Consider the following 72,089-nt stretch of genomic DNA (forward strand, 5'->3'; position numbering starts at 1 on the left):
ACTGAAGATACTGTACTCTTTTTTTTAATTCCTTTATTTTTTTTATTTTTATGTCGTGCTGAGGATCGATCACAGTGCCTCACACATGCTAGGCAAACACTACCTCTGAGCCACTACCAGAGCCCCAGGATTCTTTTTATTTTATTTTAGTCATAGATGGACACAATACCTTTATTTTTTGCATTTATAGTGGCACTGAGGATTGAACCCAGTGCCACACATGCTAGGCTAGCGCTCTACCACTGAGCTACAAGCCCAGCCCAAGTCTACAGGACTCTTAATACCACCATTCAGGAAGTAGAAGTACTAATTTACTTTCAAGAAGGATTTTAGAAATTAAAAGACACAGGATAGTAATACTATCTTGACTCCATCACTCTTATCTGCTGCATTTGAATTGCAGAATGCCACATTTAGAAAGAACTTTTGCAATCATCTGGTATCATCCCTCAGTTTACAGATGTGTACACCGCTGGTGTCAGAGCCTGTACAAGATTTCTTGTCACTTGACTGCATAACCACTGCGCTCTTCACCTGTGCTTCACAACTTCATCACAGTCAGCACCATCTTGTCTTCTTTGCATGCAAGACTTGCTATGATCACAGGAGCACAGTGGTGTCCAGGACAACAACGAGACTGGGTGGGCCACTGATGATGCATTATTATCACTGACATTTTCATCAGAAATGCACCTGGTATTATTTGAATGGTGATTTTTGGCAAACAATGTGGCAAGTCACTCCTGTTTCCGACATGAAGGAAATTATCTTCAAAATAAATTTTGATCATAGGCAATATTCACACTCCCACCACTTTTTCTGTCATCCAAATTAATGTCATGTTTTAAACATATTCTTTACTGAAAATCTTTTCTGGTCTACAAGAAAAAACTTGGATTTGACTGATGGTGTAAGGGTAAATATAAAAGTATAAGCAAGATTGACATGCTGGGGACTTAAATACACCTATAACTGAATGCTAATTATTGGAGGTAGTCACAATATCCCTAATGAAATTCAAATTGGTGGCTTTAGGTAAACATAAAAAAAAAAAACTCACCAAATTCCCAACATTTTCATCAGCCCACTCTTACTGGTCTCATTGCTATCCCTGGGCTAAAAGAATGCAAGCATATGCCTACAAATGCAAAAAGTCACAAAACCTTCCCATCCTCCAAATCTCTGCCTCCCTCAGCTAGGCAAAATGCCCAGTTGGCTGACTTTGAGGTCAGGTTGCAGACCTATTTATGTAAAATATCTCTTTGAGGCTTGCAGTTTTTATATATTACTTTTCACTTTTGAATTGCTGCTGAGTTTTGTTTTATTTGATCCGTGGTACAGCTTTTGAAAAGATATAATCAAAAAGCCTCTAAAATGTTATATAAACGAGGTACAAGATTAAGGAATGAAGTATATTGAAAGGAAATGTTATTTGAAAGAAAGAAGGCAGAGGACAATGAAAATATAAAAAGATGAAGTTATATAGAGAAAAATAGGCAAGAGCAAGGGATGATAGGAGGAAGAAAAACTGGAAAATGAGAAAGCAAATAAAATGATAGGAAAATTTTAAACTGTTAATTATAAATTTTAACTGCTTAATTTTGTAATTCCTTGCGCTAATATCTCTAGTCTCATTAATCATCACTAGTGGTGTTATTTTTGTCTGTTTCTGTTCTGTTGGGCTCGATCCTAAGTATTTGCAGGATGCAAGCAACATATTATGTCTTTTTAGATAACTTTGTGTTATCATTACAAATTTTAAAATAGCATCCATTGCAGTTTTACTGTTAGTTAAGCAGAACTTTAGTTGGCAAATGATGTAATTAATTTCATATTAGCCTAGATGTTAAACACATCAGAAGGCATTTTCTTGAAAAAATAATTTGGCTAGATTTTCTCCTATTACCAATTCTGAATTATGTCAAGGCATGGGTTTATTATTGAATAAATGGAACATATAGAAAATGTAAAACATAAATATTAGTGACATCTGGATAAAATATGTCTAAGATATTCACCTGTAATAAAATACAGGAGATCAGAGCATACATAGTCTTTCTAAAATTTCTTTTAACATCTAAGAGAATTTTTCTTATAGAATTTTAAAATAATTATGACATTGCTATATCTTCCAAATTAAGAAATCTCTGGCTATGTGAGGTGCTGCTGAACTATTTCCAGAGTGTCTGCTGTTAATATGTCAGCATCGTTTGGCTATCTGGTTTTTCCTGTCTATGACAGATTAGGAGACACAACTTGAAAATAGAGAATAACATTTTAAAACAGAAACAACTGCTCAGGGATAAGAGAAGCTGATAATATACATTGAGAAAAGACTCTCCCAGAACATAAAAAATGGGCTCAAGAATTTTGTTTAAAGTATAGAACCCTGGGAGCAGTGAGACATAGTCAAAGATGATGATGATGATGATGATGATGATGATGATGATGATAGATAATGGATAATTGATGGATGGATGGATAGATAGATAGATAGATAGATAGATAGAATAAATACTAGTGACTTCATGAAATATCTCTGTCCACCATAGAGTGAGGGAGTTGCTTCATTAAGTTCATCTATGGAATAATGGGGCTTATCCACTCTAACCCTTTGCTGCTCCACCCCTAAACTATGACTCATTACTTCAATACTTTCCAAATTTTAGAGTGGAAGGTTTGTTCTGCTTCAACTTAAATTTGTATGCTAGGGATGGGAAGAACCAATCTAACTTTCTCATTCCATTCTCACTTTTCTTTGGGTATTAGTGAGTGGCCTGGACATATACTCAGTATTGCAGATTCTCTGAGATCCTACCTCACTTTACAGTCTCCATGGTGCTTCTGTGGCTTCTTCGCTTTCTGTCTTAGAACTCCAAGATGCCACAGTCTCCTCTGTCAAGATTTCAACCTGCTTTTCCTGTCAGGTCTGCCTGAAGTAGCTTCTGTATCTGTCATCATCTCATCACTGATTTCCTCCCCTTATCCATCTTTCTCCCTCTGCTTGCTGACAGCAACAGTCCTACTGCCAGGTCTGGCTGACCACAGGCCTCTCATTTATCTTAGTCAACCATCACCCAAGCCTGAGTCCTAATGTTCTCAGACATTGGGAAGAGCCAAAGATCTGCACACTTCCTCAATTTCAGAAGGCAAAAATGATAGGAACGTTTATATGAGTTGTCATTAATAAATATAAAACATGAGTATATTTAATGAGTGATTTAAAGATGTGTGAAAAAACAATTCATATGGAAAAAACTCACGTTTTTACAGGAAGCACAAGCAAATGTACATATATGTTCATTATTACAGGTGGCACAGATATTCATAGTATAAACACTTCAAGGGCTACTTTAAGACAAATTCAATGCTAGGTGTAGGGCACATTGTTAATGTAGCCCATCTCTCCTGCTTTGTGAATGAAGCAATTGTTTCTGCATATGAAAATGGAAATAATATTGTAAGAAGAGTCTCAGTGTTTACATTAGAACAATGTTACCTCTTGCCTTCAGCTCAACATTTCAAAGGGGGGGGGGCAGGTTACACCTGTAAATCACATAGTCTACATCTTTTCCCATGTGAGACACTTTTGTCAGTGTAGATTGAAGGACAGTCTTACAGGAGAAGCCTGACAAATGTTCAGATCCTCTTACATCCACACCCTAGGTTTAAAGGAGTTGGCAAGGTGTCACTGCCACGGCAGCCCTATGGCTGCCCACAAAGGTCTGTGCTCTCACAGTGGCTTAGGCCAGGCCTAGCAAATGGCTTTGTCAAGAAAGCAGCAGCAGCAGATGAAAGATCCTGGGGTCCTTTCCTTTTTGCTTCTCTTATCATTTTCATGTGCAAAACAACACATTTTCAGCCCTAAGTGCTGATGACATATATTGTGTACATGTCTATGATTACCAGTACATTTTTAGTTCTGTTCAAGTTGCATCTATCCTATAAAGGTAAACATCAGTCACAGCAAGAGTCCTCATTTCAACTGGAAGATGAGGTATACTGATTGACCAAGCACAAGTAGCAGATTTTCTTTTACACATTAAGTCATAATGACTAATGCATTCATACTCATATTCTCAAATTAAATGAGTTAATGTGCAAAAATTTGCCTCATAAACTCTAAGGCTTTACAGACTAATTATATTTGTATCATTTTAATGTTAGTTTTTCATAGGAAAGCAAATATGGAAGAATGGATACTTGGGTGGGCATTATTGATAGTCATACAATTGTTACAGCACATTGCAGATTTGTTGTGGTTTATGAACAATAAATAAGCTTAAGTATTCTTCTGAAAAAAGTAAAATGTCTGCTAGTGATCTTAAATCTGTGAAATTGTACATACTTACTTTCTGAAGGATGTAGTTAACCTTGGAAGCCGAGTAATAATTGTTAGAACCAGAACATGACTATTCACACCCTGGGTTTTTACTAAGAAAAAAGCCTTGATTTAATTTAAGTCTCCACATAATTGAATGTTTTGATGATGCAGTTTGACCTTTTACTAATATTCTCTATTTTCTGTATATTTATTCAGGTTTGTCTATTCTGAAAAAATATGTCTTGTATCTAATCTTTAAATCTATGTTTATTTTGCCAGACTCTATTCTAACGGCTTACCCCAAACAACACTGCAATGAACACTCTTGCATATTTTTAAGTATGTATGTTTGAAAGATTTTTGTTATTTCAGTTTATATGGAAGAAGCAATTGCAAGATATATACATATATAGCTTTGCTGAATAACTGCCAAGTAGCTCTTCAGAATCTCTTTAACAGGCATCATCTCATCAGCAATGAACACATCCTTGTTCATCCTCTTGCCAACATCCTTGCCAATACTTTATATTATCCGACTTCATAATAATTTTCTCTCAGTCTAGTTAATGGAAAATGATATCTCTGCTGCTGTTCATATATATCTTATTCTTCTTGGGGGGGTATTTATTCTGTTGCTCTCTTTTTGTCTTCTTTGAACATTCTGGTCATTTCTCAATCATATTTAGTATTTGAAAATTGCATCGGATCTATACAGTTTTTCACAACTGCTACATTAAAATTGTATTTCACATGCTTTGACATGCCTATATATACATATAAAAAATATACAACATATATATTGTTGTTGTTGCCCTTCAGATCTAAAATTTAAAAAGTTACCTACTGAGTTCTGCTTTAATTAGGCAGTTTTGTATTGGGTTTAAAAATATCTCCCTCATTACATAGGATTTTACATGTATAAATAGATATTTATAACCCATTATGGTTAGGGAATTGAGCCTATATAACATCAACATTTTGGAAAATTATTGGGACTTTTGGAAGGGGAGCTGATTATTCTCAATATTTAAGGATAGTCTATGTATGTTTTAAATGTATATGAATTCCATATTTGTTGCATTACAAAGATACAGTTTTGTAAGTATACATGCATTAGTTTATTGATCTTAATATTAAGTCTCCATATGTTTATATGTGTTTTATTTGTTTGATTTGATAATTTCTGAGTGAACTCTCTAAAGGTTCCCAGCTCTTATTTATAACATATTGCCACTGAAATGGAGACCAGCACTGTTTATTGTGCCTTTGGTAAGGAACAGTTTGAACAACCCCTTCTAGAGTCTAGAACCTAAGCTTATACTCAAGGCCATGTTTTCCTTGTTCCTATAATTTTCCCCAAATATTCCTAAATATAATTTATGAATTATATCTGAGAATGTCTTTAACTGTCTCTCTGGGGAGATGAGAATGAAGTCAGGTTTCCTATTTCTACCACATTTTCTTTTTCTTTTTATAGAAAGAGAGAGAGAGAGAGAGAGAGAGAGAGAGAATTTTAATATTTATTTATTTTTTTTAGTTTTCGGCAGATTCAACATCTTTGGTTTTTTTATATGTGGTGCTGAGGATCGAACCTGGGCCGCACTCATGCCAGGCAAGCGTGCTACCGCTTGAGCCACATCCCCAGCCTTCTACCACATTTTCTTTTTTTTTTTTTTTTTTTAGAGAGAGAGAGCGCTCGCGAGAGAGAGAGAGAGAGAGAGAGAGAGAGAGAGAGAGAGAGAGAATTTTATTATTTATTCTTTAGTTTTCAGCAGACACAGCATCTTTATTTGTATGTGGTGCTGAGGATCGAACCCAGGCCGCACGCATGCCAGGCGAGCGCGCTACCGCTTGAGCCACATCCCCAGCCCCCTACCACATTTTCAATGAAAGTATTTTAAATCTTTTATCTGTGAAGATTTGGTTATAAGAAATAACATAACACTCTTATATTGAAAATCATGATGTGGTTTAATAAGAAATAGATAAAAATAGAAAAATAATTACATTAGAATGTCTTCTTGTTTATTTTCTATTGCATTCTTTGACCAATTTTCTATGAATTATGGCCACTTCATGGTAAAAAAATAAACTGTAATTAAAATGCCAAGTGCAAAGGAAGGACAGGATTTGGCTGACATATGTAAATGCAAATGAAAAGTATTCTGTAGGGAAAGTGAGACTTCATTGAAGGTGACATGCTTGTGGAAAGAAGATGTGCTGAGCAAGCATTTGTACTGAGCAAGCAATTTGGGGCAGTGCCATAAGCTGCAGGCATTTTAGAAAAAATACATTGAAAAGCTAATTGGCAAAGGCTTGGGTAATTAGACCCCCAAACAGTATCAATCTTTAGGACTGCAAAGCCAGGAGGAAAGCAAATTGGCAATCAAAGAGAAATGGTGATAATACAAAAAACAGCAATAAATACACAAGTTAGGAGAGGCATACCTTGTTGAGTTTTTTAATAAATAGCCTTGTAAGCCTATTTTAAATTTAAAGACAGGCAAATATAGATTTATACATATTTGTGTGTTCCTTTATGTGTGTGATTACAAGAGAAATACAGACAGATTAACACAATATAAACTGTCCTACATACAAATTGATTGTCTGCAACAACCAGATTTTGTTGCATATTCTAAAGTCACATGGCTCTTCTCTACCACAGAAGTTGGGCTGGGAGGGGAGAAAAGAGGACAGTGCAGGAAGTCTTCCAGAAGAGCATTTTATCCTCTTCCGTAGTTTTTTTTTCCCCCTTAGATAATGGAATCTTGTTATAATCACTTCTTAGATAAAAAAGAAATTATCGGGCTGGGGATGTGGCTCAAGTGGTAGCGCGCTCGCCTGGCATGCGTGCGGCCAGGGTTCGATCCTCAGCACCACATACAAACAAAGATGTTATGTCCGCCAAATACTAAAAAATAAATAAAATTCTCTCTCTCTCTCTCTCTTAAAAAAAAAGAAATTATCATTGTTCTCAAAATTATAGGTGCAAAAAACTAAAACAACAACCACCACCAACAAAAAGCCCAATCAATGATAGACTGAAGATACCTCAGAAGAGATTTTCCCATCCAGTTTCCCTAAATAGTACCTAGCTGAGTGGCAAAAGACTCTTTGTTCCTCTCTACTTTGGAAAGTGCTCAAACAATAAATATAATTTACATAGCCTTAGACCTTGTCAAGCAAAGACCACTTAAGAAAATCAAGGCTTTCACTACCCTTGCTGCTTGACAGCTCACTCTCTTTGTGCACCCTTTTTTAAACATTGGTGAATTTGAACAGCACTTTATGTAAAAGCTAGATTCCAAGGGTGACCTTGCCTAAGGTCAAGCACAAGTTTGAACAATAGTCAGCAAGGGAGCTCAAGAAAGAAATTATATCCTCAGAAGCTAAAAGTAGCCAATAAGTTCCATGATCTAATGATCAAGTCCTCACTCTCATAATTGCAAGATTATGTAGGTTTATTTATTCTATCAATTTATTCATTAATATCACCACTGTATTCAAGTACTGTGATAGATTATAGGGATAGAGCCATTTTTTAAAAAGCACAAAGATACTAACTTTCATGGAATATATATTCTCATGAGAGACAGATGATTAATGATTAATGATAAAGATAAGAAAAATATAAAATGCATTGTTATGCTCGAATTCGGGACCCCCAAAAGACTCCCAGAGACCAAGATCAATGTTAGCAGCAAAGAGGTGTTTATTGCAAGCTAGCTCTGTCCTCCGCGCGAACACAGCAACTAGTGACACTGAGAGGCCCTGAGCCCAGGGTTTGCGGCAGTTTTATACACTCTTTCGGGAAGGCAGGGACTTCACATACATCATATCATCTCTTAGCAAATCATCACACACCGTGGGAAAATCATAAAACAACTCTAAAACATGATTAGCACAGTCACTGGCGGGAACAAGTTGGGTAAGGGTGATTGGTTAGTACAAGAGGGGGATTCGTTTGAACTGATTGGTTTAAGCCACCAGGGGTGTACGTGCTAAACTACATGGTTTCCCAACATGTTATCAACCACCATAAACTCCTGGGAGGGTCATCTGGCATCCCAGGTATTTCCCTATCTCATGCTGATTGGTGGTTGCTAGGAGGTTGCTATGGGTCCTCACCTAGCCTGAGTCAGGGACACCTGGCTCCTCAGATCTTCCCTGTTATTAGTAGATAAACAACTCAGCAGGGTGGGTATGTGCCTAGGAGTGCTCTATGGGTCTTTCCAAGGACAAGGGTCACGCCTGCCCCCTTCCTTGGACAGGCTTTGTTCTGAGGTAGAGGCTGGTTTCTCAGCATTAAATGGTAGCAATTGATAAAGAAAGATAAGAAGCAAGGTTTAGGGATAGGGAATAAGGTGGTGATAGAAATTTAATAAGCAGTAATAATAAGGAAATAAAATATAATTGGGGAAATGAAAATGCAAAAAACAAAATAGGATAAGTGAACAAATGGATATGGTTGAAGAATGAAATAGTGAGAAGATTGGATTAAGAAGCTCCTTCATAAAATGGTAGAAAGGGATGAAAATGAAAATACAATATTTGAGAAATAGGAGAAACATAGATAAGATTATATCTCAATAGTAAAAGTCCAGAGGAGGAAAAATCAAATTTAAAACAAATTAGAGAAAATAGTGGAGATAAACTTTCTTTGAACTGAAAGGAGCCATGATCTAACCACTCTCACATCTCAGACTGCTCCTTCCCTAACACAAGCCATCAGCTCTGGGCTGGGTATCTGGGGCAGCCTCCTTGGGCTTCCATTCTTGTTGTCCTGTAGTTTGGTTTTAAAACAGTGGTCAGAAGAAACATTTTATATCACACATCACAGCGCATCTTCTCTCCAAACCCTGAAATGGTCACTCTGATTAAAAGTCAATACTATAATGCCCCTAAATCTTTATTTGTGATACCATTCTTGGATTCTAATAAAAGGAACAAAGATCACTAATTAAAGGGATCTTTGGGGAAATGGCTGTTTCAAAGACTGAGGCAGGGAATATGCAAGATGACCTTGGATCATCTGTAATGACAGGAAGTAAGTGCTCAAAATAAACACAATCATGGGACATTGCACTCAACTGAAAGAGCTTTTAAAAGGTTCTTTTGGATTATAACCCAAGGTTCAAATTCACAAGTCCATACCGATACAAATAAATGTTTAGATAAATAGACAAATGAGGTAGAAGAAATAAATAACTCACCCTCGCAGAAGAATTAAAAACAATTTATGCAGATGCTTGCCTGGACACTGAGATGGGACATAACTCATCACTATTTAAATACAGGCTGCACATAGTGACTTCCTAGCAAAGAGTACAGTGTGGAAAGAGGGAAAGAATAACTAGTACTTTAGCTAGGTGATCAAGACTAATATCACCTCTTCTCAGTCTATACTCAAAGGACTTAAAAACAGCAAATTACACAGACACAGCCACATCAATGTTTACAGCAGCACAATTCATAATAGCTAAACTGTGGAACCAACCTAGATGCCCTTCAATAGATGAATGGATAAAAAATGTGGCATATATACACAATGGAATATTACTCAGCAATAAAAGGGAATAAAATCATGGCATTTGCAGGTAAATGGATGGAGTTAGAGAAGATAATGCTAAGTGAAGTTAGACAATTCCAAATGACCAAATGCCAAATATTTTCTTTTATATAAGGAGGCTGATTCATAGTGGGATAGGAAGAGGGAGCATGGGAGGAATAGATGAACTCTAGATAGGGCAGAGGGATTGGAGGGGGAGGGAGAGGGCATGGGGTCATAAATGATGGTGGAATGTGATGGAGATTATTATCCAAAGTACATGTATTAAGATATGAATTGGTGTAAGAATACATTGTATACAACCAAAGATCTGGAAAATTGTGCTCTATATGTGGAATAAGAACTGTAATGCATTCCGCTGCCATATATAAATTTAAAAATTATTTAAAAAGACTAATATCAGCAGCAATAAACTCCTTTAGTTATGTCTCATGATCTGCTTTACTTAGTCTAGCAACTCCAATGTTCATCTCATCTAAAAGCATGCTTACAGACACACCTAGAACAATCTTTGTACAAATATCTGGTCATCTAGTATCCCAGTCAAATTGACACAAAATTAACCATCACAATCCTACCACTTGTCAACTTGATACCCAGGTGTATCTCCAAAAACCATATTTAATTTACAAATTAAAAAAAAAAAAACTAAAGTCAAAATTCTGCCTAACATAATACAACTATCCTGCTTAAGTCCAGAAATCTAACAACCTATTGCACAGAAGAGGAGATAAAGTCCGGTGGCAATGTTTACTCTTTGTTATTCCATAATTTAAATAGTTTGTTGTAAAATTAACAATTCTTAAATACTGTTATATAAAGTCCATACATCTGTTACATGACAAGGGAATAAACTAGGTAAGAAAACAATACACGCACATAACATTCAAAATAAGAATTTATATTTATGATAATTATAGTCCTTGTTTTTATAACTGATCACAAATTTGAATCTGGCATTTTAAACTACTTTCTTTTACTATTCATTCTTATTCCCTTTGCCTTACACAAACCATTCAGCTTCTGGTTCTTTATCTGGTGGGGTTGTCCAAATATTCATTCCTGAAAAGTCTGGAATAAGAGTAGTACTTCCTGGATTTGGATTTTTTAGTTTTCCACTGACCTTAATAACAGGCCAGGGTAATACTTAAGAGACACCCAGAGATATCTCCTACATCCCTTCCTAATTTCTATTGTAGAGTAGCAGTGCAATTTTTCCAATCACCCCAGCCAGCAACAACAATTTCCTTTTTTGTTGCTTCAGAGGCATGAGGAGTCCAAACTGAATATGAGGCAGGCTTAACTTTCAATTCAATGGAATCATTTTGTGTTTCCTCATGGAAGTATATATTTCCTTTGAAAAAAAAAACACCCTTGGCCAGCAGAGCATACGAAGGTTATGGAAACCAAAATAATTTTCTAGTGAGTCACTAGGAATAATAGTGAGTGATATCATTCCCATTTCTTGTTCTCCTTGATTCCTGGACTTATAAATCAGGCTAAGGAGGAACTAACAGCACACATTGATTTTTCTTTTCTTTCTTTCTTTTCTTTTCTTTCTTTTTTTTTTTTTTGGCATTGGGTATTGAACTCAGGGGGTGCTTAACCACTGAGCAACATCCCCAGCCTTTTTATTTTGAGACAGGTTCTCACTAAGTTGCTCACGCCTAAATTGCTCAGGCTGACTTTGAATTCTAAACCTCCTGCCTCAGCGTTTTCAGCTGCTGGGATTACAGGCATCTGCCACCAAGCCTGGCTTGATTCTGATTTGGAATGCATATAGCCTTCTACAAAACCATGTCCCAGCACTGCAAGGTACTGCCACATATATCATATATAGCACCATTTATCAGTCTGCTGCTAGATGACCTTATTCAGGATTGTAGAGAAGATTGTGTGGTAAGACTGGTGAATTCTATAAGATGGGCCCATTGCTGCACTTCTTGTGAATATTCTTCTATGTGAAGTAAATTCCATGATTAGAAGCAATGCTCTGTGAAATACCATGATGATAGAGAAGGCACTCTGGAAGTAAATGGATGGCAATATTGCATAGAAGAAGAAAATCTATATCTTGAGTGATAGTGTTTTCTGATAAGAACAAAAAGTACTGTCTCTTTCATGATGGACATGGTCAAATATAATTAACCTGCTACCAGCCAGCCATCTGGTCACTGCTGGGGAATGACACCACGTTGGGGACTCACTATCTCTGTGGCTGTCAGATTGGGCAGGCAGTGGTGGTCATAGCTAAAATTTTTCTAAAGCCGTACGTACTCTTTATTTCTACTACCACAGGATTCTGTTTTGTTCATGAATTCATTGGGCAATGACAGGGGTCATTAAGGAAAAAGAATGATGGATATCCAGACAGATCATCCTATTACATAATTATCAAGTCATCCTCTGCTGAGGTTTCCCTAAGTGAGCATGCACACGAGACACAAATCTGTATAGTTTTTGCCCATTCAGAAATGTCTCTCCATATACCCACTTTCTCAAATTTCCTTCTAACCTTTTTTTTCCAATCATGTTACTTCCAAGTTCCTGACCATCCAGCCAAACCACTGGTCACAGCTCATGAATGGGTCTGTCATTGCATGTCTGGACATTTCTCCTTCTAAATAAGGTGAACAACTAGATTCATTATTCAAAATGCTGCCCTTCACAGGATTTCCCTTTACAACTGTGCCTCGGTAATGTCCTAGAAAAGATTTATGGTGCTTTTACTGCCCACTTTCCTTTGATGCCCACACAATCATTTGTAAACCATGCCCAGTTCTTTTCTCCTTTGTTAGCTGATTGTTAACTCTCCACTAAGCAATCGGTATGGGTTTGGAAAAAGAAAGTAGTGAAATAGGGGTGGGAACAATGGGTTTTGGAGTCGCTTCTTCATGTGACTACATGCACCTTCAGGGTCTCTTCTCCTATCGACTACTTCCATTTGATGACAGATTACTGCTGTGCATGCCCAACTATATGGCTCAGTGGATCAGATAAAAGTCAGTCCATGATGAGTAGTTTATGGCTCATAGTAATTTGATGGCCTCTAATTAAGTGTTAAGGCTCTACTGAGGCCCAGCAGCAAGCCAAAAACTCTTTCTCAAAAGAGGAGTAGCTATCCACACAAGAGGAGGATGTATTTGCTTTAAAATCATAAAGGCCTTTGCAACAATTCACCTATAGCCACCCTAACAAAGGCTCAAAACATTCTGATCACATTCTTATGCTATAACAAAATGTCATTCTGGTGGAAAAAAATGCATCACAGATTTTTTTTTTCTCTCTCTCTTTCTCTATCCCTCCCCCACTTTATTTTTTTTTTTATAAGAAACCACATTTCACACATATCCTACTAAAAATACAGTCTCCTTAATTCTCAGGATCATTCTGTGCATAAAAGCCCATCTTTGTTTTAAGCTGAAACAAACCCTTGTGCTCCCTGAAACTAGATTCCAACCACAAACTTCTCCATAATTGGCTTCCTGCAAGGACCACCTATTAAAGCTCCCAGATCTTGAGCTACATCTGGATTGCATATTCACCAGAAATGACTATATCATTGTCCTAATTATCTCATGTGGTCAGGGAAATGAATTAAATCTGAAGCAGAGAAAAAAATCTTAAACATATGAAATAAAATATATGCTCTAAAGACTCAGGAAAATATAATGCCTATATTGAGTTTTCCTCCATTAAAATCCTAGAGGTAATCACCTCTGTCTAGTTCTTTCCTTTTATAATTCTGAAACTGAAATTTGACTTTTTCACAACAGTCATTTCATCAAGATTTCTGAGAAATGAGTAGTCTAAAGCTGAGGTTTACATACGGAAGGGGAAAACGCTGATATCCCACAGGACAAGGAACTAGAGGATTTCTCTAAACACTGTTACTTTTCACTGACTGAATACTATTGAAGGTAATCTGTTTTGTCCTACATTCAAAATGATTTGAGTCACATCATAGGTACATTTTAAGTCTAGAATTTTAAGATTATTTTATCATATCAGTCTTATCATTCTTAAAGGGGAAAATAAAAACATGTTAACAAGAAGTGTCCTTAAAATTCTTAAGGCATGGCCATGTAGTTTCATCAAGGAACTCCCCAAAATCTCCAAAAGCAACAAAATTTTTTCCAGTATCAATATAAAGCAATTTTTCCCAAGACTGCAAATCAAATACTGTCCATGACACTAGGTAAACACTCAATTTTTAATGCTCTTTATCAGGCAATAAATGCAGGTTTTCTTGAGATTTGCTTTAAGAACAAGGTGAGAGACTAATAAATGATCAAAAAACCACTTAAGCTTAACATAATACATAAATATTGTTAAGTTGAAAAAGTGTAAAAACTAAATATCATATGCTGAAAAAGAAGTAGAAACGAAGAGAGGAAAGAGAGATATTTAGGGATGAAAGCAATTATGCAGTCAATGCATGTGAAAAATATTAATAAAAGATTGATAGCTAAGATTCTTAAGATCCACAGATTTGAAATTCATATAATTTATAAAATGAAATAGTCCAGTTTCATTGTGAGACATTAGTTCATGAAATATTTTGTTTCATGTTAACATTATTTGTTCACATATTTCCTAATGTAACTAAAAATTTTAATTTGAATTGGAAAATCATTTTACTAATTTTTAAATAAAATACCACTTACTTTTTGGAGAACAAAAATATATGCTACTTAATGTTAGGTATTAAATCACTTTGTTAGGCAGTAGTTGAGGATTCTCAAGCATACATAAATTCAATAGCTTGCTGAACATCAGATTACAATTCTAGGACAGATTTAGGAATGTAACAGTAGTGTCTTGATACCAGGTTGATTGTATTAATAATTAGAATTACTAATGTTAGCTTTGATGACAGTCGTTACAGAAACATTGAGAATTATCAGTTTAATAGCAATACTTTACTATCAAGTAAAGACTCATAAGACTCTTACTTTTTTTCAAAAAAAAATATTTTGGAATAAGTACAGATTCACATAAAATTGCAAAAGTGAATTACAGGAAGTTCCCACATATTCTTGCCAATCTTGCATAACTAAAGTACAATATCAAAACCAGGAAACTGACACAGAGCTTACACATTTTTAGCAATGTGAATAGGTACTGTGTGTGTCTGTGTATCTGTGGGCCTGTCTGGAAATTCATCACATGTAGTTTTGTGAAATTTTCAGTGCTTTGTGTTATTATGCTTCCTCGATTTCCATACTTTCTGATTTTATACTAGCTGTTAGTCTTACTAAATTAATTTGTATGTGATGTTTCTTATCTTTTAAATTTTTTTCCACATTTTTATTGGTAACTGAGAGTTGTACATAATGGTGGGATGTTTGTACATGCACACAAAGTAACGATAATTTGAACAATATTATTCCCCAGTATTTCCTCCGCTTTAGTTCCTCCCTCCTTTTGCTCTACACTCTTGAGAATATCTACTCTCAGTATTTCACCTGTCTTAGTTCCTCTCCCTCTTTCCTCCACTCTCATGATCTTCCTTCCCCTGCCCAACACACACCTTTCTTTTCCTTTTTCCTCTCTAGCTTCAACATATAGAGAGAACACATGACTGTTGGCCTTGTGAGTTTGGCTTATTTCACTTGAGGTTTTTTATCTTTTGTTGCTTTCAAGATTATGCTTTTGTCTTTAGCTTTTAACACTATAATGATAATGTGTCAGCGTGGATCATTTTGAGTTACCCCATGCATATTAATGTTTATCAAATTTTAAGAAATTTTCAGTCACAATATTAAAATATTCTTTTGGCCCCTTTCTTCCTATATTCTTCTTTAATTCCCGTTATGCTTATTTTGGTATGCTTGATTGTGTGCCACAGATCTCTGGGTCTCCCTTCATTCTTCATTCTTCTTTTTCTATTTTTGGAGTAGAAAACCTCCATTGTCTGATCTTTGTTGATTTTTTGTTGTTGTTCTGCTTGTTTGAATCTGCTATTAAGCCACTGTGGTGAAATTTTCATTTTAATTATTATATTCTTCAACTCCATATTTTCTCTTTTTTAATATTTACCCCCTTGTTGATATTCTTTGTTTGGGAAGATAGTTTTACTTCTTTTCATTGGTTCTTTGGTATCTGATTCAAAGTCTTTGAATACTAAGTTGAACATTTAGTCTTCACAGGGCTAGTTTCTAGTGACTACTTCTTTTGTTCCTGTATATGGGTCACACTTTCTTGTTTCTATGCATGCTATCATTCTTTGTTGTAAATTGGATGTTTTAAGTAATGTAATGTGACAATCTGAAAATCCATTTCTGCTCTCTCTCTTGTTTTTCTTGTTGCTTTTGTCTAGCTACTCTCCTGAACTGTTTTCTTTGTTGTGAGTGAACTCTGAAACCTCTTCATGGTTAGCTTAGTAACCAGTTCCTTCTTGGCTAGAGATTACTTTTAACATATGGAACTAATAAGTCTCCCAGTTTTTGATAAGAGCTCTGTTTATGTGATGCAGTATGCCCTCAGCACTTCATGTATGCAGTTTATTCCACTGACTTATGCTTCACTTCCTACAGAACCTCATGATCAGCCAAGTTCTCAAAGACTTGAGAACTCAGGTCTTTCCTGAGCATGTTCAGAACTCAGCACACCAGTGTGACTGTTGTAATTTGGATCTGGAATGTTTACCAAAGGCTCATGTGTTGAAATCTTGGTCCCTAGCTTGTGTTACTATTGGGAGGTTGTAGAAACTTTAGGAGGTAGGGCCTCATGGGGGAAAATAAGTCAGTGGGGTCATATCATTGAAGGGCATATCTTGTTCCTACCCTCTTCTTATCCTTCTTCTTTCTTTTTCCTGGCCAACATAAAATTAGCAATTTTAATCTATCATGTACTCCCTGTCATGATGCTCTGCTTTCCGAAGTCTCACAGTGATAGGGCAAAGTGACTAGGAATTGAATCCTCTGAACTGAAACCTCTGAAACCAGGAGCCCAAATAAACTATTTCCTCTTTAAGTTGATTTATCTCAAGTATTTTGTCACAGCAACAGAGAGCTGTATAACACAGTGGCCTTTTATATACCCAAGAATATGTCAAAACTTCTCAAAGACCCCTAAGGAAATTTCATCCACCAGGTTTTTCTTTTAAATTTTTTGGTTAATTGTTTACTCCAATTCTTATTATATCAGTAAACTATGATGTTAAATAATTGTTGCTTGTTTATAACAAATGCCCCTGGAGGAAAAGGATGTTAACAATGGATGAATTTTGATTTACATCAAATAAAGATAATTCTCATAAGTAAAAATTTTCAGGGAAATTCCAGATAGGTCAAGTAATGACCATTTTTTAGAAAACAAGGCTTCAGATGCTCTTTTTAGCCTTCTGTAGTCTGCCAGGCAGTTGACTATGTTTAAGACTATTACCAGATCAGTGATGGAGAGAATAAAATTAAATGAAGAAAAATAAAATTCCACAAATCTCATCTCAATAAAACCATTTTTCTTGAATAAATTCACCAAGATGGTTGAAAGATTTGTTAAATGTCCAGGATTCTTAAAAGTTAATCTAGACCATTTTTGCCAGTGTTCTTACTGCTTTTATAGGCAAGGGGATTTTTATAGTGTTTTACGCTGCCATTTCCCATGATGTCACTTCTGATTGCAAAAATTTTATTGAGGAGTTTCGCATTCATGCCCATGAGAGTTATTCATGTGTACATGCTGCTATTTGCTGACAGTGTAATAGTGTCCTTATACAATTGGAAGTTGGAAGTGTTCCCTCCACTTCTATATTCTGGGAGATGTTGCATAATGTTTTTATTAATTCTTCTTTCAAAGTTTGATAAAATTCTCCATTAAAACCACCTGGACACAAATATTGCTTTTCAGCAGCTTATAAATTATAAATTCGATTCTTTAATAATAATGGGACTATTCAGGTTATTTACTTCATTTTGGCCAAGTTGTGAAAGTTTGTGGTTCTTAAGGAATAGGTTTGTTCCTTCTAAGCTGTCAAACTTATGAACATAATGTCATTTGTAATATTTCCCTAATATCTTTTTAATGGCTGCAAAATTTGTTCTGTGGTGTCCTGTTTTATTACTGACATTGACTATTTGTATTTTCTCTTATTTTATTTGAGGAAATAAAACTTCCATGAATTTCTCAATGCTCAAAAAATAAAACTTTAGCCTCATGATTTTTTTTTTGGAAAATTACAAGGATAATATCTGTATCCATTTACCTTTTTAATTACAGTAACCAGAAGGGAAAACAAAACTACTTATTTCCTGGCTAGGGTCAATGGTTATTGTACTGGACTAGTTTAAGGAATTAAGCTCCAAACTACCAGGAATTCTGAAATAGTATCTCCTTAGGTATTCATATTTCAAGAAGCAATGAGTCCAGAAATGGGGACATCTGTGGGTCCTAGAGAAATGAGGTTATATGGTTTCTGCAAAGATTTTATTTATATAGTAAAGAACTGAAACAAGAAGCAAGTGGAATAATTGTCTCCTTTCCCTTTATTGAGCAGTGAAAAATCATTTGCCTTGTCTCTGTTGGAAATCCAACAACTAATGCGAGACAGGTTGTGTGTTTTATCACATTTTCTTGACTTTAAGCACTAGAGCAAAGTGGTGGGCGGGGTCAGGGAACATTGCACTTAGTGCTTGCCGCAAGGTATTTAACATGAAATCTACCTCTGATGCAGAATTCCTCGTGTGTGCATTCAGGACAAAACAAATGAATATGAATCTTTAAAACCCAATATTATCTGTGTTAATCTTAGTAGAAGTTTATCAATTATATAGATTTTTAAAGAATGAACATTTAGTTTTATTTCTGTATAGACTTTCTAAATTCAATGTTATTCATTGATATCACTATCTTTTAATATCCTTGCTTCTGCTTGTTTGCGGTTATTTTTTTCTCATTTTTCAGTTCCTTTAAACAAGATCTTATTGATTTGAAGTCTTTCAAGTTTTTAAATATAGTATCAATTTCTTTTTAATCTCTGCTTCAGCTACATCCCACAAATTTGTATAGGTTGTAAATTAATTTTAATCAGCATAATATATGTCATTATATATGTCCTTTTTGACTAATGAATTATGTAAACATGTGCTGTTCACTTTCCAAGTGCGTGGAGACTCTTCTATTGTCTTTTGTATTGATTTCTAGCTTGATTTTTTTTATGTCAGAGAACTTATTGTGTAAGATTTTTGTTCTTTTAAATCTACCATTTTGTTTTATGACTCAGGATATGGTCTACCATGGTAAATGTGCCATGGACAGAATTCAAAAGAAGTTTAGTTCTGCTTTTGTTGGGCAAAATATTCTATAAATGTCAATGGTATCCTATTGGAAAATAGTGACAATCGTGATTTTCAGTTTTTCTATATTTTTGCAAATTTGCTATCTAATATTTTCCTTGGTTCCCCAACTACAATTGTAAACTTCTCAATTTCTTCTTTCAATTCAGTTTCTGCTGTATATATCTAAATGTTCTGTGGTTTGGTACATACAAATGTAGAACTTTGATATATTATGTGAATAGATCCTGTAACCAATGTCCCTCTTTACTCATTGTAAAATTTTTGGCTTTGAAATATCCTTTATCTGATAGACTACTTTACTACTATTTTTAAAATAATAATAATGTTTTCATCATACAGCATTTTTCATTGTTTAACTTTCAACCTACCAATGTTGTTAAGTTTGAAGTGAGTTTTTATTTATTCACTCCATCAATTTTTTAAAATTCTTCTAGTTTTTTTTTCTTGTGTTATTGTGGGTTACTTGAAAAATTCTGAGTTTCATTCATGACTTGTTTATATCACTTTGTCCAATTTTCTTAATTATTGCTATAGATATTAGCATATGTATACATATCTTGTCACAGCCTGCTGGTGGTAGTATTTTACCACTTTTAATAACATAAAGAAACCTTAATTTAGGTATCTAAAATATGCTTGCTTTAGGTATTTTCTCCACATACAGTATGCATCATATCAGATGGCATTATACTTTTTACTTCAATCCTAAAAAGATGATTAAAGAATTTCATAAGTAAAGGATAGTCTGTTTTGTTTACTTCCATTTTTACCTGCTCCATCATTATTTCCTTTCTAAAGTTTCCAGCATTCTGTTAATATTGTCTTTCTGTTCAAGAGAGATTCCTTTAGCCATTACTGAAGGGAAGACTTGCTAATAACAAGTTCTATTTTTCCTTCCTTAGAGAATGTCTTTATTTCTCTTTCTTTCTCAAAGAACTGTTTTTTTCCAACATGGGAATCAAACTTGGCAATTCTCTTCTTTCAGTATTTGAAAATTCCTCCACTTTCTCCATCCTCCGTGTTTTCATATGAGAATTCTGCAATCATATGCATACATATTATTTTTCTCTAGCTATTTTCAAGAACTTTTTCTTTGTATTTATTTCAGAAGTTTAATTATGCTGTATCTTGGAGATGATTTCTTCAGATTTATTCTAATTGAAAGAATTTGAATGGCCCTTGAAGGCAGGTTTAAGTAGCTTATCTATGGATTGTGTCTTTCACCAAATTTATAAGTTTCAGTCATTATTTCTTCAAGGACTTTTTCATAACCATACTCTCTCCCTTGTCCTTCTGGAATTCTGGTGATACAATTATTGCTTTTGTTATTATCTTACAGGTTACTGAGACGCTTGTTCTCTTTAATTTTTTTTCAGTATTTTATCCCTATTTTTACAATTGAGTAAATTTTTATCTGTGTTCAAGTTTTGTGATTCTATATTCTGTCTTGCCTACTCTACCACTGATTCCATACAATAATTTTATTTTAATTATTATATTTTTAATTCTACAATTTCCACTTAACTCTGTTTTATGACTGATTTTTTTTTCTTTTTTTGTTTGTCCACAAGCATTTTTTATGACAAATGTTCTTTATAATATTACAACATCTGATTTATCTTAGTGCTATTATCACTTGACTGTTTTTTTCTCATTTGAATGGTTTTCCTAATTATTGCTACAACAAGTGAGTTTTAATTATACTATCTACATTTTGGTTATTGTGTTAAGAGACTTTTGATTCTATTTGATTCTAGAATGTGGTTTCTGGCCTCTTTTATTACTTTTTGGGTTTTACTTTGAATGCTACTCTGGGTATTTTCTTCTTTGACTTTTCTTTGCCATTTGCAGGGGCAGAGTCACATTCCTGGACCCCTTTGTTGCTGGGCAACTTTCTTAGAAGGGAAAAGAAATTGGGTTTGAGTTTCTGCAAGTTCATGGGTAGAAGTGAAGGAGACACTGGCTTTCTTGGCATCACCCTACCGTCACCTTACTGGAACACCCATTGATGCTACAGTATGTAGTCTAACAGGGAATGGATTGACCTGTGACTTTATTACAGTACTCTCAGAGGACTGGACTTCCCAATAGCCTTGTAGAGTAGAGGATGGGACCTGAATAAATCTCTGTTGAACTACCCTTTCTTTGGATATAGATAGCAGGTTTTCTTGTTTTGGTTTCTTTGGTTTTGTTGGTTCATGGGTTTGTTTGTTTTTTTGTTTTTTGTTTTTTGTTTTTTTGTTTTTTGTCTATGCTTATTGTTTCCAGGTTGCAGTTCTCTCCAGTGCTTTATAGGAGAGAAAGTGAGAGAGAGAGAGAGAGAGAGAGAGAGAGAGAGAGAGAGAGAGAGAGATAGATTACCTCATTGTTATGCCTCAATTCACGAGGTATCAAGGAAGTCCTGTTCTTCTTTCAAGCTTTGATAATCCTTCTATCACTGTTGGATGATCTTCAGTATGTTTAATTATACTTTGAAGAAACAGAGAAAGATGATTCTGTGGCATCTTGTTTCATAACTGGAAGTCAGTATTTGGAAATTGCATTCAAAGAATAACATTCCCAGAAGCTAATGAAATGATTAGCTTAAGATTACATACCAAGCCACTTACTCCCTGAGTTAAGAATATTTGATTTAGAATTTTCTACCATTTTGTTCTACATATTCATTTTGAAATATTTAATAGACTGTATTTCATCATTAAATCAAAAACATGATTAATTATATCTGGAAGATAGCTGGGATAGCTCTACTAACAAAAGTTTGTCTCTCTTAAGGCCTCTTGTACTCTGTAGTAGTTACAGAGGTCATCAAAGAGATGAGCAGGAATGTGAGTAGGTGCAAGTGACTTGTATGTTTGCTAACATCTGATACCTTCATACAAAGTAAAATAGAAAAAAAGCCAGTATAAACAGAAGAGGTACCATGGTAGACTGATCCGCCTTCATATGATAAAAGACAACCAGAACATAGGACTCTTTTTTAAAAAATATTTTTTTAGATGTTGATGGGCATTTATTTTATTCATTTATTTATATGAGGTGCTGAGAATTGAACCCAGGGCTTTACACATGCTAGGCAAGTGCTCTACCACTGAGCTACAACTCCATAATAATCTTTTTTATTTTTTTTTCATGAGTCACAACTTTTATTTATAACCACCTGCTATCCTTTGCAGGACCTCACTTCTTCATGAAAAATAAATTCAATTTTACTATTTTTGGAATTCAAAAAATCTATCCTTGTATATTTAGATTTCAAATATTTGTAAGAATGTAACCTTGCTAGGACATTCCCCAAAATTTCATAGAAATGTTTTGCAGGTGGTTTGCGGCATTTATTACTGGAAGAAGAAATTTTCTTCTTTTTATCTTTTAAGATAATTTTAAAGTCATGTGTTTTATAATTAATAGAATTCTGGACTTTTGCCAAAACTTTACTTAGCAAAATAAAATTTGTAATTACTAATGCCACAGACTTGTGTGTAGTTGACTTGTGTGTAGTTGACTTGTGTGTAGTTGCATAGCTCCCTGACAAAACAGTGTGTAATTATTCACTTTAAAAATGTTTAAAACTTAAGCAGTCACCACCATACAGAGGTACCAGTGAAGAATTAAGGAATATTTATTTTCATGTCTCAAGAATGACTTTATTTCATATATGTATAGCTGCTTGTGCATTAAAATTTTTAATGTTAACAGTTAATGTGGAAAAAATTATCTTTAGTTTTTACTAACATTCATATTTTAACTCTTTTTTATTATTTTGTGGAGGTCTATTTTGAAGAGACTGTTTCATAACAGTAATATTACCAGTTTCTTTTAATGTGCTTTTTGCACTTATAAAGCATTTGGAAACATAAGTAAGGTATGTAATCAAACATATATTAAATTTTAAAAATGGACACTGTATGTCTCTTAACTTTTTAGTGACCATTTACTTATATTTCCAAGAAGAAAGCCAAGACTTATAGTAAAAGGGCTTAACTAAATTATTCTTTCAGCTTTGAAATCCACCCTGAAATAACATTAAGTAGCTTTATTGGTTCAGGTAATGAGGCATTAAGCAACCTGAATTCATGTGAAATGAAATCTAAGGTTTGAAATGGAGGCATTTCAAACTAGAGATTAAGATGAAATGCAATTTTTAAATTTCCCTTCTTTTTTTTGAGAGAGGGAGAGAGAATTTTTTAATATTTATTTTTTAGTTTTCAGTAGACACAACATCTTTATTTTATTTTTATGTGGTGCTGAGGATCGAACCCGGTGTCCCACATATGCCAGGCGAGCGCACTACCGCTTGAGCCACATCCCCAGCCCCCTTTCTTTTAAAAAATGTAGTAATTGTTTTAATGCATAATTGACACAGAATAAACTGCACATATTTCACTTGTCTGGTCTGTTATATTTGCACACCCAGACATCCATGAAACCACCACCACCATAATTAAATATATCTTTGTCTGTATCACATACATATGTCCATCCCTTAAATCCCTTAATCAGGATAATGAATATATAAACCCCCAAAATGTCATTATGCCCTTTAATAATACTATATATTCACTTACCTGACACTCATCCACAACAAGTGTTTTCTTTTTTTTTTAATTTTTATTGTTGGTTGTTCAAAACATTACATAGTTCTTGATATATCATATTTCACACTTTGATTCAAGTGGGTTATGAACTCCCATTTTTACCCCGTATACAGATTGCAGAATCACATCAGTTACACATCCATTAATTTACATATTGCCATACTAGTGTCTGTTGTATTCTGCTGCCTTTCCTATCCTCTACTATCCCCCCTCCCTTCCCCTCCCCTCCCCTCTTCTCTCTCTACCCCCTCTACTGTCATTCATTTCTCCCCCTTGTATTATTTTTCCCTTTCCCCTCACTTCCTCTTGTATGTACTTTTGTATAACCCTGAGGGTCTCCTTCCATTTCCATGCAATTTCCCTTCTCTCTCCCTTTCCCTCCCACCTCTCATCCCTGTTTAATGTTAATCTTCTTCTCATGCTCTTCGTCCCTACTCTGTTCTTAGTTACTCTCCTTATATCAAAGAAGACATTTGACAAGTGTTTTCTTTATGTCATGAATTTTTCTAGGATTTTTGTATGGATTCATATATGAACAGTTTTTCTTGTCTACCTTCTTTCATTTAGCATAATTGAGTTCATTCAAGTTGCTGTGTGTTTCAAGGGATGATATTTTAAATTCTAAGTAGAGTTCCATTATACTGCATTAACACAGCTTTTTATTCATTCACCTATTATAGACTTATAAATTGTTTGCAATTTGGAGATATTATTAATTAAGCTATTGTAAATATTCTATTATATACCTTTGTAGGACTATAGGATTTAATTTCTTTTAGGCAAATATTTAAGACTGGAAAATTTAGATTATATGGTAGGCATAGGTTTAACTTTAAAAAAATGCAAACTGATTTTCTAAAGTGGTGTTAAGAGAGCCCTATTTCTTCCACATTCTCACCAACACTTGGTATAGTCATGCATTTTAATTTTAGCTATATTTTAATAGATGTTGGTTACATTTCAGTGTAGTTTTATTTTGCTGTTTGCTTTTGAGAATTTTATCTTTCAGTGCTGAGAGTTGAAGTCAGGACCTTGCACTTTTTATGAGAATTATTTGTATAATCTGGATACAAATCCTTTATCAGATATATTATTTGCAAACACTCTTGCAGTCTTTTCATTCTCTGAGACTTTCTTCTAAGGAGTAGAAAATTTTAAAATAACTATGGGAAATGAAACTAAATAAAAAATATCAATGACTCATTTTTAGTTTATCAGTCTCAAATGAGTTACCTCTTGAATAACTTCCAGAATTTTGGAGCTTTACTCACTTACAAAATGTTTATTCAAATGATACTGGAAGTTCTAATCAAGGTAATCAGGCAAGAGAAAGAAGTAAAGAGTTTCCAAATTGGAGAAGAGGAAGTCAATTTTTCACTGTTTGTAGATGACATAATCTTACATGTAAAAAAAACTCCTAAGACTCCCCAAGAAACTATACTAATAAGTGAATTCATCAGTGTTGCAGTATACAAAATCCACATATGAAAATCAGTAGCTATGTTATAAACCAAAAGTAAATCATTCATAGTAAAGTCAAGAAAGCTATCCCATGTATCAAAAAAAGACATAAAATACCAATAAATTTAATAAAAAGTATAAGATTGTTATAATAAAATTATAAAACATTGATGAAAGAAATTGAAGAAGATAAAAAAATTGAAATGCATCCTATGTTCATAGATTGGAAGAATTGGCATTGTTAAGATGTCCATAAGACCTACAATGCTCTATAGATTCAATGCAATCCTTATCAAAATACTAGTGACGTTCTTCACAGAACTGGAAACAATCCTAAAATTTGCATGGAACCATAAAAATAAAACCTTAAAAAAACAAAGTAAAGCTGAGCAAAAGACAGAATGCATTTCAGTACATGACTTGAAATACACTGTAATTCTGTAGTAATCAAAGCAGCATGGTGTCTCATAAAAACTAACACAGAAACCAGTGGGATAGAAGAGACCCTAGAACTAAACCTACACATCTGTAGTCAACTGATTTTTGTCAGAGGCGTTAAGAACATGAATTGGAAAAAGAAGATTATTTTCAACAAATGGTGCAGGGAAAGTTGGGTATCCAGATGTAGAAGAATGAAACTAGATCCCTATCTCACAGCAGGTAGAAAAAAATCAACTGAAAATACATTACATACTTAAATGTAAGTGAAACTATGAAAGTACTAGAACAAAAAATAGGGGAAACACATCAGGACATTATCTAGTCAAATATATTTTGGATATAACCCTAAAAACACAAGTAAAAAAAAGCAAAACTATAATAATAGGATTACATCATACTAAAATGCTTCTGCACAACAAAGAAACAATCTTCAGTGAAGAGACAACCTAAACAATGAGAGAAAACATTGGCAAACTATACATCTGAAAAAGGGGCTAATAAACAGATTGTGTAAGAAACTAAAACAACTCAATAACAATTTTTTTAATTCACTTCATAAAGTTAATCTAACTAGACATTTTTCAAAGCAAGATGTACAAATGGCTAATAGGTATATAAAAATGGTCAATTTTACTAACCACCAAGGAAGTGCAAGTTAAAACAACACTGAGACATCACCTCACTTCAGTAGGAATGGTTATTATCAAAAAGACAAAAAAAAAAATGAGGACAGAGAAAGGGGAACTGTTGTACATTATTGGTGAAAACATAAATTAGCATAACTATTATGAAAAAAGTATAGAAGTTCCTTAAAAATTAAAAATAGAACTACTGTAAACTCTAGCAGTCCCACTCATGGGTATACATCCAAAGAAATGGAAATCAGCATGTTGAAGAGACAACTGCACTCCTAAATTTATTATAGCATTATCCACAATGTCTAAGATACCAAATAAACTTAGATATCCATCAATGAATGAATTTTAAAAGTTTATGATCTATATGAGTACTATTTGGCCATAAAAAGTATTAAATCCTGTCATTTGCAACAACTTTAATAGACCTGGAGTATATTGTTAAAGTGAGTTAGGTCAGGCAAAGATCTCACTCACACATGTAATCTCACTCACACATGGAATCTAAAAAAGTTAATCTTATTGTAGTAGAGAATAACATGGTGGGTACCAGAAGCTAAGGAGTGTAGGAGGAGAAGAGGAAGAGTTTGATTAATGGAGAGTTACAGTTAGGTAGGAGAAATAAACTCTGGTGTTCTATTACACAGTAGAGTGAATATACTTCACAATAATTCACTGCATACTTCAGAATAGCTAGAATAGGGATTTAGAATGTACTCACCATAAAGAAATGACAAAACTTTAAGGATATTAATATACTAATTACCCTGATTTGATCATTACATAGTGTATACTATAATGGTACATAGTGTATATCATAATGGAAACCTGACTATATACTCCGTAAATGTGCACAATTATGTATCAATCAAAAAATAATAAAGACAAAAGCCACAGAAGATTCGTCTCACTTTATAGATATTTGACTTGAAAATCAGGGTAATATCAAAGATATTAGAAAGACATTAGCAAGGCAATTAACAAAAAAGTGTCAATTGCATTTTTGAAATAATTGAAAAATATATTTTTTGAAAAATATAAATTTGATGATAATACCAGTTAAGTATATTAACAGCTGCCTAAACAGCTGTCTGAACAGCTGTATTCTAAACAACTGTAAAACACGAAGAGGCAGATGTTGTGCATTACAAGAAAGGAAATGTATTTGAATCATGAGGCCTGGTGATAAGAAGATTGAATTCCAGCTCGTATTCTTCTCATAAAGCAGGCTCACATTCTTCCCACTAAGTCTGGGGTGGTACTACACCCACCTGCAGGAAGCTCATCCACAGAAGCACATTTCTGCTCTCAGTGTTGTTCATTTTGGAAATGGCACCATTTTTAAATATGCACAAAACTCTGTGAGGTGACCTCATTGATTAGTCTCAGTTTGATCCCTATGAGCAAAATTTATGAACATATAGGAGGCAGAGTTTTCTATAACCTAGGAGAAGTATGTATCTGTACATACCAGAGTGGTACCAAAGTAAGGATAACCTTAGCCAGGCCTAGAGAGTACAAAAAGGGCAGAAAAGTAGACCAAAATTTGGTGAGGTCTAGAGGTTGGGACAAAGAATGACTCAGCAGCATCCTACAGAGACTAATGGCTAAAAACGAGATGGGATTAAGGATATCACAGCAGTGCCATCTGTATCAAAGGAGGCACTGAGAAGCAAATGCCCTCCCCTCCCACTACTTGGCACTCTGTAAGCAACAAGCAACTTAATAGGAACCCAGGCCAAGGAGTTGGTGAACCATGAACTGACAGATTAAATTTCTTTTAGCTATCAAGATGGGAGAAAAAAATTAAAATTAAGTAATATAGGAAGTGAAACACTTCATAGATTTGCACCTGTTGTGCAAATGCAGACTGAAATTAAATAACTATCTAAAAGTTGGGGTGAATTAAACTGTATTTACATAATTATTGTACTTAATATTGTTAAAGGGGAAAAAAGACAATTCAGGGGAAATGGCTTAAGGTTGTCTTGATTTAGCATTTCAGCTGCTATTGGAACACATAGAAATTTCTAAGAAATGCCCTCATCAACATTACTTCTTGAACTTTTTCTCTTGCCTCTCCCATATTGATTTTTATGCACCTGTAGTACACCTTTAAAAGTATCTATGCAATAGCACAACTGTTTTATGTCAGTGGTTTTATTGCATATGAATGGAAAATTAGGTGAAATGTATATAATGCAAAAATCTAAAGAAAATTAGTCTTCCAATCATAATGCTTAAATTTTAATATCACACTTTCTACTGTTACCAAGATTGTACAACTAAATCTTCATCTTTTAGTTAGGAATGTCATTTCAAGAACTGACATATGCTACTGATTAAATCCTAAATCATCTAGAAAGAAGGAAAGAAAGAAGGAAAGACTCCAAAGTCTGGTAAGTCTCATTCTTGCTTCTCTTTAGCCTACATATGATTAAGTCAGTTTTGTATCTGGCCCCTATACCTGGCTCAGGAAGTGAATGGAGTGTTTATGTTTCCTGCTTAAATGGCTGAGAAACCCAAAATTAATCTGTCTACTCACTGCTGTGTTAGAATTATTTAATTTGGTTTTCTTTCTCTATATAAGATTTTCTGTCTTTACTTATTATGAAATCATTCTAAAAGCTACTTAAATTTTAATGGAATAATAATAATAATGTACTTAAAATAATCTTTAAGCATCAGAAACTGTATGAATGCAGATGATCAAAACACTAGTATAGAAAGGCAAAAATAAAGTTCTATAAATCAGAATAATTTATTTTGTAAAGTAAAATACAAAGTATTTTTAGAAGATCTGCTATCTTTTAATATAACACTGTTAATTATATAAATATTGAAAATTCAGGAGATAAAATACATTAAGAAAGTTAAAATTCCACCTGTGAGACATAAACCTAACATTTTGATGAGTTTTTTTCCCATCCCATTTCCATTTTAGAGGAAAAAGAGTACACGAAAACATGCATATTTAAAAAACAGCTTATATACTTTGAGAATTTTTTTCCTTAATAATATATTCTGAACATCTTTCAATGTCATGAAATATTCAACCACAGGATTTCTAAAGGCTACATAAGAGTCCATTGTACAATCTTAACACAAATTGATTTACCCATCTCTTGTTGGGATTAACTATTAAATTTTTTTGAGCTCTAAAAATCATCTTTAATAAATAATCAATATAGTAAAATATTTATGACTATCTACAATTAATTTTTAACAATAACTTCCTAGCACACTGGCTGCTACCCACTTGAAATGGATCAACAATTGTGGATCCACTGGGAGAAGAGCAGAATCCCAAATCAGAGAAGCAGTGATCAGCAGAAGCATAGGCATAGTGGCTTTTGTTGTTGTTGCTGTTGTTTAAATAAGTTTTGCGGGGGAAGTTGTATTCTGCACAATGGCAGGAGCATGAGTGTTCTGTGGGAGAGGGGAAATCCTCTGGAGGAAAAGAAAGGAGGAACCCTAAAGGTCTTAAGATCTTCCAACTTCACCATCATTCTTGGAAGCAGAAAGGAGACTTAAATACAGTACGGAAGCCAGTGTAACTAGGGACCAGACTTGCACTATCAGCTGGAGAGGGTGAGCACTGGAACCAGAACCCATATTTAAAAGGGTGCCTTTTGTGCATGAGGAGCAGGGATCTCCATTTTCTTTCTGTCTTATATCTTTTTGTTTTTATATCCTATTTACAACATCCAAAAGATACTACAGACTCCAGTCTCCATCTCTTCTTCTTCTTCCCCTTCTTCTGGCCCTTCCCCTTTCTGTCTTCCTCCTCCCACTCCTTCTCCTCCTCCTCCTCTTCCGCCCCCCCCCCTTCTCATCCTCCTTCTTTTTCCCTTTCCCTTTCCCCTTCTGTCCAAATGGATTGGTGGGTCCCAGCCCAAAAGTCAGCCCCACTGGGGCTGTAATAGGCTAAAAGTCTAAAGGCCCTACCCTAAAATCTGGTGCTTTAGTGCCACACAATTCCCCAGGGCAGCACCCACAATCTGGCACAATTTGTCAGGTCCAGAGTTGAGTGGTTAAAAATTCCTGAAGGACTCCAAAAGTCATATTGCCCATCAGGAGAGGGGTGGAGAGAGCAAGAATTGCTATCAAGCTGGGGGCATGCATCTGCCATACAGTGATGCATAATGCAGGATTTTCAGAACTGCCTATCTTGGACATCGATTGAAGCAGTGGAGTTTAATAGTCCCACCCCAAACAAGACACCTGCCACCACCTGCCAGAGATTAAGTATTAGAGACTCTCAGACCCATTTTGATACCAAAATGCAGTGCAGAGCAGCCAGCCACAGCTGTGAAGAATTAGCATGTGGGCTAACAGGGTCATACCAGCAGACTACTTGTCTTGGGAAATGGGCAAGTGAGCACGCCTGCTACACCTTCTTGGATTTACTGTGTCTTTCAGAAAGAGTCTCCCATAGAAGGGTAGGGCACCCTCCTCAGTTGAGGAGATTTAGCTGGGCAGGTGTCTCAGCAGAATTGCCCTCAAGAAAGGAGGAGGGATTTATTTGAAGTTAGCCCCTGAGATGAGCTCTTTCAATTAGAATAAAAAGATGCTTTTCAACAGAAAATAGCAGGCAACAAAGTTGAAGACACTTGGGAGGTTCCATCAAACCATCCTCAGAACTTTTAGAACACCATAAAAACTCTTCAGCCAATTAACTCACTTTCGAGGAAGACAGGGGGAGGCCAGAATGAAGTAGATGGACTTGAGTGTAGGGAAGCCTTTGAAACAAAAGTCTGATCTAGAAAATTCTAATAATAGACATACTGTGGAGTGGCCCAGTGCAGTTTGCTGCCAAACCCAGTGTTGCTCTGAGGTTATACTGTGGATGCTTTAATATCTACTACAAAGCCCAATATCATATTAATCCAAAACAGGAAATCTCACTAAGAACTCCCTCCTTCTTAGAAATGTCAGCAAAGATTAATTTTTGACCTTTTAATGTTAAGAGTTTTCTATTTCACTGGTATAACTGTATGTATTGATTTGACAGCTTTCCCCATTCTATTGAAAATTGCGTCCCCTAAACCATCTTTTTGCATTTTTATCAGTAATGTTATTATGTGTTAATTGGAGATATTTATGCTATGTTCTTCTCATTTATTCATTGCCCTTCGAGTCTCTCTCCTTGCTATTAACTCTTCTATCTACCCTCTTTCCCAACTCCCTATTTTTTTCCTCCGTATTTGCTTTATGATAATCATGATAATTGATTGTGTTTGTTTCATTTTGATTGTTGTGAAGCTGCAGATTGAACCCACAGGTACTCAACTACTGAACCACATCCTTAGCCCCTTCTGCTTTTAGTGTTGGGACAGGATCCTCCTAGCTAGCCAGAAAGATCCTCTGAATTGCTGGGGTTCCAAATCAGTGCCTTTACCCCTGGATTTTTAAAAATATTTTAAATTCATGAAAAATGTTGTGCTAATCAGACCTATACATTCTGTTTCTCTTCAACCCTGTCTTTTACTCTCACCCTCTTTTTTCTCACACATTGCTTTTCCATCTTTTGCCTCTATTCCTGCTTCAGACTTATTTTTTATTTTGCAGGTTATTTTTTAAATATGTATGTGTGTATGAGTATACATGTTTTTATTTTGTGGGTGTGTGTAGGTGGGTTCTGCTTTTTTGGTTCAGTTTTTCTTTTACTGGTTTGTTTAGTTCCTTAGGTTTTTTTTTTAATTTTGGCTTTATTTTAGATTTATTCTTTGTATTTTTTATTTATATATGGGCTGCTTTGTTCTTTTCTTTGTCATCTTAAAGTTTATTTTTATAATCCTAATTATTGTTATTGCAAAACCAAAAACAGTTTTAGTTAAGTTCACTAATACTTGCCTTATAGCTAACCTGAATAGCTTGTTTCTTATCTGCTCTCAAAGGATAAAGATTTTCCACTATAGCAGAAGGAACTTGCCACATCCACTGATACCAAAATATATTAATGACAAGATTGTAAGCATTAAAAATGGGTTTATAAAGTAGAAGACTTAAAGTTTCTACTTTAAATATGTTAAGTTATGGGTGTTTTGTTTTTTTTTCACAAACTAGCTACACTTTTTTCTGACATTCTTTTTGGACATATTTTTGAAGGTAAAACACACCAGAAACAAACAGTGAAATAGTTTCTAGGGGTTGGGGAGTGGGGGAAATGGGGAGTTGTTTAACAGGTGAAGAGATAGAGTTTTCATTTTGTAAGATGAAAATATTCTGGAGATTGGATGCTCAACAATATGAATACACTGTACCCTTACTAAAATTTACAATAAAATATGGTTAAAATGGTAAATGTAATGTGTTTTGTAAAATAATTATGTTTTTTAAGTTAAGAATTAAGTTAGATGAAATATATTTCCCACATAATGACAAAATAGATAATAGATGATAAAATTATAGATGATTATAATTATGCTATCAAAATACAAATATATACATGTGACCAATTGTATTTTCAAAATGCTAATATAATTTACCCTGCAGAAATTCAAAAATTACACTAATAGAATAATAAAATGTCCTTCTTATTCCAAGATGTAATTTTCCATTTCTTTTCACCACCCACTTCCTCTCCCTGAAGGTAGCTTCTGTTGCTCTCTCCTACATACCTTTCCAGAGTTATTTTGTACATATTCACCTCAAGAGGAAGCTTAGATCCTTTAATCTGCTTCTAATATATATGACAACATGCTTTACAGAGTGATACATTTTCCTTTTGTCACTTAATTATATGTGTTAGAGTACATTCCACATGAGCTTGTAACAAGTACTTTGGTTTTTCCATAATGCGCAGACTGGTCTTATAGACTACATTTTATTATTGATGCCTCTTGTGATCCACATTATATATGGTTGGCTACAATCAGGTCTAAAGAATATAACTTTTTGTTTTTTAAAGTTAAATTGACTCAGGTGGGCATGGTGGCCCACCCCTGTCATCCCAGCTACTCAGGAGGCTGAGGCTAGAGGATCACAAGAGTGGGCCCAGCCTCAGTCATTTAGCAAGACCCTGTCTCAAAATAGAAGAACAAGAAGGAGAAGGAGAAGGAGGAGGAGGAGGAGGAAAAGGAGGAGGAGGAGGAGGAGGGGAAGGAGAAGAAGAAGGAAAGAAAGAAAAAAGAAAGAAGAAAGAAGGGAGGAGGAGAAGTAGAAAAAGAAGAGAAGGAGGAGGAGGAGAAAGCAGAGGAGGAGGAGGAGAGCTGGGAATGAGAGCTCAGTGGTAGAGAATTCCTGGGTTCCATTCCCCCTACCTCAAAAAAAAAAAAATGTTTCTTTAGAGGCCAACTGAATTTAAATGACCTAGATAATTCAGGAAATCCCCAAGTACCTTAAAAATATCAAAGGCATCTGAAGCAATATCAAATGTTGATAAATCCACATACTTGAAGAAATCTCTGAATTGGTTAGACAAAATAGGATGGTTTTGGCAAGTGCTTCATGTTGAATACATTCTCTCAGCATAATCCCACAATGTAAGGCAATCCATGGGGCTTCGTATCCCTTGAGGAACGTAAACAGAATATGAGGAAGTGCACTAATATACCCCACAGTAGGATTCTGAGTGCCTATGTATCTTCTCAGGATGTTGTTCAATATTTAGGTCACATTATTTTCCCTCCAAGTCTATCATCTGTAGTATCAGCTATCATCACCAGCAGCCCCCTGTTGTAGAGTTCTTGTGCCAGCTGAGCCACTGCTTCTCTTGGGATTCCTTGTTATTTGTACCACACAGAATTTCTTTCATTGCTTTCAAGATTTTGACACTTCTTCTGAAGCCTTTTCAGTCTTTTGTCTGGCTTTTCCAAAATGGTAATATTGTTTTTCAGAATTTTCACAATTTCTGCTGTATTTTTGTGTGATTTACTAAAGAAAGACTTTTTTCCCCCGACATATAATATTCTCCTCTTCCAATATGGAATGTGAAGGAAACAGCTGCACCACCACCACTCCAATGGTCTCTAGACCACAGGTAACTCCATTCTGTTTTGTTCTCTATGTTATTGTCTTTTTTTGTTTTGTTTACTTGGATTATTTTGCTTTTTACTTCCTAATGGGGGATTGTTTGCCATTTCTATCTTCTTTAGCATAGCACATTAATTTGATTTATATTACATCCTTTTGTCTTACCTTGTTCTATATTTCCATCTTCTGGTTTTTGTCTACTCACTTTTTCATTATCTATCTCTCTTCCTTCCAACTCCCTATTATTTTTCTCTTTCTCCTTTCTTTCTTATTTTATCCAGCCTCTTCTTTCTCTTTGATTTTCATAATGCATATTGTAGCATTCTTTGGCGCATTGAAGTACTATTCCCCTGTTCCACTACAGATGTATTAGAGTTGTAGAAAATGTTTTACTCAGTTTGAAGACTTAGTAGTATATAATTTGGACTTCAGTATTTGCAGTTATAGGTGATCACCAGTTCCCTTTATAGAGGTAATTGATCAAAGTAATTGATCAAAATACCAAAACACAATAACTGGATCCTTTGACACCCATATACTCTCCTTGCTTGGAACACATAGTAAAGTGAAAGAAGTCTACTAAAGAGTACTCCAGCTAACAGTGGGGAAAATATCCACTTTATCAGATTGGCAAATCTCAACACATAACTACAGAAAACAGGGAAACAAAATACCTCCAAGAATCTATGCTCCTTCCCCAACAACTGAATTCTTAAACAGTGAAGTGGGTAAAATTTCAGACGAATAATTCAGAAAGTTGATGATTCAGAAAGTTCAAGAAACTAAAAGAAGATTTAAGAAATGAAGTGAGACAAAACGCAGTTGGTGAAAATCATTAAAATAAAGCGATGGATAGTCACAAGTCAGCCGTGGGCTGTGTGTGGACTATGTTGCACATAGTAGCCTAATGAGGGGATAAATCTGGCATTGGGAACCTCTCGTGGCACTCCTACAGGAGCTGATTACCTGATGCAGGTGAACTTCCCCTTCAAATTCTGCCAGAGACCCCACACAGCAAGTGAGATGGGAGGGACCTGCCAAGATGGCAATCAACCTGCTGACTGCAAGACACCAGGAAGCAAGACACTGCCCTTAGAACCTTATCCCTGCCTTTGATGTACCCCAATATAAATAAAGCAAGCACTGGCTCCATTTTGCCAGAGTATAGAAGCTCTATTGTCTGATTGGCTTTCCCGTCCCACCCCCACTTTTGACACTATTTTCTATAGTCTGTGTTTTTTTTCATCATTCCATTTTTCTTAGCTTTTATTTCTCAACCAGTCCATTGCATTAAGGGGAACACCATTTCATCACCTGCGCAAGACACGAGTGAGAATAGATATTCTGAAAAACAACCAAATAAATATCCTAGAAATAAAATAATCAATAAATCAAATTAAAATTATAGGGACTGAGGTTGTGGCTGAACGGTTAGAGCGCTCGCCTAGCAAGTTCCAGGTGCTGGGTTCCATCCTTTATTTTATTTATTTATTTTTATAAATAAATAAAATGATACCTTTATTTTATTTATTTATAAAAATAAATAAATTAAAGATAGTGTATCCAACTACAACTAATATATATATATATATATATATATATATATAAAATTAAAATTATAATAGAAAATATCACTAATAGATAAGTGATATTAGTGATATTTTCTATTACTAATTTTTAGGCCCAAAAGGCAAGGTATATAATCTTGAAAACAGCCAGAAATAAAGTAAACATGATAAGAAAGCAAGACCAAAATGTTCAGGAAATGTGGAATAATACAAAAAGGCTAAAATATAAACATTGAGAAAGGAAGTGAGATACAAACTAAGGGTATGCATATACTTTTTAATGAAGTAATAAAATTCCCAGACCTTGGGGATGAGATGGATAGCAAAATAAGGGAGGTTTCAAAACTCCAAATAGACAAGATAAAAAAAAAAGGTACATTATAATTAAAATGCCTAATATACAGAACAAGGATGGAATTGAAAAAGCTTCAGGAAAAACATAGTAGGTCACATTTAGAGGTAAACCAATATGCATCACGATTGATCTCTCACCCCAGGCTTTAAAAGCTAGGAGGGCTTGCAATAATGTTTACTAAGCTCTGAAAGATAACAATGGCCAGCCAAGAATACATTATACAGTAAGGCTATCTTTCATAATTGAAGAAGAAATAAAACCCTTCCATGATAAACATAAACTAAAAAATTCATGACCACTAAACCAGCACTACAGAAATACTTCATGCAGAGGAAATACAAAACCAACTTGAAAACCAGCAAACAAATGAATCTCATTAGAAGAGTAGCTTCATACAGGAGAACTAAGTCCAAATAAAACATTAGAAATAAATCAAAATGATAAGAAATAAAAATCATCTCTCCATAACAATGTTTTTAAAGAGAGAGAACGAGAGAGAGAGAATTTTTTTAATATTTATTCTTTTTAGTTTTCGGTGGACACAACATCTTTGTTTGTATGTGGTTCTGAGGATCCAACCCGGGCCGCACGCATGCCAGGCAAGCGCGCTACCGCTTGAGCCACATCCCCAGCCCTCTCTATAACAATTTTGAATGTAAATGGTCTCAATTCTCCAATTAAAAGACATAGACTGGTAGTGTGGACTAAGAAAGAAGATCCAACCATATGTTTTTTACAAGAGACTCACTTTACATGGAAATACATGCATAGGCTAAAGGTGAAAGGCTGACAAAAAGATATTCCATGTAATTGCAGACCAAAAGCAAAGAAGAATAGCTACTCATATCTGACAAAGCAAACTTCAAGACAAAATTAATCAAATAGACAAGGAAGGTTACTTCACACTGGTAAGGGGATTATACAACAAGAAGATATAGTTATACTAAATATTTATGCCCTAAATGCCAGTGCACCTACTTGAAAAAAATAAATACTGCTCATGAAGAAAACAAGGATGTCCACTTTCAACACTCCTATTCAATATAGTTCCTGAAAATCTAGCCAGAGCAATTATGCAAGCGAAGGAAATTAAAGAAATACAAATAGGAAAAGATGAAGTCAAATTATCTCTGCTAATAACATGCTCCTATATCTAGAAGATCCAAAAAACTCCACCAAAAGTCTTCTGAAGCTGATAAACAAATTAAGCAAAGTAGCAGGCTCTAAGATCAATAATATGCTATTGGTATCAAAACAGACATAAAGACCAATGGAATAGACAAGAAGGCACAGTGACAAACCCACACAGTTAAAGTCATCTGATCCTTGACAAAGTGTCAAAAGCATACATTGGAGAAAAAATGCATTTTTAACAAATGATGTTAGGAAAACTATATATTCATATGTAGAAGAGTGAAACTAGATCTCTCTTACTCTGCATAAAAATCAACTCAAAGTGGACTAAAGAACTAGGAATTAACCAGAAACTTTTCAACTGCTAGAAGAAAACAAGGTCAACACTCAAACAAATTGGTGCAGGCACCAACTTCATTAATAAGACTACTAAAGCACAAGACACGAAACTGGAAATCAATAAGTGGGATAACTTCAAATTAAAAAGCTTTGGCACAAGAAATGAAACATTTAAGAGCATGAAGAGAGAACGTATAGAATGGGAGAAAAATTTTGTCAGTTTTCCAATAGGAGATTAATATCCAGAATATATTTTTTAAAAAAAACCTCAAGGATTGGAGTTGTAGCTCAGTGATAGGGTGCTTGCCTAATAAGTATGAGGCTCTCTGTTTGATCTCCAACACTGTAAAAACAAAACAAAACAAAAAACAAGAACTGAAAAATTTAACAGAAAAAAAAAACCCAAAAGCCCAGATGATAAGTGAACAAAAAAAACTAAACAGACATTTCTCAAAAGAAGAAATACAAATGACCAACAAATGTATAAGAAACAGTTCAGCATACTTAGGAATTATGAAAATGCAAATAAAAATTATACTAAGTTTTTATCTCACTTCAATTAGAATGGCAACCATCAAGAATACAAATAATGAGCCAGGTGTGGTGGCACATGCCTGTAAATTCCAGCAACATCAGAGACTGAGTCAGGAGGATTGAGCTTGAGGCCACACAGTGAGATTCTTAGTAACTTAGGTAGAACTTGTCTCAACACAAAAAAAAATATAAAAGGGTTTGGATGTAACTAAATGGTAAAGCACACCTGGGTTCAATCCCCAGTATGCCCCCCAAGAAAGAATACGAATAATAATATATTATAGAGAGGATATGGGGGGAAGGGTATACTAATACATTGTTGTGGGCCTGAAAATTTGTACAACCACTTTAGAAAGCAGAATGGAAATTCCTCAAAAGACAAGAATGGAACCCCATGTGACTCTGATATCCCACTCCTTGGTGTTTATCCAAAGAGCTAAAGTCAGCATCTGTAGTGATACACACATACCAGTGTTTATATGAACACCTGGTCAACACTCAAACAAATTAGTGCAGGCACCAACTTCATTCACAATAGTCAAGTTATACCAAGTTAATAGTCAAGTTAGACCCAGTCTAGGTATCCCTTAATGGACAGATGGATAAAGAAAATGTGGTATATATACACAATGGAGTTTTATGCAGACATAAAGAATAAAATTTTGTCCTTTTCTAGTAAATGGATGGAACTGGAAACATCATGCTGAGTGAAATAAGCCAGACCTAGAAATCAAGGGTTGAATGGTCTCTGTCATATGTGAAACTACAGATAATTATAGTAAGAAGAGAGAGAGGCAGGCAGGGAGAGAAAGGAGGAAAGGAAGGAAGGAAGACTCATGAAAATAGAAATAGAACAGTGGTGTAGAGAAAGGGGATGGGGGAAGAAGAATGAGAAAGAGGATGAACAAGAGGAGTGGAATGAACCAAATTATATTATGTGCATGTATGAATATGTCCCAATAAAGTCCATTTTTATGTATGACTGTAATACAACAATTAAGAAATATTTTTTTAAAAAGAATGAACCCCTAAAGTTTGATAGTAGTCCCCACAGAATCCCCTTTTTTGTGATTTTCATTGTCAGAGTCAATACATCCACCTGAATGTCTCTACAGCATCCATCCCCTGTGCAGCATTTCAAAGTGCTCATCTTCCCCCAAACTTCACAAAATGCATGGCCTTTCCCAAATCACTCTTACCAACTTAACATATATGTCTGTTTTACTTTGCATTTGTTGGCCAGTGAGTTTTTTCCTATTAAATGTTTATTAGTCACTTGAATATATATTCTCTTGTGATTTTAAAAAAAAATCATCTTGTTCTTTATGCATTTTAATGGGTATTTTTCTTTTTTTCATTTTAAGAGCTCTCTTTGTTAAGGAATTGATATTTTGTGTCAAATACACCACAAATATTATTTTACCAGTATGCTATTATGCTCTTAAACTCTTAATTCAAATAAAATATAAATCACACACTTATAATCTTTATACACTGAACACACCCAAGTAATTAGCACCCACATATGGAAACAGAAAAATAGGCCACCCAGAAACCTCTCCATTCCTTCTAGTCGTCATTGCTCCAAGAAGATAATATATATTTTAGCTTATAACAACATAGGCCATTGTGTTTGTTTGTTAAACCTCACATAGTTAGAATTATTCTGCAGGTGCTCTTTCATACTTGCCTTCTGTCACTCAACATATTTCTGAAATTTATTCATGTTGCACTCATTCTATTGAATTCCATTGTACTCTTCTGGGTGACACAAATCCTATTGGTGACAGTACTTAGATAGTCTCCGTTTTTGGAGAATCTAGGTGTTTCAACAACAGAAGAAAAACCAAGAAATTGAGAAAATGAAATATTTTAAAATTAAGCAAATTTCTCCTAGCTGAAACAAAACAAGCCTTCAGATTAAAAAAAAACTACCAAGAAAAAGAAGGACAAATGAAATAGACCCAAAATTGAATAAATCTATTTGGAACTTAAGAACATCAACAATAAAATCATCCAGAAACAGGGAGAAAACAGGTTATATCCAGAGCAATAAGAATCACAATGGCATCTCACTTTTCATCTAATACAGTATAGGTAAGACGTAATGAATCAATGCCTAAGAAAATGTGGAAAAATTAATCTATCCTAGAAATATATATTCATATGCATCATTAATAAACCTGCAGGTAAAGATTCTGCCATTCAGCAATACAGAGATAATGTAATTATTTTTTTCTAAAATTGATCTAACCTTTCTTAACAAAATTCCTATTAAATCCATTGTTTCCAGTTCTGTTTCTTTCCAATATCTCAATTTATCCCACATAACACAGTTTCTTTAAGATTTCCTCTGGCCAGTCTTAATGGCACAGGCCTGTATCCCAGCAGCTTGAGAGGCTGAGGATCGCAAGTTCAAATCCAGCCTCAGCAACTTAGCAAGGCCCTAAGCAACTTAGAGGACCCTATCTCTAAATAAAGTATAAAAATGTCTTGGGATGTGGCTCAGTGGTCAAGCACCCCTGGGTTCAATCCCTGGTACAAAAATAAGAAGAAAACAATGATTTCCTCTACCTCATAACACTTTTCTCCCCTCCAACCCTAATAACATAAAAGAACCTCAGTAGAGGAATTCATATCGGTTCCTCTACCCATCCTCAGGTCCTCTGGGATCCTTAGGGTTGATTCTTATTTGCCTGGTGGTCCTCCTGGTTTCCTTAGCTAATGGCTGTGTTGAAGAATTGTATTTTATTCTCTGGGCTCTGGCAGACCTGGGTGAACTCTTCTTTCTGATGTAAGCCCACATTGGCTCCATCTAAGCCCATCTTTCCAGGTCTCATCAAAGTCTTTCTCTGACTTTTGCTCAATTCACATGACTGCACACACCAAGCCACCCCACTGTGACCCCCACGGCAGTCTATCTGGTTTTCGCTTTAGCTACTTCTCTGTTCCAACCAGACAATAAGGAACTTTCACACAGGGGTCTAGGGAGCCACTGAAGTCACCTGTTCCACCCTTTCTCTCCTAACCACACTTTGCCTCCAGAGTCACCCTGCCCTGCTTGTGCCAGAATGTATTCCTGTAGATTTCACCTGTTTAGGGCTTTCCCTTAACCACAAAATACTGTAACTTTCACCCAACTCATGAGAAGCTAGGGAACATTGTGAAATGGATGTTTCTGAAGCTTCTCTTTCTCTTTTCTGCCCACAATCCACTAGCTGAAAATGGCTTTCATTTATCCTACTTCTTTCCAGGCAAAGATCACTCTCCATCATATTCTCCACATCCCACTGGACTTCTCTCTTTTGACTTATGGTGATCAAATTGCTATGAAATAAAAAAGAGGAAACACAAAATATATTAGTTTAATGATCTCAAAATATCTAACTACCTACTATAAGTTAAACTTAACTAAAATAGATATCAAAAAGAGTAGTAGTTTTTATTATAATCATGTGAATATGTAGATAGTTTTTGACTTAAAATTGTTTGACTTGGAATTTATCAACTTTATGGTGACACAAAGGTTATGCATATTCAGCAGAAGCCATACTCCAGGCTTTGAATTTTGATATTTTCCTCAGCTACTCTCTCCACATACTTGAGCAGAGGTAGTGAGAGGCAGCTACCAGTTACAAGATCATAAAGGTAAACAACTGGGACTCTGAGCACACTGTGTTGCAGAACTATGATGCTTGATAGGCTAGATGTAATTAATGCATGTTTTAATTAGTATATTTTCAACTTATAATGGGTTTATTGTGCTGTAACCGTATTATAAGTCTAGGAGCACCTGATTGGGGGTGAAAGGTCACATGATTAAATAAGTGAAATAAAAATGCCAAAAAGTATTGCTCACGGTAAAAGGATTGGTCATTAGGAGGACAAGAGCATGGAATTATTGCTTTCTTTTTTAAATCATCATGTACTACGTAATGTACAGTTTTACCAACTATGGCTTTTATTTCTTCATGTTTATTTTGCCATTAATTGCTGATGAATAATTTCCAGGACTTTGCCTTCCCTTCCACTGATACTCAAAGTAACCTTCTTTGGTTGGAGCAGTCTGGCACTCTTATTGAACCCAGACATCTACCTTTGTGTTCCTTTCATGGTCACTTTCCTTCACACACTTCTGGACAGTATCTCAGCTCCTATTTTGTGGGTCTAATAATACACACATTATTCTCATGGCAAGAATCCTTCCTCAACTTGTTTGACATTATAGATCCTTCCCGCCAGTTTTACCAAACTAACATTTGTGCAGTGTATGTGGCATGAGAAAGTTATTTAAATGTTTTGAATCTCAGTGTTTCCATCTATATAATGGAGATAAGATGGTAGGTCCATGAAAGACACTGGTGATACAAAGACATACTAAGTCTAAAATCTTGTACCTAAATGTCTTGAGTGCTTGGCTAATTTTTTAATATCCTTAAAATAAATAATAAAAATAAAATATATAATATGCCTGTTTTAGTTTGGATCTGAAATGTTCACCAAAGGCCCATGTGTTAAAAAATTTGTCTCCAGTCCCTAGCACTATTGGATGGCAGAACTTTAAGAGGTGAGGCCCAGTTAGAGGAAGTTAGGTCACTGAGGACATGGCCTTGAAGGGGATATTGGGACCCTGGCCTGCTTCCTGTCTTTCCCTCTTTGCTCCTTTTCATGACCCTCTTGAGGTGGGTAGCCTCTTCTGCCAAACCCTCTTGCCAGAATATACTGTCCTGAAAACAGGCCCAAAGCAATGTGACCAAACCAGGGACTAAATCCTCTGAAACCACAAGCCAAAAAAATTCCTTCTTCTTGAATGTTGATTTTTCTCAGGCATTTCATCAGATTGATGGAACACTAGCACAATGCCTAAGGTTTACTTTATTATTATTAATTTCCCTGATAAATAGGGGAATTTTTTTTAAAAATCACATCTAGTTGTCCTTTATATTTTATTATATTTTGGTTGTTGATTTTTCCTTTCTTTTTTTATCATTTAGAAATACAAAAAGCTTTCTTATATTACATCACTAAGTTAAGTCCTCTCTATCCATAATAATATCTCTTATAATTGTCCTATCAGGTCAAGGAATTAATTTTGTCTTATTACTATTTAATTTTCTGTGATATTTCTTCTATTTTTTTTGTCTTGTGCAAATTTCAATTCTGCTATTAAAATCCTGGTTTCTTACTAAAAATGACATTATTTTCTTATTTCCCAAAGCTTCCTTTTAATTTCTATCTTTAATATTAAATAAATAGTCCCTCACTGTTTTCCTTACACTCATGAGTTCTTGAATTTTTTACTAGCTCAATGTAGAAAATTTTGAAAAGTTCAATTTTTATGTTATAAAAACCTTTTCAAGTTCATATTTTTTTCCACAACTTGACTTCTATATTATATTCCTTTTAATGTTAAACTGTATTTCTATAGACCTCAGTTTGTTGGGGCTTTTTTTTTTTTCTTTGTTGACTCATTTGACTCATTCTAGAGAGATTTATCCAGACCAGATGTTGGCCATAAACAGAACAGAGGATGCTTTGGAACCATCCACTGACCACCTGGATGTTATTACAACACTATTCTCACATGTAAAGCTTTGATTGGAGGCTGGTTGAGAAAGTTTCTCTTCCCCAGTTCAGTAAGCCTAGAAGCCTCAACAAGAAGCCAGAGCTTAAAAGAGGAGCTCCCTCTCTATAGTCATGTTCCTCTTTTTAATGAAGCTGTAGCACTCATTTCTAAGTTACTTTCCAACATTTTTGCTGTGCATGCCTCTCTGTCAAGTAAAAAAATGTGATTCTATCTGCCCTACTTTCCAGTTAGAATACCAGCCAGATCAAAGAGAAACTGAATCACCCTGCTGGGTTTCCTTACTGGAACCGCGACCTTCCCTTACAGCTTCTTTTTTAATAGAACAGCAGAAATATGTCTATGTTTAGGCTGAGGTCTTCCTTGTCCTTACATTCAGAAGATTGTTCTCTTTTCAACCAAAGAGAAATAAATCACATTGTCAGTAAAAACTGTAGAGAGCATTATAAAAATTTAAAGAAGAAATTTATGATTTTTTCCTCTCCATATTTTGTAAAATCAATATTTACTCCTTTTTAAATTTAAGTAATCTATAGGGGAAAGTTAGATTTCTTAGATACTCTATTCTCATATTCTGAGTGTTCAGGTACTAATAAATAAATGTGAGGAATGCATGAAACATTTGCCTTTGGCACATAAGTGATATGGTTTACTTAATCATCATGACTTTTTTCCTGGATCCATTTGCATTAATTGCCTATCCCTGTGATTTTGCCTTGCTTATCTCTGTATCACAGGAGAAGGGGGCTGTCCGGAGAGAAGTACTGAGACCTATTTAATCCCAGATTCCGCGTCTCTTGGCTTCTGGTTGGCTCTGACACAGGAAGGCACTGGTGGGACATTGCAAAGTGGGAGAAAGGAATAGGCAGTCAGCATCTTCCCTTCTCTGGGCCTTGGGTGGCATTTTCAATTCTCCAACTCCCTCCTGATTGGCCTGTGATGACTGCATCTCACCACAGTTGACCCTGCACTCTGGGATTTGATAAAACTGCCTCTTCTCTTGGTTTCCTCCAGTCTAGGGTTGGTAGTTTCTGACAATTGTTAAGCTCTAAGTTTTCACAGCATCCCAAGGGCTTCTTCTTTCATCACCTTCCTAAACGTTATCTACATTAAATTCCTTCTGTTTAAAATTCCTAGCACTTTTCTTAGTTATACCCTGAATGATACCCAAGTCATTAAATTAGTATATAGAATCGCCAACTAAAGAGGATTCTCTTTAGAGTTATGTCTTCCAGTGGGCATTTAATACTATTAATGGTTAAGATAATAAAATGAAAATAAATGCACGTTTTCACTTTCTTTCTCAGATTTCTCCTCTAATAAATAAATAAATTAAATATTGTTTTTCCTATGAAGGAGTCTTCCTACTTTCCCTGGTGCTGGGGGTTAAATCCAGGGCTTTCTTCTTGCTGAACATGTGCTCTGCCACTGAATTAAACCCCCCAGTCCCCAAATTTTAAAGAGCTATAGAGGGCCAAGAAATACTTTTGAAATTTTCCTCTATATAAAATAGTTTTCACAAAAATTAATTTTCTGTCCATTACCTTACATAAATACTAAACAACTAAGTATCTATACATGATTCAGTTACAGACTCTCAAGTTACCGATTATATGTCAATAAATCAACAGTTGAATGCTTTTTAGAAACACTAATTTTAAAATATTAAATCGTATGGTGTTGCTTATTTTCTAAACAACAAAATGTTTACTTATAATCTTTACACTTTCTATTTTTCATAAAATGAAACATCTTCTTTTTATTAGAGTTTCATAATTATACATCGTAGTTGGAGTCATCCCAACAAACTCATACATGCATGAAAATCTATCTCAGTTAATGATCCCCCTTTTTTCCTCCCACTGCCCCTCCCCTTTATCTTTCTCCTTCTAAACATTTTCTTAATTGTGAAAGGGTCTGATTTTATCCCTATGTTAAGCAAAGGTATTGATCCCAATTTTTAAGTTGAATAATGAATGATAAGCTTAAATATATAATATATACTTAAATATTATATATATTATATATACTTATATTATATTTTACAAAAATTATTTTAAACAGGAATATAATTCATAGTCAATAAAAACCAGTCAGAAATTTCCCTTACAGTCACTTAAAAACTGAAGCAATGCCAATAGGTCTTGCCTTGTAAGTACAGAATGGTCCACTTGCACAGCTTCTGCTAATGCAGTCAGGTTTTCAGTGGGCCAAAATATTTCAAGTTTTTGCCAACAGACTTGGAAATTTCCTGGAATTATTACATCTGGGTATTTTGCTAGAATAATGTATGTGAAAAGTTTATGGATAAATTGATATGATAATTGCTATGGCTTTGTTACATTTTATAATTTTATTACAGTTCATGGGCTTTGGTTATGTTCTTTGTACAAGGCTTGGATTCATTTTTTTCTTTGAAGGTCTCTGCTTCTACTTACACATTATGTTTTTCTGGCTAAATTATTTAATTTGCTCCCTGGTTCTTTATCTCTAGCTAGAATTTCATAGGTAGAATAAATTGACATCCCAACATAGTGGGAAAATTTTGCACATACTTTACATGATCCATGTTTTTATCCATACAGAAAAAAAAAATTTGTTCAGTAAACTAATACTAGGAGTTTCTTGATAGTTGCATATACTTTCTGCCCAAAATCATTACTCAAAACTTTATTCTGTGATAACATCAATGGTGTTTTCCTGGTAATCCAAAGAATTTTGGAAATTGGAAACCAATCAACCCTATGTTAGCCCAATTTTAATCCCATAATGGGGGTAAAGTTGACTTTCTTGTATTATTAGACAGATGGTTATCAAATACATTAACAAAATATCATTAGAACGTAAATAAAATTAACCAGCAAATCACTGTAATCATGGTTCCTGCAAAACAGGATGGAAGTGGTATTTCTGCATGGATAGGAGTGTTAGAAGTCAGTTATAAGGACTTTAAAAGAATGAAAAAAGTTAATAAAGAAATATGGAGTGGCAGAAGGGATATTTGCCTGGGAACTCTGTTGTGGTGTAAATAATTTAGTAGCTGCAAAATTCCTATGTTGAAATCTAATATCCAGTGTGTTGGGATTAAAAGGCGGGACCTATGTGAAGTGACTAGGTCAAGAGGGCTTGAGCCTCATGAATGAAATTAGTGCTTTTATAAAAGAGGCCTGACAGAGATTTTTTTTTTAATCTCCCTTCCATCATGTGCCAACACATAGAAGTGACCACCTATGAAAAACCCACCCTCACCAGACACCAAATCTGCTGGTGTCTGAACTTAAACTTCCCAGACTCCAGAACCGTGAGCATTAAGTTTCTGTTGCTAATGAATTGCCCATTCTAGGGAATTTTGCCATAGCAACTCAAGTAGCCTAAGACAATTTCCAGCCCTGACTTTTTTCCCCACTGCATTCTGATACTGAAGCTCGAGCTGCAACATTATTTCTGCTTTGACAGAAGGATCTACCTTAGACTGCTAATAGGAGGAGCTAGGAAACTGGAAGCCAGGAGAAGGGAAAAGAGTCTTGTACCTTACCATTTGCTCCCTGGCTTCCTCTTGCTTCCATGAGTATCACCCTAGGAAGGCATTTGTTTCACCTGAACAAGGGAAGCTCCTTCCCATGGAAAATATTGATTCCAGGTTTCAATTTTTTTCAGCACTTATAGGACCAACTTCATCAGGCACTGCCCCTCAGAGGCACAAACAGCAGTGGCTGGTGCTTCCGCTGCTTCCAAAGTCTCGTTCTTAAGCCCCATGTAGTGCCCCTTTATGTTTCTAAGTTTTAATGATTCCTGTCTCTTCCCTAAGGGTAGTAGCTGTGTCTTACAGTTGCTACTTTCATGAGCACTTATAAAGTAGTTCTCTTTTTTACCATTTCAATAGCTTAGCTACTAGCTTTATGCCTTATTAAGAATTCATCTTATTAAATTCTCTCTGCTTAAATACATACAGTCATTTCTGTTTCCTAACTGGACCATGGCTGATATACTTTCAAAAGATGAAAGGAGATTATGAATTCTTCTTTACACAATTGTAAAATCGATCCTACCAAGGCAAAAAAGGTACAAAGAAGGAACCCAGGATGGTAGGAATAGAAAATCATGGAAGATAATAGTGGCCATAAAAACTTAAAGAAATTTTATTTTTTAGGTTTGCATTGCAATTAGGAGGCAAGACAATGAATGTGAAAGAATTAAAATGAACATGACCTTGAGGGGAGTTCATAGCAGGGTGGTTATGAACTAGTGCATCATCCAATTCCCACTTTACCTCTGCTCCAAAGTTCTCAGTGTGAATTTCATAAAGATGTACAAACAACCTAAGAATAAGGACTTCATGAGATATTTAGTGTTAATAATACAGCACAATAAAACTAATATTTGTATCTTTTTATTAAGTTTACTTCGATAACTCAGTTAAAATTTTTTTTGTGGTGTTATGGTTTGGATATATGGTGTACCTCAAAAGCTTATGTTTGAGACAATACAAGAACGCTCAGAGGTGAAATCATTAGACTGTGACAGTTGTAACCTAATTAGTAAATTAATCCACTGATATGAAATAACTGGATGCAAATAGCTATAGGCAGGTAGGGTATGGCTGGAGGTGGTAGGACAATAGGAACATGCCTTTGGGGTTTATATTTTGTCCCTGGTAAGCAGAACTACCTCTCAGCTTTCTGGTGCCATGTCCTGAGCTGCTTTCCTTTGCCACACTCTTCAGTCGTAATGTTCTGCCCAGAGATATGGAGTCAGCCATTTATGGAATGAGACCTCTAAAACTGTGATCCAAAATAAAGTTTTCCTCCTTTACATTGTTTTGTCAGGTCTCTTGGTCACAGTGACAATAAAGCTGACTAAAACATCTGGGAAGTGGGTAAAACTGCCTTGTTTATCTAGCAACATTTCTGGTAATTTAGGAGGGTATAAACCATATGAAGTTAGTCTTCAAAGTAGTCATCATGACATATAATTAAAATGTGCAGTTGATTCAGAATCTAAAGGACAGAGACTTATAATTAGTCCATTTCTTGTTTTCAGTAAAACATGTGTTGTATAAAAGGAATGCAATGGTTTGCACAATCAATGCCACAGGGTCTACAGGAAGTACTTAGATCTTGAGGGATCTGCCTTCATTAATGGACTAATGCCAACTATAATAAGGGGCTGGGGCTGCAAGTTTGCTCTCTCACTCTCCCTTGCACTTCCATCTTCTCCCATCTTGCTCTGCTGTCTTCCTATGAGATGCTTCAGTAAGAAATCCTTCATCAAATGCCAGCCCCTTAGTTTTGGAATTTCTAGCCTCCAGAGTTATGAAGCAATTATTTTTAATTATAAATTTTCCAGTCTTGGGTGTTCATATATAGTAACAAAACTAGAATAAGAATTGAAGAAATCATTAAAATATAAAAATTATAGGTGCCCATTTATATAAATTTGAAGTGGAAAAGAATTTTTAAAACAAAGTGATAAATTTAGAAGGTTTTTTTTTAAATGCAATGGATTTAACAATATTAAATTTGAAACATTGACACCTCAAAAATGACCACAAATAAAAATAAAAGACAAACTGAAATATTAGTCACAGACTCCTAAGACTATTTCATAAATAAGCCATTGTAAATCTATATGAATTAATGAATACAATAAGAAAATTTATATAATTAATAAAAAAGAAAAAGTAATCATACATAACATTAAAATTATTTGATAAAATAATGCATAAATAAGATAATATTTTCTGTCTACCAATCTAGCAAAGGGTTTAAAGAAATGGGTAACTTTACGCATTGTGGGTCTAGTGGGGAAAGAAGAAGTTGTTTAAATAATTTCTTTAAATAACATTTTTAAACAAATGATAACATGTCATACTTTTTAAAAAATTTAAAAGTATTCAAGCTTTTAACTTAGTAATTCTTTTTCCTAAAATTAAACCAACAAAAATGATGAGAGAAGGAAGCAAAATGTATATTCTGCATTGTTTATAATTCTAAAACAAACTAAATGTCTACACTAAAGGATTAACTAAATGTTACAATAAAATGGTGTGAAAATATTTGAATAATGTAACATTTTCTGATGTAAGAAAACATCAAATTTTATTTAGTCAAAAAATAAATTATAGGGGAAAATATGTCTTAAGATACTATTATTATACTTTATTTATCAAATGCATGTTCTACTAAAAGGATATATATTAAAATAATGGATTTGATGTTACAGTAATGGTAATTTTAAAAATTTCTATTATTTTATTTTTTAATTAGGCATGAATTTCCAACTATTTTAAATTAAATTTGAATACAAAATCTGTACATCTTTTCCCATTGCAAAGAATATACTGCTATTTGCAGAAGTTATGTGAGCATGAAATGATCTTTTTGATGCATATTAAAAGAATCTTCAATATTAATGAGATGTAGCTACATAAATTAACATGGATTATAAATATAAAACATTGGATGTTCAGAATTCAGAAAAGAGGCCTGGACTAAAGATATATCTACCTCATTCATGAATACTCTTTAATATAAAATCTTATAAATCCAAAGGATTTTTTTTAATATTATCATGTATCATTTAATACATTGGCTAGAACAGGCTTTAGAAACAGGCAGAAATGAGTTCAATCTATATTTCTTACTAGTATTATTTTCAAATTAATTGAACTCTAATAATTTGGTTTTCTTATCTTTAAAATAGGTATACTAATTCCTAATCCCAGAGACTGTTAACAAGGGATAAGAATAAAAAAAAAATCTACCATAATTCCTAGAACATAATAAAAATGATTAATGTAATGATTAATCTTAATAACTCACAATCTCACTCTTTAAAGTTTATAGCTTGTGTTTCACTATTGGTATATTGAAAAACTACTAATTTTTGTATGGTGATTTTACATTCTTCATCTTTCTGAATTCATTTATTAGTTCTAGATTTGGGGTAGGATTTTAGGGTTTTCTATATTAAGATCATGTCATCTGCAAACAGGGACAATTTGACTTCCTTCTTTCCAGTTTGGATGCTTTTTATCTCTTTTTTTTGTCCTAATACTCTGACTGGAAATCCAGTTCTATATTATATAGAAGTGGTGAAAGTTAGCATCCTTCTATTTCCAGATCATAGAGGAAACGCTTTCAAATTTTTCTCCTTCAAAATGATGTTATCTGTGGGTTTGTCATATATGGTGCTTATTATATTATGTTGATGTACATGTACCTTCTATGTTCAATTTGTTGAGAGCTTTTATCATAAAGCGATGTTGACTTTTGCTGAATGGTTTATCTGCATCTATTGAAATGATCACTGGGTTTTGTCTTTTCTGTTATTGTGATATATCACAGATATTAATTTCTGCATCTTTAACCATTCTTTCATCTCTAGGATGAATCCTCCTTGACCATAGAGAATGATCTTTTTAACACACTGTTAAATTATGTTTACTGGTATTTTTTGAGAATTTTTGCATTTATGTTTATCAGGAATATTGGCCTGTAGATTTATCCCTTCCTTTCTTTCTTCCTTTTATTGTTGTTGTTGTGTCTTTATCTGGTTTTGATATGAGGCCTCATAGAATAAGATGTATGTTCCACATATACCGATGCTGGCCTCATAGAACAAGATTGGAAGTATTCTCTCCTCTTTAATTTTCTTGAATAGTCTGAAAAGAATTAACAATATTTCTTCTTTAAATGTTTGGTAGAATTCATCAATGAAGCTATCAGATTCTGGGATTTTCTAGAATAGGAACTTTTTTTTTTTTACTGACTCAATCTTCTTACTCATTACTAGTCTGTTCAGATTTTCTATGTCTTCATTTTTCTTTTTTTTTTTTATGTCTTCATTTTTCTATGTCTGTATGTTGAATGAGTCCAAGAATTTATTCATTTATTCTAACTTGCCAAGTTTGTTCATGTATAATTATTTGTTAGTATCAGATGATCCCTTATATTTGTAAAAAATAATCCGATTGTAATAGCTACAAAAATAAATAAAACATCTGGAAGTAAATTTACCCAAGGAGATGAAAGATACTACATTAAAAACTATAAAACATTAATGAAACAAATTATTGAGGATCCCCCAAAATGGAAAAATGTCCTGTGTTAATGGATTGGAAAAATTAATATTGTTAAAATATCTACAGATCCCAAAGCCATATACAGATTCAATGAAATTTCTATCAAAATATCAATGGCATTCTTTGCAGAAATGAAAAAAAAGTCCTAAAGTTTGCACACAACCATAGAACATCCCAAAAGCTAAAACGATACTGAGCAGAAAGAACATAGTTTGAGGCATCACATTTCCTGATTTTAGGAGGTATTATAAAGGTATAGTAACCCAAACAACATGATACTGACATAAAAACAGACACATATACAAATGGAAGAGAAAAGAAGGTCAGAATCCATGTATCTACAACAAACTTATCTTCAATAAAGTTGCCAACAACACATAATAGAGGAAGGAAAGCTCTCAAATAAATGATTCTGGGAAAACTGAACATCCACATGTGGAAGAATTTAGCTAGATCTCTCTCACCGTACACAAAAAAATCAACTCAAAATGGAATAAAAACATAAATGTAAGATCTGAAACTGAACCTACTGGAAGAAAACATTCAAAAATGCTCCGTAACATTTGAGTGGGCAAAAATAAACAAACATATTTAAGTAAAGAGCTTCTACTCAGCAAAGGAACTAATTTGAAAGAATAAAAAGAATCTACAGAATGGGAGAAAATATTTTAAAACTATACATCTGACAAAGGATTAATATGCAGAATATGTAAGGAACTGAAACAATTGCAATAAGAATAGTAATCCACTTTAAAATGAGCAAAAGACCTTAAGAGTACGTCTCTAAAGATGATCTATAAGTGATTAATAGTTGCATGAAAAATGCTTGGCATAATTAATTATTAGAAACATATAAACCAAAACCACCATAAAATATCACCTCACTACAGTTAGAATGGCTATTATCAAAAAAAAAAAAAAAACAAAGAATAACGTGTTAATAAGGATGTAGCAAAAAAGGAAATCTTTATAGAGTGTTGTTGATAATATAAATGAGTATATCATCTATGGAAAAAATATGGAGTTTTCTCAAAAATTAAAAATAGAACTACTATATGTTCTGACAATCTCAACACTGGGTACATATCCAAAGGGAATTAAATCAGTGTGTCACAAAACTCAACTCAAAATGGATCAATGACCTAGGCATTAAACAAGATGCGGTTATCTGGTAAACATCTGAGATGCTGCAAATTACTGTGGTTTGATCATTACACAATGTATATATGTATCCAAACAGCACACTGTAGCCCATAAATAATACCGATATTTTGTGTCAAAATTTTTAATTAACTTTAAAGATATCTATAACTTATGAGGTCAGAGTTGGAGTGTCTGATTTATCAAAGATGTTTGGTAGGGACTGAGTATTGTTTCTGGTGAACTTGGACTGGAGAAGGCAATTGGACATAAACATCTTACTCCTTCCCATTGAACATATCCACTTGAAGAAGCTGGAGACCTATTTCTAAGGGGCTGATAGATCCTGCCTTGGTGAGCTTAACATATTGCATGAAGTCAAGACAGAATGCTCTTCTGAAGGCCAATACACCCTAAAAACTGAAAAATTGGGTCATATGTAACCCCTAATAATTTACTTATTTCCTACTTGCTTTAAAAGGATTTGTCCAATTGTAATAGCCAGTCTTCATTCCATTGGGAAGAATAAATGAGGGTTAGAGAAAAGGGCAATGGTATTATCTGCACTTTGTCCCATGCAGGGCAGAAGAAGTGGCAAAGAATTCAAAACAGAGACAGGAAGAAAGAAAAACAAGGAAACCTCACATTTTGCTGGCAAAAAATTAAGAGTCCACAAAGAGCTTCTGATTTCAAACTTCATGACCTTTACCAAGTCATACCGTTTGGATATGACACAAATAAGACCTTCAGCATTCCTACAAAGCACAAGTTTCTATCACAACTTAAAGGCCAGGTAACAATCTGAGAAAACATGTTCCTAAAAATATACGTAAATAAAGTACTTCATAAAACAAGTTTTAATGAAGCATTTAGTTTCCTAAGGTGTAAGAAAGAATCATATTAGTAATTTGAAAGAATCATATTAGTAATTTGAAGTTAATGCAAAGTCAACTAACAATTTCCTGTGTACACCCCTCTTTTTCCCCATCTGCATAAAAGGGGAAAGGACTCACTTGAATTATCCCCAAATGACATCCCCTGTGAATAAACTACTGATAGATAAATTTATATTTTTTGACTAATTTTTAAAATTTTGATTGTGTTCCCAAATTTGTTCAAATATAGTACTTAAATTACTTTGTCCCTTTTTTCCAGTTTCATTTCAGCTTACAGTATTTTTGTAGTGATTAATCATTTCATGTTGTTTGTCTTTGGTTTTGCTTTGCAGAGTAAGGGAGGAGGTAGCAATAAAGAAGACATAAATACCAAATATTTCACAAGATTAAATAATACATTCATGTTTTATGTTTATTCTGTAGCATTATGGGAGTGTTCTCAAATTACTTCACCACTGAAAATCTTCTGTATCTTCTCTCTGAATTAAATCCTGACTCTGAACTCTAGTTCCTTTTGTGAAGAAAATGATTAAAGAAACAGAAAAGAAAAATAATGTACATTTTTTAGTCCTTTCTTTAGGTTACATATGCCATGTTTACTACTTCCGAAATATATGGATGTCTACATTAAGAATAAAATTGTATCATTTTATGATAGACTTTTAAAAAAATTAGAATTAAATACCCTAAACATTTTTCAGATAAGGAAAATTCTTAAAGATATTTCTCTCTCATCTCAGCAGTCATTTTTAAAGAAAAAAATAAAAAATTTAGCTTCCTATATAGTAAATTTCCTATATAGTAAACTTGAAAAGTTAGCAATAAAAGGAAAGCATTTTTCCTACTATATTCCCCAAGTACATTAAACAGAGGTATGCACAAACATATAAAGTTACTTCAAAGAATACACAATATTGGTACATTGTTTAACCAGAGTGAAAAAAGCATTTTTATTTCACACTATTGAAATAAGTCATCAATGTTAAAATGAAAGTGTACATACATGTACACAAAAACATGATGAAGATTGATGGAAATTCTTCCCAAGTCAATTCATGTTATTTTACCACAAATTTCTCATCTGGGATATCATTGATGCTGGTAAATGTACATATTAGAAAATGGTCACATCATTAGTCACTGAGGGCCATATTAAATGGAGTAGACAGTAATAGACTGTTTTGCCAATGTAAATGCCTTTTTAAAACTATAAGGGAAGCATGTGATGGTTGGTTATGTTTGAGGTTGTTTAAACCTAACAAAGGAATGAATGCAAGAAATAACTAATTGTTTTGAAAAGGTCACAAGAAACCTGTATGGGCAAAGCTCTCTTTCATTTTATGGTAGAATGAAAAATAGTGGTTAGAGAATGTCAATATAATGAGTAGAAATACTGACAATTGCCTTTCATTGTATGTAGGTAGTGAAATATTCATGCCAAGATAAATACATCATTTAATCTGCATCTTATCAATTACAAATCCACTTATTTTGTTTTCCTTTCAGCTGATTCTATAAAGTAAAAATCATATTTGTAGAGAGAAATATTTTAAAATAAAACATTGCATTTGTTATGGTTTGGATCTGGATTTGTCACAGGAGAGTGAGAAGCTGAAGCTCTAAAGCTCTAAATAAAGCTCTAAATTCTTCTAGTTTTCTTTCTGGCTTTTTTTTTTTTTAACTGAGGATTGAATTCAGGGGCACTCAACCACTGAGCTACATCCCCAGCCTATTTTGTATTTTATTTAGAGACAGGGTCTCACTGAGTTGTTTAGTGCCTTGCTTTTGCTGAGGCTGGCTTTGAACTTGTGATCCTCCTGCTTCAGCCTCCCTAGCTGCTGGGATTACAGGCATGCACCACCACACCCTGTTGAGTTCTTGTTTTCTGAAGAAAATTTAAAGTCAAGCAGGAGAATATGATTATGAGTTAAAGTAAAGTAAAAGTCAGGCTCAAACAAATAACATTCTCAAGAGAGTGAGTCATCTCCGAGAAGAAAGGAACAAATAAAACAATGCTACTTCTAAATTCATTTCAGTTTTATGTTTGCCCTGAGAACTGGGTTCCACCTTCTGCAGTCTTCTGTTTAACTCTATTTCACACTGAGAGGGAGAGTTTTTGACCCTAGATAAGGTCAACCACCCCATTCAGGGGAGCTTTATCTACAAGTCAATTCCATGTTAATGGGGGGAGGGGGGTCAATGATCAAACAGACTTCATCTTAGTGCAACTACACTATGGATGAAATTTCCCTTCTGAAATACATTGAGAAACCTATGGCCATAAATCCTGACTGTACGAGCCATTGATCTTTCCTTTTTGATGCATTTCTTAATTGGCTCCCTTAGTCTACACTATCTATTCTCAGGGTTAGGACACCTGTTGTTGTTCTATATGTTACTTGATTATTCATTAGCCTTAAAAGTAATTTAAAGAAAACCCATGACCCTGCCATGTTAATGGTTGAATTTCACTGCTTATTGCTAACTACTACCTAACAGATCGTCCCCAGAAGGCTCACATGTTGAAGGCACAGTCCTTGAGGCAGCAATGTTCAGAGGTGGGGCTTTTGAGAAGTGACTGGATCATGCAGGTCCTGACTTCATCAATGGATTAATCCACTGATGGATTAATAATCTGTTGATATTAGTGGGACATAGTGGAAACTTTAGGAAGCAGGGCCTAGTTGGAGGAAGTAGATCACTGAGGGTGTGGCCTAGAAAGGTGTTTCTGATCTTTTTCTCATGCTGTTTCCTGTCTGCCATGAGCTGACATCTTTCCTTCACTCTGCCCTCCTGCCATGATGCCCTGACTCACTTCAGGCCCAAAGCAATGGAGCCAGTCAACCATTAACTGAAACCTCTGAAGCCATGAGCCCAAATAAAATTTTCCTCCTCTCAGACTCTTGTCACAGTGATGAAATGCTAACTCAGTATTGATAATTCCTATTTCACATACTCTCATATAGAGCCAAATATTTGATATGAAACTAAATTGAACCTTATGTCTAGTATAGTCACACATTTTCTGTCATTTCTTTATTATCACACAGTATGTATTTCATATGCATACTATTTGGTATCTATGGTATCATATAAATTTATCTGGTCTAGCAAGAAAATAGAATTTTTCAGACTGGAGAACATTTTTTTTTCTTTCAACTTCCCTGCATTTCTTTTATGGGAATAATTAAACCTTTTGCAAGTGAAGAAAATTACAGCACTTAAATGCTATAAACTTGACATTTTGCAAGGGGATGACTGTAAACTACATAAGACATACTTTTTCTATGCTAGTTCATAGCAAATAAACTACTCACTTTAGCAGTTCCTAAAATTACTCTAAAATCAGTTTTCTTTTTACAGTGTGAGAAATATTAAACTCAGACTTTGAAAGTTTATTGTGACTTCTTTTTCTGTTTCTATTGAAAGCCTTAGAGAATACATCTTTCTAGAATGTTCTTAATGTGACCACTCAATGTCAGACAAGATGGATGAATTGAGGTTTCATTGCCTGAAAATAATAATTACACTTACTTTAATGCAAGACTCCACAAGCAACCAGGTATTCAATTCAAGAAGAGAATGTGGTTCCTCCACAGACATTGTAATCTGACCAGTTCTTAAATAGGAAATTAGTCTTGGAACCCCCTTCTTCATCTTTGTTTTTAAATTGAGGCAGAAAAATTACAACCTTAGCAAAAAGTTTCATTAAGACTATTTCTTAACAGAGATTATCTTCACTCTTGTTGCTTTATAAAGTTAGGGAGGGTTCTTTCTGTTCATCTCCTCTCTTAAAAACAAATATTTTAATTCTGGGTTGGCCTACAGTCTAATTAAGAATTATATATAATTTATTCCATGGTTATACACAAATCACAAATCAAAAGATTTAGTTCTTTTTAAAAAAAATATTTTTTATTTGTACATGGACTCAGTGTTTTATTTTGTTTATTTACTTTTATGTGGAGCTGAGCATCGAATCCAGTATCTCCCATGTGGGAGGCAAGTGCTCTACCAGAGGAGCCACACCCCCCACCACCAAGATTTGGTTCTGATACTAGATTATTGCGTCTCCTCTTGGGATCCAGGGTCAGTGCTATACTTTGACTCTTGTGAACAGATCTGGTGCTTTGCCTCCTGTTTAACCACTCTTCACCCCATTCACCTAGCACTAGCAAGTCTATCCTCATTCTAGTTTTTTTAATTGAATACTTTAACCTAATTCATATATACCTATGGTCTGGCGTATGTTGATAATTTTACAGTATAACAATATTCAACAACCAAAGAGATTGGGAGAGGACTGGTAGACTATATATCTTTTAATTCCATCCCCAATTGGAATGGGAACTGAAAATAGATGAAATATTAGATTTTTTAAGGAATATGATGATATTTCTTTTGCTATAAAAAATACTGTTTATATAATCCACTCATCATCCAGAACACAAACCAGAAGTTTTATAGACATGAATTACTTTATGTCCAATACCACATGCTTTTCATTATATCTTGTTCCACTACAAATGACAACCATGTACTCTTGTAACTTGAAAATACATTTGATTTTTTTTATATTTTCTCTATCCTATCTTATAATAATTATTACTAGTAAACCTTCTAACCTTACACATATTTAAAAATAGCTTTAAGTGATCCATGTAGAAGTCCTGGACAAGCACCGAAGCCCAGATAAAATTCTGAATTATAAAGTTAAAAGTTGTCTAGAAGTCCAGAAAAGAAGCTTTAGAGCATGTGTTGTGGGAAATTATTGCAAAATAATTGGCGACTGGTAGTTAAGAAGGACCTTAGGGGAAAATAACTTAACCTTAATTTATTTGTAGGGTTATTCAAATTATTCATATCTTTTTTGTCTATTTGATCTGAAAAAGACAGATGAAGAATCTCCATATTAATATATCCTTCTCTCTTAATTTTTTGTATTGATAATTTTTTCCCTTGAATCTTTATATCATCTGTTATCTAATACTGATGCTTTTGGATTCTTTGTGCTTTGAAATCCTGAAAAATACTTGCAATATTTACTTTAACTGTCTTTTGCTTTAAAATTTTATCTATTTATGTCTCATAAATAGATCACCATAGATTTGTAAACTGAGTTTTTTAATAGATTGAATTCAGTTCCATTTGTTATAAAATATAAATTTTGCTTATTTGTCATTTTCTTAATTTCCTTGGCATATTCTTTAACTTTTGTTTTTATCATCATATATTAAACATGATTCTGTAGATCTTGCTTTTTCTCTAACAATCCAGATGTTCTATATCTTGTTTTTAACTCTACTAATAATTACTTGTGCATCTTTTATTTAAAAATAGACATATAGTTCTCTAACTTTATCAATGAAGAAGTAATAACTACTTATCCTCCTATTTTTATTAAAAAAATCTTTATTCTACGTTCAATTGTCTCCTCGTACTTTCTTTTTGTTGTTGTTGTTGGAATAATCCAAGAATTTAACTCAATAATTTGTTATTGCTTTGTATTTTGTATCTTTACTTTTTGAACTATTGGACATCTGAATGATTTTGTAATAGTACTCATCACTTTTAGACATAAAGTTTCACTGGTTTCTTTGTCCATTTCCTTTTCTTTTATTCCTTCCTCATCTTGAGTCCTTTATTTTGATTTATTTCTCAACTGGCATGATTTTGAAGTCTTTTCTTTTTCTTTGTTTCCAGGGGACAAAAGGAGTGTTATTCTATCTTATTTTTAATATTCCTGAGAATTTATTTCAATTGCTTTCATACATGAATGGTAGTTTGGTCATCTTCTTCAGGTAAAAATATCTGATCCTCAAAATTCTAGAGATATTTTTCCAAGGATCGACTTGACAGCTTGATATTAATTTATTTTTTCTTGCATGTAAATATTTTTATTTTTTGAGTGATATAGGATTTTTCTCTGTATTGTTTTCAATGTATCTCTCCAGGGTACCCACACACATTTGTTTTCCCCAAGTCTTCACTCCTGGTGTACCTCTTTGGTCACTGTGCTTTCCCCATATATCAGAGATGCATTCTGCCCATCAAATCATGACTAGTTTTCAAAACATAGTTTATGTGCCATTTTCTTCAACAAGCCTTAATATCTTTAACCTATTTACAGTTGACCTGAGTTTGAAGCATAACCCTGCTAATTGTTAGCTGTGTGATTTTGGGTACATTGCTTAACTTCTTTATGCTTCATTTTCCTTATGTGTAAGATAGTATGATGTATACATTATGGGACTATATTAAAGATTAAATGAGATCATAGAAGCAAAGTGCTTTACTTTATAATAGAAATTGAACAGTAAGGCTATCTTTTTTTTCAACAATAAGACTATCTCCCATTATATGATCATTGTAATTACTAATGTTATCCATTGTAATAACAATGTCTGGCTATTAAATGAACAGAGAATTAGGTCATTGTAACCAAGTCTTGTTTGTTTAATAAGATTTAACCTGTTCAATATTACCAAGGCACTATTAATGGGAGATTTGGGCTAATTTGATGTAGTAGCTAAATTACTTAGTGCTAGGCAATGTAATGGCATTTTTGTTTTATTTTGTTCAAAATAGGATTCTAACAACTGTACCTAACAATATACAGTGACAAGACGTTTTAACTGCTGTGAACACGTGGGCAGTGATATAAACAGTGTGATATTTCATCTTAAGAATGGGAGGTAAAAGGGTGCCTCATCTTCCTGTTCATGAATCATTAGCAGAGAGGGATGTTTCATGTTTCCACAATAAAGCATAACATGTCTACATTACTTCTCTGCTGGCAAAATTCCACCAGACAAATCTGTTTGCTATTTCAAAATGATATGGATATCTTCCCAGAATTAATTTCAGAGAATAGAATTGAGCATATTCTCAGGTTTTAGAGGATCATTTTCTCCAGTTTGTCATGACCAGATTTTTAAGGATACTATTATAAAAGTCTTCAGGGAAGGAAAAAAAAACCTCTTCTCTGAGAAATCTCAGTTCAAAATTACCTCATCTAAAAGAAATCCCACTGCCATATGTTTGCTCTGCCTAGATTTCCTTCAATGAGGTTTCCTCCTTGTACATTCTTCAGAGAGAAGTGAAATTAAGAGTAGTGTGAGTGCCAACCATCCAATGCCTATGGCCTGTGTCAATTTTTAATCAGCTCTTGCAAGTAAAATTTAATGAGCTCTTGCTTTATAGCTTTAAAATCATAGGGATAGCAATGTGATTAGAATTTGTAACTGCTTTTGTTTCTGTAAAAATTTGTATGCTTTTGTTTCTGTAAAAATGTTACCTTCTTTTTTTCTTACAGAAACTCAAAGTTCCCTTCATATTCATAATTCAAGTTTATTTATTTAAAATGCATATGATGGTTTTCTCTTTCTTGTTTTCATGTTAACTTCTGTGACTTGTTTACTTCTTATACCCTTGTAAGGATCAGGCATTGTTGTAAAAACTGAAGATATTTAATAAAATAATATATATGGCACTTTAGTTCTGGACCCTTAGAGTACATTCAGTGTTAAATGAGCACAAAAGAGAGAGAAAGTGGGGGGAGTTGTAAAACTAAAGCATTAAATGAATGAATTAGTGCAAAATTATCACCTCTACTTGAAAGTAAATGATGATGGAGGGATTTTAAGGGTAAAGATTTAATAGCTGAGTTGTCACAGTTTGATTAAATAGAATTAAGATATATTTATTATAAAATTGTTATTTAAAGAATTTCAAAGACTTGTTCAGTGTCAGCATTGAAAAATCATATTTTTGAAAATATTGGATCAATGTCATAGAATGAGAGGCTATATAGATTGTTATGGCCACAATGATCACTTAGTAAAATTAAGTACCATAATTTATTCCAAGCTAAGTAGGTAGTCACTGGCAGAGTTAGAACTAGAACTGAAGTCTTTTGTCTTCTGATTCAGTGTGCTACTCCATAGCTTTGGTAATACAACCAACCAGAGATCCTGTCAATATCTCCAGGGAAAATTAAGCTTCCTGGATGATGTCAATGTCCGTTCCACCCTCCCTCTTCTCATACTGAGGTTGAAATGTATGAGAAATCTTTGTGAAACGTGTGTTGACTAATTGTTTCCAGTCAACACAGAAATGTGCTCCAAAAAAAAGAAAGAAAGAAAAAAATTGCTTGCAGTAAGAATCATATTTTGGATCTGTATATTTCAATTAATAGTCAAGGATAAAAAATTAATAATTAATTACTTTCTTCCAAACTATTTTAAGTACTTTGTGTCTGTGCACTCTGGTACTGCTCACAACAAAATATAAAAGTAGATGATCTTGTGACTTCACTTTACAGATATAAAAAACTGAAGCAGATGATATGATTAATTTGTCCAAGATCACATAGCTATAAATTAGCAAAGTTAAGGTTTGACTATAAGCAAATCTGGTACTCTTAACTACTCTTGCCAATTTCTGGTACTTGCTCCATAATGGTGAATCGTGTTGAATTTATATTGGAATTGGTGGTGATACCTGGTGACCCAATCTCTAACTCTGTTGTCACTGCTAGAGCAGTTATCCTACCTGCTACTGCCAAATGACTAGGACTTCTCTTGGACTCCTCCATTCTTTCACAATATCATGTCATAAATATGGTAAACTTTTCAACATAAAATTATGGAGGATAACATTTTGGTTAATGGACTGTCCACCTTCTTCCCATAAGATCTGATCAGCTTTAAGAGTCAGAACCTGTCTGGTTTTAAGTCTCCCTTTTATTATTAATAAGGCCATCAGCAGCTTCCCTGGGATGCTCTTTTACATGCTCATAAAGATCTCCGTGCCTTTTAAATTTTCTACTTCATTTCTCACCAGGATAATTTGTCCTTATGAAATTGAAATGTTGGTGATTAGAGACTGCCAGACCTTTATACCCTGGGATATCCCACAGGCATTTTGAAGTGGCCTAAGTGATTCTAATTCGTAGTTTTTTGAGTACTTTGAGGAATCTTCCTGCATTTTGTAATCAATCTATCCTGAATTCTTTGGTGTACAGGGAAGTTCGTCTAAAGAGCCATGTTTCATGTACTCTACTCAATGTTGACATTTAAACAGACATTAAAATAATCTGGCACTTCTTTAACTGAGAGAGCCTGACACATAATATGTATTTTTATTCATAAAAACCCAGAGATCAAAAACTTGTGTTTCAACTGGATTAATTTTTATTCCTAAAACCATGTAAAACACAAGTGCAGAGGCATAATTTTTTTGATGATCTATTCACAGGCTGTAATTAATTAATGCCAAAATAGCCAGTAACTTATCCAGAAATTCTCTCTTTATCCTCTGTCTTAAGTATATTGCTTAAAAGCATCATCCCATGCTCTTAATTTAATTCTAGTAAGAATTAAACATAAAGAAGTCACTTATCAACTTTTATTCTCAATGGATTTCCTTCTAATTGCATTTTGAAATTACCTGGTAATGAAAGGTGAAAATGAACACAGAACCCTGGAGACAGACAAAAAAAAAAAAACTAGGGGTATTCACCTAAAGAAAGATAGAAGATACAAAAAATAAGTACACGCTCATGGATTATATGAATAACATTACCTATTGCCGTGTAAAGTGGTTTATGACAAAATTGAACAATATTTAATGTACTTTAGATATGTGCAGAAAAGGAAATGTGTTTTTTCTCAAGAATTGTTTTTCTTTTCCTTTTTTATTCACTCATTTATAAAAAAAAATATATAAAAAAGAAATCCTTGCAGGAACTGCTTAATGATGAAAGATGACCTCAGAGGACTGTGAACTTGCTGTGAGCTCTGGGAAAATAGACAAATGCTAGGGAAGAGCCATGAGAGAAGGTTTCAGGGAAGAGAGCAAAATCAGATGCTTGAAAGCAGTAAGACACCATGACTATTAGCAGCAAACTGCAGCTCTCTGAAGTCAAGTATGAAAAAATTGGATTATCTCTGAGGGACATTGCAGAACATTTCTCCAAAAGCGTTTAGTTCAAAGAAATTATTTAGTAAGGGAGTTATGAGACTCTGCATTTGTTCTAATGGCTTCTCATATCAATCCTAAAATGTTATTTTACATTTTAAAACTCCCTTTCGATTATGTCATTAACTAAGGTTTCTGTTCTTTGTTCAGTATGTTTTACAAGAGAATCTTGAAAAATTATCATTCCCTTCAAATCTTTGCAGAAACGTTGAACAGTAACTTAGCAGTAGTGAATAAAAATAAACAGCTGGTTTACTATAATTCTTATACATGGATTTGATATTCACCAGTATTTCTGAAAATAACAAAGCAGCATAAGAATTCATAAGCAAAAGATCTTTTTTTTTGGTGGTGGGGGGTAAGGGTATCTGGGATTAAACTCAGGGGTACTGGACCACTGAGCCACATCCCCAGGCCTATATTGTATTTTATTTAGAGACAGGGTCTCAGTGAGTTGCTTAGTGCCTTGCTTTTGCTGAGGCTGGCTTGAACTTGATATCCTCCTGCCTCAGCCTCCTGAGCCACTGGAATTACAGGCATGCACCACCATGCCTGGCACAAGGGATAGTTTATTAAGCATGTTTTTTTATCAGCAAATTTGAAATATATAACGCATCAGTCACCACCATATTATGCAATAAATTTCAAAAAAAAATATTTCTCCCTTCTAACTAAAACTTTATTTCCTGTTATAAGGAGCCACTATCATAGACATGCAGGGACTCTTGAAGTTGCTAGGCGTAAGGAACAGCAGCCATAGGCATGCTTAGTCATGTCTGGTTGCAACTGATAAGGAGGTATAAGGGGTACTGGCCATAGGCATGCTTAGCAATGATTGGTTGCAATTGATAAGGAGCACAGTTCCATGGACATGTGCAAAGAACATGCCCTGTTGCAATTACATCATCTCACTGGACATAACCAGTGGACACTGACTCTCAATAGGTGTAGCCAATCACTAAGGAACACCACCAACTTGGAACTATATTTAAATCACTTGTCCTGCCACATCAAAGAGTTTCATTCTGAGGACAAGAGTGAGACTGGCTGCCTTGATGTCCATCCCCAGATCAACTCCACCATTCCTTGACTTCCAACTGTGGGCTGGAGAGTAACATTGGACATCTACAACATCTTCTCTTTGGCTAAAAGAAGTTACATGGTATCAGAGGTACTTTGGGGCTCATAGTTGCCCTAGGATTGTGTGATTTGCTTGTAGTGTTTAATTACCCTAGGATTATATGATTTGTTTGTAGTGTTTAATTAGTGTGCATGGAATGCTAGTTGGGGTGCTCCAGCACACCCAACACTTTTTGCATTAATTGTTTGTGTTTATTGATTGGTGTGTGACAGAATATACGCTTGCATTTAAAGACAATCCACCTCTAAGTATTAATAGTGCCACTTATGACACCTTTACAATTATTTTTCTAACATGAGATCCCAAATAAAAGTGATAACTTGTTTATTGTTTCATTGTAGAAAAATTAAGTTTTTCTCTTCCAGCTCTGTGACCCTGTGTAATGCAGTTAATCCAATTAGCATCAATTTCTTTATCTATAAAATATACATGTTCATATTTTATTTTCTCTTGTTTTTATAAGCACTAAGTGTGGGAACCTGTGTCAAGTGCCCCATACATATTAACATGTAATAAGATTATGTCTCCTTGCCTGTCATCTCTGAGCAAGGTAACTTCAACTCTCCTAAATAATATTTATTGTTTTAAAAGGTTATATGAAGTTTTAAAATTAGCAACCATAAAAAAGAAAAAATGTTTATAAATTCTCAATGAGTGATATCTGTGCCATTAATTACATATTCTTATTGAATATGGTGTGAACGAATTTGTCTCAAATTTAAGATTAACCATGCTAACTTTTGCAACTTTGTTGAGTTGACATAGAATATGAGATTTTTTTAACAATTCCACAAATGGGTAAGTATATGAGCAGGAATATTTCAGTGTGTTCAGAGAAAGCAACATAGTTGTAACAGTAGGAGAGAGAATGTATGGGTTTGCTAGAGCTGCCATAACATAGTGTCACAGATCGGTTGGCTTCAACAGCAGAAATTTATTTTCTCATAATTCTGTGGGTGGTACTTCTGAGATCAAAGTGTCAGCAGGATGAATTTCTTCTTAGGGCTTTTCTTCTTTGTTTGTAGCTAGTCCCCTCCTATAATGTTTCCTCTGTTCATGGTCTGTGTCCTAATCTCCTCTTTTTATAAGAACACCAGTCAGACTAGAGCCCATCCTAAATTAATTACTTCTTTAAAGACCCTCCTTTAATCTAATTACATTTTTGAAGATTACAGTGGTCGCCAAACTCAGTTATAATTCTGAGGTACTGGGATTTAGGATTTTGACGTGATTTGGGGGGACAGGACCCATAACAAAGAGGAATATGGCAGAAAAAAAAAGTGCTGCCTTCAATCTTTTGTGGTTTCCTTTCCTTTTCTTTCTTTCTTTCTTTCTTTTTAATGTGAATGTGCTGGTTTTGCTTTGTTTTTGTGAGACAATGGAAGAAGTGGGGGAGTGAGTTCTGAGGACTCTTTTATGTAAAAAGAAACAATAAAAAGGGTCAGTAACTTGAAACCACATGGGAAAGGGAGGGTCTTTTTTTAAGTTGAGAGAATGCCTACTCTGTCTTCTCATGGAGAACAGAGAAGAGATAATTGTAGGGACAAAGTTCTTTGTGCACAAGATGGGGATGGGATTTGCTGTATTCAGAGGTTGGATTTAAATAGGAACATGCAGAAGAAATTTATCACTGTTACTTCATTCTTGGGCTTCTCCATCTGTTTAAATGCATCTCTACTTCCTCCTTTCTCACTTTAAAAAATCAAGGAATAAAAAAATCTAACATAAACCTAAGGAAGAAAGGGAAAAGGGGAGGAGGAAAAAAGGAGAGAGGCAGGGAAGATGGTTGGTTGGTTAGGAATTTACAAAGTGGAATTTATTTTTAACATTTTGACAAAATTAATTCTTAGGAAAACAACTTTGCTTAGACTCTACTTATTGGTGGGAGTATGGCTGCAATTCTGAGGACCAGTTAAAGTCAAGGATTTCGAGAAAAGGAGCCAGAATGAAGGGAAGGGACTTTAATAAAAAAGAGAGAAGAACAAAACTGGTTGCGCTGAGGTGGGAGTCATAAGAAGAAATTCTAGTGGCAAGGAAGCCAGAAAGCAGCTTTCGAAGAACAGAAAACGTGAGATTTTAAATTGCTTTGTTGCTTTTTCTAGCCAAGATAGATTAACAGGGACCAGATTTGGCCTCCCTTCAGAAAGAACTAAAAATCTGGGGGGGGGGGGAAATACTAGAAACAAGGACTCAGGAAGTACAGGACAGTGAGAGAGAGAAAGAGAAAGAAAGAAGGATTTGATCAATTATTATAGAACCCTAGAATCATCCCAGCTATTCATTGCAGAGAGTTTCAATATAGCAGGCCAGGCAGGAGGAATTCAGGTAGATCCCGAAGGTATCCCTGGAAGGAAGAGACCAACCTGGGAGTCCAGAAAGTCCCCTCCAGTATTATCAAGGTAAGAGTACAAAGGTGAGGTCTGCAACAGAGAGCTCCAAGGACTTTGATGAGCACAAATGAGGGAATCAGCAAGGTCCAGGAAAGAGCCAATAACCAAACCAACCCCTGCATTCATACAGGTGAAGGAATGACTTATATTCTCACCAGTCACATTGGAAAACCTTCATAGTCCACAAGGTAGAGCACCTAAATTGTCTAGCAAAATCACCTGTAGACAAAAGGTTGCTCCTTGTCCCATCTGAAAAAAAGGACAGAAAGAGAAGGAGAAGGAGAAGATGGAGAAGAACAAGAGGATAGAATAAAAATAAATCAAACTGCTTCCATTAAAAATAACAATATAAAGATTCCTCAAAAAGCTGAAAATAGAATTACTATATGATTTATCTATCCCACTTCTGAGTATACATCCAAAATAAGTGACATTAGTGTGTCAAAGACATCCCTATACTCCCGTGTTTATTGCAACACTATTCACGTTTGCTAAGATATAGAATCAATCTAGTTGCCCACAGACAGATGATTGATTAAAAAAAATTTGTTCACAATGGAATATAATTCAGCCATAAAGAAGAATTCAATATAATTCAGCCATAAAGAAGAATTCAATTCTATCATTTGCAGCAAAATCGATATTATGTTAAGTAAAATAAGAAAAAAGAAAGGCAAATACATTTTTAAAGGCAAGCAATCCTTTCTCATATGTGAAAGCTGAAATAGTCTCAAAGTAGAAGAAAGAGAAATAGTGACTATTAGAGTCTAGGAAGTGTAGAGGGCATGGGATAGAGTAAAGTTGGATAATGGATACCAAGACATAGTTAGGCAAAAAAAAAAAAAAATGAGTTCTAGTGTTCTAAAACACAGTGAAATGACTACAGCTCACAATAACCTATTAAATATTTTTTAACTAATAAAAAATTATATTTACCTAGAAGCATTCAGAATGTCAACAAAACAACTGCAACTTTGTTTTTATCAATTACAGAGTGGTATTCAGTTAACAAAACAATTATTTGTTATAAGTTGCATCTGAGACAATGGAAGATGAAAAACTACCATCCCCAAATATAACTAATCTGTGCTGTGCACCAACGAGAACCTGCTTTAAATTTCCATGGCAATTTACAACCCCATACTGCACCAGGCAAAGTAAGTGGCTATTGAAAATATCACCAGGACAGGGCTATCTAAAGACACATTTGGTAGTGGGTTGACTATACAAAGAAAAGAAAAGAAAGAAAAAAGAAAAGAACAGAAAAGAAAGAAAGGAAGAAACTGTATGGTTAAAAAACAAATCTTACACAGCCTTACATTTCAATTTTTTTTTCTTTGTTTTATATCCGAGGCTATAGCTTAGTGGCAGAGCACTTGCCTAGCACATGTGATGCACTGGGTTCGATCCTCAGCACTGCATAAAAATAAACAAATAAAATAAAGGCATGCTGTCCATCTAGAACTAAAAAAAAAAAGTGTGAGTTGTACACAGGGGGGTTAAATGTTTTATAGACAAGAAAAAAACTGTGCTAGATCCAACTTATTCATCATGCCATCTTCTTCATCTTCATCTTCCTCCTCTTCCTTTTTTTTCTTTCTTTTTTTAGCCTTGACAACTCCCTTTACTTGCAGCAATAGGTTTTCCTTCAGCTCCATAGGCAGCAATATCTTTTTCGTATTTTTCCTTCAGCTCAGCAGCTTGCTTTTCATAAGGCTGCTTGTCATATGCAGCAGTGTTGCTGCACATCTCTCCCAGTCTCTTTGCAACATCACCAGTCGATAGACCAGAATGTTCTCCCTTGATTTGGGGGTGATATTCAGAATAGAACAAGAAGAAGGTCGACGAAGGCCTCTTGCTGCATTGGGATCCTTGAGCTTCTTTTTGGTTTCCCCTCTAGAGGGATATAGGTTTTCATTTCTCTTTCATACCAGGATTTGTCCACTTTCGCCATATCTTCAAATTTTCCTTTCTCTTTAGTAGACATGGTCTTCCACCTCTCTGAGCACTTAGAAAACTCTGAGAAGTTGACTGAAGCATATGGGTGCTTCTTCTTGTGCTCCTCCCGGCAAGTTTGCACAAAGAATGTAGTGATAACATTTTGCCTCCCGGTTTCTAAGGATCTCCTTTGCCCATGTTTAGTTTTTTTTCCTCAGTGAGGTACAGAGTCACCCAGTGCCCATCCGACTCTCACTTGCCCTGGCGCTATCTCTGTGGAGCTCAATGTACTGCAATGACCTATTAACTATTTTATGATGAACTAAAAGAGAAGAGTTTGAAAACTTCAAATAAAGAAATGAAAAGGAGATACAATGGCTAATTACTCTGATTTGCTCAATACATGTGTTGAAATACCACACTGTATCCTGTTATTAAGTATAATTATTATGTTAAGAAAACAAAATACACATTTTCCAAAAACAGTTATTGTAAATTTTTCAAAGCAAAAAAAAAAAAAAAGAGTGTAGCAAAAGCATGTTAAGTACAGCAATAGTAAATGCAGAGCCAAATCAAACTGTACAGAAAAGATAGCATCTGAGGAGAGAGAGGGAAACATTTTTTAAATATCACTGCATTGACAGAAGATGAGACTGTACAGAAGAAATGAATAGGAAACTTTAAGACATACCAATAGCAACTATCAAAAATGAAAAAAAGCGTTGGATAACTTCAAATGGCCTAATTTATGTGTAACTTGAGTCCCCAAGGAAGTGGGTGATAGAACAAAAAATATGGTTGGCCTAAAATTTAGGAAATTAAATAGAAACAATAGATCCATAGGTCTTGAAAATGCCAATAAATCTCAAGCACAAAAACAAAGAAAACTATACTAAGGCACATCAAAATCAGCTTTAAAAACAGATACAAAGCAAAATCTTAAATTCAGCTAGAGGAAAAAAACATCACGTCACTTCTGATAGAGAAACAAATGATTGAAGATTTTTATACCAGAATAGAACAAGCCAGAAAATAGTAGAGCAATATCTTTAAAATACTGAAAGAAAATATATCTCCACCAAATTTGATCCTCGGTGTTTTAGTCAGATTTTTCATTGCTGTGACCAAAAGCCCCCGAGAAGAATAATTATAGGAGAAGAATTTTACTTTAGGACTCATGGTTTCAGAAGTCCATGATTTCAACTGTCCATAGACAGTTGGCTCCATTCCTCAGGGTTCACAGCAAGGTAGAAAGTCATGGTGGAAAAGGTAGAACATACAGTGGAGGGAAGCAGCTCAGGACATCACACCTAAAAGGAGAGGGAAAGAGCATTCCGCTCAACAAGGGCAAAATATGTAGTCCAAAGGCATGCTCCCAATGACCCACCTCCTCCATCCACACCCTACCTACCTCCAGTGAGCACCCAGTTCATCCCTCGCAGGAGATCAATGCACTGATTATGTTAAGATTCTCATAACTCAATCATTTCACCTCTAAGCTTTCTTACATTGTCTCACACATGAGCTTTGGGGGAACACCTCGTATCTAAACCATAATACTCAAAGAAAATACTTTTCCAAAAAGAAAATGAAATAGGGGGGATGTGGCTCAAGCGGTAGCGCGCTAGCCTGGCATGCGTGCGGCCCAGGTTCCATCCTCAGCACCACATACAAACAAAGATGTTGTGTCCGCCGAGAACAAAAAAAAAATATTAAAAAAAAGAAAAGAAAATGAAATAGATTTTTCTGGATTTACAAAAGCTTATTGGTAGAACTTGAGTGCAAAAGAAAGATGACAACAGACGAAAATCTCAATCAATGGAAAGGAATGAAGAAGAATGGTTAAAATGGGATGGATATAGAAAAAGTTCTTATGAAGTTTCGGTTATTTTTGAAAAGGTAATGAGTATCAAAAGCCAAAATATTAGCAGTGTATTTAGGGATTTCTCTCTATGTGTCCGTTGTGATGTTTGTCGTGCTCCACAAATTGAAGAAGAAAAAAAAAAGCATTGCCACCTCTGGTGTCCTGCCTAACCTGATTCACCTTCTGAATTTTTGTTGTGTTCTTTTATAAGTTATATTTATCCCACCTTTTAGTCAGAAAATTAAATAAAAATGAAGAATATGTGTTCATACAAAATTGCTTTTACATCTCTTTTTTTTTTTAATTGAAGGTGTAGACATAGATGATTAGGTTTTGTGACATATGGCCCAATGAGAAAGCCTCAAACAGCACAACAGTTCTTGTTTTTATTTCTTTTATAGTTTCATTGAGGTATAATGAACTTACAAAAACTGCATATTTTAAAGTGTACAATTTACAAGATTTGATATGTTTATGTACCCACTGAACAATCCCCCCAGTTACTAAAAGGAACATTCAGAGATTGAATCTGGATATTCAGTAGTCCAGGAGGCATCCATTTCAATTGACTAGACATGTGCAGAAAGTGGAAGATAGAATTGCCTTTTGCAAACTTTCCAGATATTAGGGGGCCATTGCAACTCCCCACTGGCCAATGGATTATTTCAAGTACACTTTAGTTACTTCCTATGTTTTTCTTTACAATAATAAAGAGAATGGTTTTCCAATTTTTACATGTAATGGAGAGTGTGATATTTCACCCCGCATGTACAGTTGGCCTGCTGCAGTTACATAGATGTTGGCATAATGCATGAGCCTCCTGTGTCAGTGA

General features: G+C 34.5%; 1 long non-coding RNA gene and 2 pseudogenes across 1 annotated transcript in view; 1 reads left to right on the top strand and 2 right to left on the bottom strand.

The window, feature by feature from the left end:
• Positions 1 to 33,621: 33,621 nt before the first annotated feature.
• Positions 33,622 to 41,065, bottom strand: LOC114092820 (calcium-binding protein 39-like pseudogene; annotated as a pseudogene).
• A 23,762-nt stretch (positions 41,066 to 64,827) lies between these two features.
• LOC139706529 (uncharacterized) overlaps positions 64,828 to 72,089 on the top strand; it is a 10,626-nt gene continuing 3,364 nt past the window's right edge. Inside the window, exon 1 of the long non-coding RNA XR_011708147.1 lies at positions 64,828 to 65,095. This is a non-coding gene — a long non-coding RNA (uncharacterized lncRNA). The remainder of the gene's footprint in view (positions 65,096 to 72,089) is intronic.
• Positions 68,964 to 69,591, bottom strand: LOC114092821 (high mobility group protein B1 pseudogene; annotated as a pseudogene).

The sequence above is a fragment of the Marmota flaviventris genome, chromosome 7, assembly GCF_047511675.1.
Source record: "Marmota flaviventris isolate mMarFla1 chromosome 7, mMarFla1.hap1, whole genome shotgun sequence".
NCBI classification, from domain to species: Eukaryota; Metazoa; Chordata; class Mammalia; order Rodentia; family Sciuridae; genus Marmota; species Marmota flaviventris.